The sequence below is a fragment of the Brassica napus genome, chromosome C7, assembly GCF_020379485.1.
Source record: "Brassica napus cultivar Da-Ae chromosome C7, Da-Ae, whole genome shotgun sequence".
Classification (NCBI taxonomy): domain Eukaryota; kingdom Viridiplantae; phylum Streptophyta; class Magnoliopsida; order Brassicales; family Brassicaceae; genus Brassica; species Brassica napus.
The window spans coordinates 36,009,614-36,069,387 of NC_063450.1; the positions used below are offsets into that span (position 1 = coordinate 36,009,614).

The following is a 59,774-nucleotide window of genomic DNA, read 5'->3' on the forward strand; positions in this document are numbered from 1 at the left end:
CACCCAAACTTGTGCTTGCGACGAGGGTTTTTGTTTCTCTCGATTCTCGTTCCCGGACCAGAGCATCCTAAGAGATCACTTGATGTGTTTCTTCAGCCACTAATATATGAGTTGCAACAACTATGGGCTCAAGGTGCTGAAACATACGATGTTTCGTGTAAAGAAAACTTTCAAATGCGGGCAGTACTAATGTGGACAATAAGTGATTTTCCAGCATATGGTATGTTGTCCAACACAAGGACGCAAGCGCGCTACAAAAAAAATCCGAAATTTTGGTCTAGCACTTCCAGTTGGCTTAAAAATTGTCTCTGGAAAGATGCTCGATTCATACCATACAAGTCATATAAGCCGTGAACCTATCGCGGACTTTAAATCAGTACGAATCAGGTAGAAATCGCAACAGAAAAATCGATAGCTGGCTAGTCACCGCACAAACCTTAAAACCGAGAGTAAACCTAGGTTTTGCCCTAAACCCATCGCATTGGTCTCAGACATCTCAAGACATGATATCTAAACGATACGAGATCCTAAAACATGTCTCTCCGTTCATATCTTGACGTTTCCAAAAGTTCGTAAGAATAAATAATTTTTACGAAAATGCACGTCTCGAACAAACCAACAGATTGAACGCCTCAACGGAATTAAATATGAGAAGACAACTCATGTTTACTTCAAACCCACTCGAAACAAATTAACTCAAACAAACATCCATTATATATAAACAACATAGCGGTAGGGGTTCAAAGCCACCAACGGCCAGTCCCGATAAAAACAAAAGCGGCCAACACAGGCCCATACAAAGTTCAAAGGCCACACTCGGCCGGACATATATGAACGAAGGCCACACTTGGCCGCAAAATACTAGATAAGGGAAAAACTTCTTCCCGTCAAATACTCACAGATCAAAGTTAAAATTCCCGGACAAGGAAGCTCCGAATGCATCCGCGGGATAGTTCACTTCCTCATCGTCACCGGCAAAATCAGTCGTGGTTTCTACGATATCAGGAGAAACTGGGATGGGATCCCAGAATCCCTGAATCCTCCCGTCGATCGGAGAAATGAGCGTCTCAGCGTGAGCATGATCCTTCATGCCGCCCTTCATTAACTCCATCTCCCTCTCGAAAACGTAGTCATCCGCCCGCGTCTTCCAAAGGCTCCTGCTGAGAAAATATTCCTTCCATAGAAACATCATGAAAAAATCCACAATAAATAAACACACATATTTGACTGATAGGTGGTGCATCTCTGTGTAGATCTCTTACTATTTTCAGTATATTTTTCTTCATGCATATATCTGGAAACAAATCATATGATTATGGATCATACCAATAAATAGAGAAAGAAAAAAAAGATAATGGATCATACCAATAAATAGAGAAAGAAAAAAAAGATATTGAGTTAAATTTGGCCACACTGAATTATTCTTACCATGAATGCAAGTTTGAAATTTGACTTATTGGTAAGACCACCATTAAGGGGTCTGTTTTTGTCATATTTGGTTCTTTGATTATAAATTGTTCAGGTATTCTATATGCATTGGGACGAATGCTTTTAGACATCTCCACTATACAGAAAGATCAATTCTTTACGGGTTAAGGTTTTTAAAGCGGCTGCAACGGCAGAAGCGTCCACCTCTAAACGCACAAGGAGAAGCACCAGAACTCACAAGAACATACATGCTACTGTTTTTTCTTCTTGTGCGTTTTGGTGTCCTTTTTCTTGTGCATATAGAGGTCGACCCTGCTGTCCCTTCTGCCTTTGCTGCCACTGCTGCCCCCTCCTCTTCTTCATGTGCGTTATGGAGGATGATCAAATGCAGTATCATGAATACATGTTCTAGGATTTTTGATCACTAAGGAGATGGTGCAATGCGTTTCTTGTTCATGTGACATGAGCGCAACGTAAACTACTCTTAAAATGTGCAGAAACATCTGAAAGTAAATCCAAATCTCTAACTTATAGATTTGTTTTAATAGTTATATATTTTCTGTAGGTTAAATTTTCATGAACAGATTTTCAATTTATCGTCAATTGCTCAGTATAAAGAAAAATCCTTCAAAGATTGCATAGTTAGGTTTAATAAATGGTTTATAAACATGTATCGTTTTGCAATGAATTCATCTTTTAGAAGTCTTATCTTATTTTTCTACGTGATTTCTTCCTATTCATTTTTCTGTTTACACCTATTTTGTTTGTTTATGACTGTAATATCTCATTTCTTCACTCTATTTATGGTTTATAAGCATTATTGGTCAGTTGTTGCTGCTAAATAGTTTGCGTCGATCACACCGTCTAATTCAATGTTTATGCATGGTCGTGGCAGCATAAAATTAATCAAGCAGATGGCTGGGAAGACGATTGGCGTTAGGAACATAGAAGGAAAAGGAAGATAACCTTATGTTATTATAAATTAAAGCTGTCATGGTCTACGACATTCTTCACAGGACAAGGTATGTATTTTCTTTCTCTTTTTTTTTTTCTTACAACATTTTCTATTGAACTGTGGAAGTGTTATTTTTAATTATTATTTTCTTCTTTGTCATGAAGTCACCTTTACTTCTAAAATGTTTGAGCTACAAAATACATGCGATAAAAAATAAAAAGTATGAATCTTTTATTTTCTGTTAGTTTAACATTATTCTAATTTAGATAATTCTAAAAATCTGTACATGTGTGCTTTATTTTCGAATATTATCATCAAAGTTATACACCAATCTATGAGCATTGACATGTCGTAATTTTCTGCCTGAATGAGCCAAGATGTGATGGCAAGCTTACATTTACAGTCTCCATTATCAAGGAAAATGTATTGTGTATAAAGGTTGTAGATAATTTTTTTAAAAAGGTCAATATGAGACATTCATGGAGCTTTTTCATTTTCATTGCCACAGTTCGTTTAATGGAAATGATGAATTAAACTGTTGCATCCTAGGTGGCATCAAAGAACAATATAGTTTTGATATTGGTATTTATCAGTCACGTTCTGATTATGGGATGTCATGACAGACACATTTGATAAGATGATATTTTAGTATAATTGTATAAATATTTGATCTATCATGACATCTCGAGATGAGAGCATTGTATAGTTAGAGTTAATTAGGAAAGACCCAAAATTTTGTATTCAGAGCATTGTGTGATTTCATTAGGATAGGATCATCGTATAGTTAGATTTAATTAGGGTAGGACCAAAAATAATTAATAGTTAATGAATATATCCAACAACCTTGTATAAGTAGATCTTTTAGTACTCCTTCCCTTTTAATAGTATAGATTTCTTAAGATTCATTTTATATGATGTTTATGTTGAATGCATAAATATTATTATTATCATTATTCTTTAAAATGATTGAATTGTTCCTAGTTTATAAACGATGCTAAAAATGATAAGAGAGAAGAATCATATAGACAATATTTGGAAAATGTTCTGAAATTCTTACATTGAAAACACAACATATATATGATCAAAAGAAATGGTACAATTATTTTTACTAAAACATTTTCTTAATCCAGTGTTTATTTATACTTTTGTAGGATACAGGTCACGGTGAGCACGAAATTAAATCTAGGTGGATTCCTACAAAAGTAAAAGTGGAAGAGCATGTAGTTGTTCCAAATATAGATCAAAACATTGAAAATCCTGATCAGTTTCTAGAGGATTATACAACAAACATGGCTATTTCTCCAATGGATAAATCTAAAGCTTTATGGGAGTTTCACCTAGTGAAACTGAAATATCACATGCTGGATCTGTAGCCGTGGCTAGATTTCACCATTCTCTAGGTGATGGAATGGTGAAAAAAATGGTCTCGTGTCTCTTTTACTAGTTTGTACTCGAAAAACATGCGACCTGAGGCATTACCTACTTTCGTAGTCCCAAAGAAAAGCAATGCGAGGCACGCTTGTTGGGCATTACATTAGTTACTTGGCTTGGTTCATAGTAAGACTATTGTTTCACACTTGTGTTGAAGTTTTCAAGTCCATGGTTATCGTATGCTTCCCCAGAGACAATGAAACACCTCTTAAGGATAAACCAAGTGCTACAGTTAGCATTAGTAAGTTTATACATGGAATTATTAGTTTGGATGATGTGAAAGTGGTCAAGAATGCAATGAATATAGTATGTTATGTTGCTTAATTATTTTATGATTATTATAAATTAATATTCTTTTAATGGTGTTGATTTAATTGTCTGTTTTAATTAGACTGTAACTGATGTTTTTTTTCTTGGAATAGTACAAGCTGGTCTTTCACGATATTGAATAATACTACTAGATTCTGACATGCCCTTTTAAGGGTGGGTATAATTTTTGTTTTATATTTTTTTTAGAAATTTAATTTTTAGATTTGTGTTTTTTAGTCATATTTGTGTTTTTTGTATAATATTTCTCTTAAATGATTAATAAGAGGTTTTAATAATTGTATTAAAATAGTTGGACCATACCTATATTAATAGGTCATGTTCATGTTTTAATAGAATAGATGCACTAAATTATTATCAAACATTATATTGATTAAAGTACATAATCATATTGTTTTCTAAAATAATGACTTCTTTTGTAGGAAAAGGGACTGACAAAACATATACAAAGCTATGTAAAAAAAGTTTATCATCAATATGATACCTGATTCTCATTGCCTTTGTGATCACATCATCGAGTCTCTCCAGTCCATGAAATTGGCTGTTTTGGAAATGGGTTCTCACAAGCTGGAGGTTCAACTGTTGTTTCGCTCTTAAGATAAATCCATGGATATTAGAATTTTAATTTCATGAAAAAAGATACTTTTCTTAGAAACCTCATGAAAACATTCACAATAATTTATACACAGATTCGATCGGCTGATAGTTGGTGCAACTCGACTTAGATATTACTCTTTTCAATATACTGTATCATTCTTATCGTCCAGTACATATCTGGAAACAAATCATATGGATTAGATCAAAAGGGAAAGAAAAAAAGCCTACAAAGTCACTATAAGGCCACCATAAATATTTTGTTAGTGTTGAAAGTGTATATACATACATGTGCAGATAATAATGAGTAAAAATAGTTATTGAAAATAAAAACTATTAAATTTAAAAATACAATTAAGCAACAATAATATACTTTCCGCAGAAACCTCAAAAAAATGCATGAATATTGGAATTTCATGAGAAAATACCATAGAAACCTCATGAAAACATCCACAATAAATAAACACACATATTTGGCTGATAAGTGGTGCATCTCTGTGTAGATCTCTTACTCTTTTCAGTATATTTTTCTTCATGCATATATCTGGAAACAAATCATATGATTATGGATCATACCAATAAATAGAAAAAGGAAAAAAAGATATTGAGTTAAATTTGGCCACACCGAAATGATCCTTTCCATGAATGCAACTTTGAAATTTGACTTATTGGTAAGGCCACCATTAAGGGATCTATTTCGTCATTTTTGGTTCTTTGATTATAAAATTGTTCAGGTATTCTATATGCATTAGACCGAATGCTTTTAGACATCTCCACTATACAGAAAGATCAATTCCTTACGGGTTAAAGTTTTCAATGCGGCTGCAGCGGCAGAAGCGTTCACCTCTAAACGCACAAGGAGAAGCAGCAGAACTCACAAGAAGGCACATACATGCTACTGCTTTTTCTTCTTGTGCGTTCTGGTGATTCTTCTTGTGCATTTAGAGGTCGACCCTGCTGTCTCTTCTGCCTTTGCTGCCAATGCTGCCCCCTCCACTTCTTCATGTACGTTCTGGAGGATGATCACTATGGAGATGGTGCAATGGGTTTCTTGTTCATGTGACATGACCGCAACGTAAACTACTCTTAATTGTGCAGTAACCTCTGAAAGTAAATCCAAATCTCTAACTTATAGATTTTTTTTAATAGTTATGTATTTTCTGTAGGTTAAATTTGCATGAACAGATTTTCAATTTATCATCAATTGCTTAATATAAAGAAAAATCCTTAAAAGATTGCATGCTTAGGTTTAATAAATGGTTTATAAACATGTATAGTTTTGCAATGAATTCATCTTTTAGAAGTCTTATCTTATTTTTATACGTGATTTCTTCCTATTCATTTTTCTGTTTACACATATTTTGTTTGTTTATGACTTTTTAATATCTCATTTCTTCACTCTATTTATGGTTTATAAGCATTATTGGTCAGTTGTTTGCTGCTAAATAATTTGCGTCGATCACACTGTCTAATTCAATGTTTATGCATGGTCGTGGCAGCATGAAGTTAATCAAGCAGATGGCTACTAGGAAGAAGATTGGCGTTAGGCCCTTAACGTAGAAGGAAAAGGAAGATAAACTTATGTTATTATATATTAAAGCTGTTATGGTCTACGAGCTTTAATATATATTTTTGTTCGAGCTTTAATACATTCTTCGAGCTTTCTCACAGGACAAGGTATGTATTTTTGTTCTTTTTTTTTTTCTTACAACATTATCTTTTGAACTGTGGAAGTGTTATTTTTAATTATTATTTTGTTTTTTGTCATGAAGCCACCTTTACTTCTATAATGTTTGAGCTACAAAATACATGCGATAAAAAAAAATAAAAAGTACGAATCTTTTATTTTCTGTTAGTTTATCAATATTGTAATTTAGATAAAAATCTGTACATGTGTGCTTTATTTTCGAATATTATCATCAAAATTATAAAATTGTATGAATTCTGAAACCAAATTTAAAGTACCTATTTTTAACCAAAAAAACAAAATTTATGTTGTGGAAATTTAGATCTTTTATCTTCTATTTCATTGCTAATATGAATGGCTTCTTCTCTTCTCATGCCACACTTTTATTTTTTTTGCGACAAATCAAGGTGGGAAATCAATTTACATCTATATGGATTCTAATAATGAAATACTGAAATCCCAAGGAAAATCTTTACATGATTGCTTTGTTTCAGAAATTCATATCTCTCTTTGTGTTTTATTCTAAAAAAAATTATTATCAACACACATTTTGATATACAGTTGTGGAAAAGAATTGCCCATTTTTCCCAATGTAATGTGGAATCGCCAAGTTAGGCACTATTTAAAATCAATCTTTCTAATGATATCTTTCATTTTTAGACAATAAGTAACTGAATGTTTCATGCTCATTTAGTGCAGCATATATATATATACACATCTTGCAAAACACACAAGTGTCTTATGTATTTGCAGGACATGAAACATCATTTGACGTTATCACATGTCTTGTCTGACTTTAACTCTCGGGTAATAAAGAACATGAGGAAATTAAAGATCTTTAAGAACGCATGGTATTTCATGGAGGATTAAGGCTCATGAATACCATGTGTTCTTGAAGATCTTTAATTTCCTCGTCTGCTTCATTACCCGAGAGTTAAACTCAAACAAGGCATGTGATAATAATGTCAAATGATGTTTCACGCCCTGCACATACATAAGAAATTTGTGTGTTTTGCAAGATGTATATATATATGCTGCACTAACGAGTATGAAATATTCAGATAATTATTGTTTAAAAATGAAATATATGATTAGAAAGATAGATTCTAAATAGTTCCTACCTCGAACTTTGCATATTTCATTGGGAAAATGGGCAATGAATCTCTTCCACAACTGAATTTTTGAAATGTGTGTAGATAATGGAATTGTCAGAAGAAAACACAGAGAGAGATATGAATTTTCGAAACGAAAAAACCATGTAAAGATTTACCTTGGGATTTTGGTATTTTGTTATTAGAATCCATATAGTTGTAAATTGATTTCCATCTGGATTTGTCCTAATAAGAAATAAAAGTGTAGCATAAGAATAGAAGAGGTCATTCATCTTAACTATGAATTATAAGATAAAAAAATCTACAATTCCACAACATAAAGTTTCTTTTGCTTTAAACTCAATACCTAAAATTTAGTTTCAAAAAGTTTAGGAAGATTCATAAAAATTTATGATTTGATGTTAATATTCGAAAATAAAACACATACAGATTTTTAGAATTTCGTAAATTAGAATAGTGATAAACTAATATCAAATAAGAGATTCATACTTTTTATTTTTCCTTGCATGTATTTTGTAGTTCAAACACTTTGGAAGTACAGGTGGCTTCAGGAAAAAGAAAAAAAATAGTAGTTAATTAAAAATAACACTTCCGCAATTCAATAAAAATGTTTTAAGAAAACAAATACCTTGTCCTGTGAGAAAGCTGGAAGAATGTTGTATACCATAACAGGTTATATATATAATAAATAACATAGGTTCATCTTCTCCACTAAGGGCCTAACTCCAATCTTCTTCCTATCCATTTGCTTGATTAATTTAAAGCTGCCACCACCATGCATAAACATTGAATTAGACAGTGTGATCGACGCAAACTATTTAGCACCAACAACTAACCAATATATAATCCTTATAAACCACTTTTCAAACAAAAAATCCTTATAAACCATGAATAGAGTAAAGAACTGAGATATTACAAAGTGATAAAGAAACAAAATATTTGTAAGCATAAAAATTAATAGGAAAAAATCTTGTAGAAAATAAGATAAAACTTCTAAAAGATGAATTCATTGCAAAACCATACATGTCTATAAACCATTTATGATTTATTAAACCTAAGCATGCAATATTTAAAGGATTTTTCTTTATATTAATACACAGCAATTGACAAAAATTAAAAAAAAAATATTTCTGTAGATTTAATCTGCAAATTAAATACATATCTATTAAAACAAATCTATAAGTTAGAGATTTGAATTTACTTTCACAAGTTGCTGCGCAATTAAGAGTAGTTTTCTTTGAGCTCCTGTCACACTAACAGAAACCCATTGCACTATCTTCCTAGACTATATCTCCTAGACTATGCATTCGACAGCCTTAATCCTCCATGGTTACCTCATTGAACAAACCTGAACAATCGCATCAAACATTTCTTCGAACCCAACAAGAAATAACATATTGGACCATGAAACTTCATATCATAAGCTTGCATCATCTGATTCTTCTCCCTCAATAGCGTAAAATGCTTTGGCCTAATGTCCCCAACAACTCCATATTGATGACAAACATGTCAAAATTTTCGTTGAAATGAATCTTAAAGTCAGGAATGTTACCTGAATCAGTCGTTGTAGCAGTACTCGTAGTAATCGCATTCTTCACATCAGTTGCAATCTTCACATTAGTTTCAGTCCCTGCAGCAACCTTAACCACTGGCTTTGTAATAGATGCATCTACAGTCTCTATTTTTCTGCTGATTCAAAAACACGATTCTCCTTTGAATCTGAGATCATACCGATCATTTTTCCAATGTTGAGAAGATGGTATAGCTGCTTCGAAGGGAGAATCTCGTCGCTGTTTTTTTTTGGACATTGGAAAAATGGAACGTATCAGCTATATCTTCTTCTCAGCATGGGAAAAATGATCGGTATGGTCTTGGATTTTTTTGCAGATCCCATCGCAGTTTTTGTTGGACAACTCGACTCAAAAGTTGTGAACCCCACAAAATTCTATAGCTTCTCACCATCATCTAAATCACTTCCAGAATCACTCTTGATGACCATCTTATTCCGCTTCAGCAAATTTGCACATTCTACACGTACATGCCTCAACATTTTATTCAAAAAACTGTATAACCTTTGGAGAATTACCAAACTTTCATCTTGTTTCATTATCCTTCATGTAATCATCAGCCATGAACCCAATAGAAGATATTTTTTTCCATTCCATGAAAAGCACTTCTTGAAAGGCAACTTTTCTCTCTCCATCAATCTTCAGAATCTACTTGAAATTTTCTAGTTTTTTGAAGCATTTTATGTCCCCACCCATCAAAATCTCACCAATGACTTAATTGACTCGATCTGATACCAATTATAAGTGTGAATGAGATCAGAGTGGAGTGCAGAAAATAAACAAGACAGATTTTTTTTTCTTTTCAAATTCATTAGAATAAGAAAACAAATACAACCAATTTGCTAACGCATATAATGTGCACAACCTCATGAAATATTGTCCTTTTTTACTACAATAATTCTTTAGGATATCAATCTTTAACTAAAACCTACCCTAGAGTCTAGATTTCAATTTATCAGGATCACTTAACCCTGAGATACACTCCCCCGGAGTCTGACTTCCATCTTCCAAATCTATGATACTATGTAAACAACTATATGATATATCATGGTTTTTATGGATTTTGACCATGATATAAGTCATAATTTAGAGTACATTATATATGTTTGGAGTCGGTTATAGAGTCTTTACATGTATATGTACACTTTGGACGAATTTGGAGACTTTGGATCAATGGGAGCTTAAAGAGAATGAGAGTCAAAAAGATCAATTCGGATTCAACGAAAGGAGTTGGTTTCGATCGATGCTTGTCACTCGACACGTGATTTAAAGCAAGTTCCAAAAAAATTACAAAAAAAAAAGACAGAAGTTTTCAGTATTTTCACATATATTCTATTTTAAGCTGATGGTAGAGCTGGGTTACACTGTTGTATTGTGGTCAGATAATTGTTATGATAGTGGTATGATTCTCCAGAAGCAGATTGGAGCAGAGGTGAGAAGAAAATAATGGTGGAACGAAGAAAAAGAAAATGAGAAGAAAAGTAAAGCAATGTGGAAGAGGCAACTTTGACGGTTTGCCGGCCTTCAGGAGATGTTGGGTTGGGAAGCCTGAGATACACACATTATAATCATCAGCCCATAAATCTAACAAAAGTAAGTCAAAACCCTAATTCTTTCGGATGAACTTTCTGTTGATTCCATTTATTTATGTATTGTATTCTATTTGAAGAGATTAGAGCATGTTTATTGTAGGTCTCTTCAGTGGCGGATCTAGAACTATTATCAATCGGGGGCACCTTAATAACTAATTCATTTAGATAAAATAAATTTCATAACGAAAAAATATCTTACAAATTTATCTTATGAGGTTCCATTTTCTGGAATTTTTTCATTACTACTTCATTTGTTACTTTCTCAAACAATTCTTTTTCAACAAAACAAACAACACAATCATTTAAAAACTGATTACTAATCCGGTTTTGCAAGCTAGTCTTCACAATCTTCCTCGCTGAAAAACATCTTTCAACTGTAGCGGTGGCAACAGGTAAGGTCAAAACTAGTTTCAAAAGCCGATAAACCTGAGGATGTGAAAGATGTTTTTTTTGTTTTCACCATCATGCATGGAAGATCTCCAAGATCCTTTAAATTAAAAAATCTTTCATCTTCCCGAATATTGTCAATATAGAGACCTAGTTGATGTTCAAGAGTAATCCGCTCGATAGGACCAAAATCTTCAGGATAAAACTCAGACAATTTCATAACTTTTAATTGATCAAACTCCTGAAATGAATTAGTGGGGCTCAAGGAAGCAATGCAGCCAAGTAATTCTGTGTTTACCTCATCAAAACGGTCATTATAAACTCTTGAATCTGCATATCCAATACAGTGTAAAAACACTCCACCTTGTAATGATGCAAGTTGGTTATATTTCTTTTCCTTGAATTATTTGAATCCAATTCATCATCCATAACCAGGAACTCAATCTTGTAATTCTCACAAAAGGAAGAAACCTTATTAAAAAGAGATTCCCATCTATCATCTCTGATCTTGTACAATTGTTGCTTGGTGGATTTCACAAGTGACATAGCATTCAGAATGTCCTGATATTTCCTTTGGAGGCCTTTGATAAGTTATTTGTGATCCCAAGAAGAAGCAACATCAACTGTAAATAGAAAACAAAATCAAAGGTGTAAAATTATTTGAGAAGACCATTAGCTTGGCATCTTTTGATACCATCACTTCCATCAATTTCAACATACTCAAGCACTTTAATGATAGAAGAGAACAAATCAACCAACCGCAACAATGTCTTATAATGAGAACCCCATCGAGTTTTACCGGGTCTTTGAAGTGAAACCTCTATGTTCAGTCCATTTCCAGTCTTAATTTCCCCTTTCTTAGTTCTTTCCTCAACTTTGTTCCGATAGTCTTCTCGAACCATATATTTCCTCTTACAAGAAGCTCCAACCACATTTAACAAGACATCAATCTTATCAAAGAAATCTCCAACTTCAAAATGTTTTTGAGCAACTGCAACGACAACTAACTGAAGTTGATGAGCAAAACAATGGACATAATATGCAGAACTGCATTCTCTCAGAATTAGAGCTCTCAACCCATTGAATTCACCCTTCATATTACTCGCTCCATCGTAACCTTGCCCTCTTAACTTCTTCATACTCAATCTATGTTTAGCAAACAATGAATCAATGGCACTCTTCAGAGATAAAGAAGATGTTTCTTTCACATGAGTCAGACTAACAACGCTTTCTTTAACTATTCCATGTGTATCAACAAAGCGAAAAACAATTGCCCATTGCTCTTTATCAGAAACATCTGCAGATTCATCCACCAACAAACAAAATACATCATGACAAACTTCTTTAATGATAGATTCAATAACTTCTTCCGCAAAGCAATGAACTATATATGTCTGAATTTTGTGGGACACCATCTGGTTGTTTTTGGGGTCATTCTGCAGTATATTTCACAAGCTCCAAAAAGTTTTCCTTGTTGACTGAATCCACTGATTCATCATGACCTCGAAACGGGAGTCCTTGTCTTAACAAATACCTACAAGCATCAATTGAAGCATTCAATCTGATCTTGTATTCATTTTTAGCCGCGTCAGTATGCTTATAAAAAGCATGGATAATTGATTGTTCTGGTTTCTTCATTGTTCTGGTTTCATCAAATAATCAGCCCTTTTCAACGCACTATTGTGAAAACTATTCATTGCTCCAACATGATCACGTAATCTCTCTATCTTGTTCTAGTCATCAAAGCCTTTGATCACAAATGCATCACTTCCACATTTGTTTTCAGTGTAATCTCTAAACAAGTAACACAATAAACAATACGCTTTATCCTTTTTCACACTATATTCTAACCAATCGTCATAGATATCAAACCAAGCCGGATTGAATCGTCTCAGTTTACTTTGAAACAATGTTTTAGGAAATTCATGTCCACGAAGTTGACAAGGACATCTCATTAAATATTTACGTCTTACCTCGTCTCTTTGATTTGAAGGATATTCAGTTATTATTTTCCTATCTCCAGGATCACTAGGTAAATTCTCCAAATCAACTTCAGAGTCTTGTTTTTTGGAGAAGACAAATTATCCTCAGAGATTTCAGATGTAGGTGCAAATTTTCTTTTAGGCTTGAAGTATTTTTCCATCTGTAAAAAGAAAAATTTAGCACAATACTATAGTCTCTAATTTTCTATGTTCTCACTATTTTTTGTTACTTAAATCACATAAAGTAACAGTTCTGATATAAGAAGCAACAATAATTTAAGAAAGAACATGTTACCTGTGTTACTATTTTGTTCGTCTGTTTAGACTGTTTTTTGTGATTAGGAGCAAGAAACTTTAATTAAAAAAACAAAGAAGCACAAAACGAAAGACGAAGACGTGAGCACTAGGTCTACTTCTTTCATTAATTGTGTATAGTTTTGAATGAGTCTCTTAAACTGGTCTTTTAACTTTGGGCTACAATTATATTGTTTTATTGAGTAATGATTCCACCAAATTTTTCAACGGGAGCACAACATTAAAATAATTATTATACATAACTAACTATATATATAAATTTTATTTTTTTAAGTAGTAGGGGGCACATGCCCCGTAGACCACCACTTACGTCTGCCCCTGACGGGAGCACAACTTTATATGATCACTAAAATAATTATACATAACTAACTATATATACAATTTTTTAAAAGTAGTAGGGGGCACGTGCCCCCGTAGACCACCACTTACGTCCGCCTTGGATCTCTTAGGTCGGGTCTTTTAGCGTAATATAAGATGCGGTCTCCTAACTTTTAGTCTCTTAGCTTTAGAGATCGTATCTTATATTAGAAGACTAACCATATATATAGAGACTATCAAAATTTAATTGTTGTAAAGATTAAACTCATATATATTTATATACTAGGTGTTTTGTCCGCATGTGCGGGCATGATCATTTTACTAATAATTAATAATATATGTATTATGATTTAAACATCATGATAACTTATTTTTTATATTCTTAATCATTTTAGTTCTCTTCGATTTTTATTTCTATCTACGTCTTTTTAACACAAATGAAACCTATAAAACTACAACACCATAAGAGCATAATTACATATCAAATATTCCACAAGTAAGAATGTGAACTTTTGGTATCTCTTAATCTACTTTGTATTTTTGAACCATAAACATGAATTAACTTACCAAAAAAACATTAAAACACACAAAATCAAAATAAGAACAAAATAAATAAAAACTAAATAAAAACTAAAGTTCGATGATAATTTTGAAGAATTTTTTTTTAAAAGAACGAATTGAGATAATGACAATATTTCATTGGTTTACTTGATTGATATATACATTGACTTATCTTAATATTTCATAAGTTTACTTTTAATAAAAGAAACAATAGATAATGATAGTTTTATCATTAAAGTTAATTTATGGTTAATTATATAATGATAAATCTAATTATTCATTAAAATATATTTACTTTTAGCTGTTTTAGAAACTAAACCATTAAAGACATGTTCATAACATGATTACATAGGCAATTCTCTAAATTTAATATCAAAGCATATTTTTCTTATAGATTAAACAGTAATAAAACATACACGTGAAATAACTACCGAAGTAATTCAGAATACCTAATTCAAAACTCCAAATTCCATGTAACAAAACCGATTTGATCATAGTATTTCGGACTCAGAGAAAGAAGAAAAACATAGAACTCCAACTATTAAAAACAAATATCAAAAGTACATAAATATAGATGTCAAAAATAATAATCGAAACAACTTGGAATGAATGAGAAAATTGAAACTATATACTTTAAAACATCTTACATCATATGAAAATAAGAATTGGTCCTAACTTTTTAAAAATAATTATAATTGTTATTCCAATTAGAAAGTTTGAAATAGTTATGTTATTTAAATTAATAAATTAATGATTTAAGCTAAACACTAATAAAAATCTTGTGAAACTTAAAATAATTATAATCATAATTCCAATTAGAAATTCGAAATATTTATATTATTTAAATTAATAAATTAATTAGAAATCAGAATATTTATATTATTTAAATTAATAAATTGATGATTTAATCTAAAAACTTATAAGAATATGACAAATAAGCAAAATTAGCTAAAATCATGGAAAATATGACAAATCAGCAAAATCACTTCATAAATAATAGTATAGATAAATTAATAAATTAATTAGAAATTGAAATATTTATATTATTTAAATTAATAAATTAATGATTTAATCTAAAAACTTATAAGAATATGACAAATAAGCAAAATTAGGTAAAATCATGGAGAATGTGACAAATCAGCAAAATCACTCATAAATAATAGTATAGATTTTTTAATATAAGAAAATTCAGGGCCAAAGCTCGTAATCCTCCCAAACCCAAAATTATATCATGTAATATTAGTTTCGCTTTCAAACTAGAGACATCTGACACAGTGGCAAAAAGTTATTTCTAACTGTATCTAGTTTAAAAACTTTTGTTTAATGTCAACTATATATACTTGTTTGTTAATAATTTACCTAAAAACAAACAAAGAGCAAACTAATCTTGTTTATAATGAATATTTGTTGCTAAAAGAAAAATACTAAAAACTCTTTTTTGTTAGTTGAAACTATTTTATAATGTAAAAAATTAATCAAAAAAATAGATATATTCAAAAATTAAAATCAGGAGATCACTAATCCAATGTGTCTACTTTTCAACGTTGGTTAAATTAACCACAACCCCGCTTTATAATGATGAGCTTGAGGATATCATTAACCAGCTTATTTTTTTGCCGTGCCAAAGAGATAACAGAAAATACCGAATGGACTGAAGAGTAGGGAGACAGTTTCGGTGGGTTCAAAGGGTTTGCTTTACTTGCGGATGAAGAATCGCGCATCCTCCATTTCTCTCTTTCTTACCCTATTTTAACCCTTTCTACCCCCTCACACATCTCCTCCATCTCAAAACTTCCACTTTCATCCTCGACCTTCCTTTTTAGATTCTGAAACTTCTTCACCATCAGAGACTCTGTGTTTCCTTATTCACATCCATTTATTTCACCATCTCATTCCATCGATCCTTCAATATCTCTATCGCAGAAGCAGCGTCTTGAATGGTAGAAACAACTCCGACTACCAGAGAATTTATGCTCTCCCATTGCACCACCGCAAGGGCGAGCTTTCTCCTCCCTCCTCTCTCCTCCTCCTTCACTTTTGGCTCTTGCAAGGAATCCTGGTACTTCCGCTGCATCGGCGTCGACCCTTGAAGCAACTCAAACTCCCATCAAAAGTTTTATTTTCTTTTTTTTGGCGTTTATTGTTAAAGATGTTGCTGTACAACAACAACAAGCAGAAGAAAACACACAAGTCCAAGATTAACAGGTTCCTCGTTAGCATCAGTTTCTTAGGAAGTGCTGGACCCATTCGTTTTGTTGTTAAAGAAGATGAAACTGTTTCAAATGTTATTGATTATGCTCTCAAATGCTATGCTCGTGAAGGCAGGCTTCCACTACTCGGTTCTGATTCCAGCTTTTTCCTTCTCTACTCTCCTTACTATGCTGTTGAAGGTGAGATTTGAGTTTTTTTTACTACCCTATGTGTTTTGCTCATTAATGGCTTTGATTATTTTACTTAACATTTTGATCATTTCAGCATTTAATCCATGGGGAAAGATTGGTTCAACCGGATCAAGGAACTTTGTTCTGTCTAAGAAGTTAGAAGCTCAGAACCTTGGAGGCTCTGTGGACACAACAACAACAATCAGGAAGACCTCTGGGAAATGGAAGGCATGGCTCAACAAGTCTCTAGGCCTTATGGTTCCTTCTCACTAGATCATAGGATCTCTGCACTTCTCTTTTTGGTTTTCTTGTCAGAGGAATAAGCATCACAAACACTTGTGCTTTGGTTTTTTTGTTGTATTTTGCTACACTAATAAATGAAATGAGGTTCGATAGAATGAATATATGTTCTTTAACATGTTACATGTTTATCTTTTCTACATAGTTTCGGGTCTGGGACCAACAATGCAAAGCATCATAGGAATATATGTTCTTTAACATGTTCTGCTGTATTTTGCAACACAATAACATGGATTGAGATTTGATAGACTGAAATAACTGTTTAGCTATATGATAAAAGGAAAGCATCAAAGGAACATATGTCTAATGTGAGAATCTCATATCTTTCTCGATCATTTAATATGTTTTCTAGCAGTTATTGATTCTGATCATGCTTCTTCGTTGTCACCTCTCACTTGCTCCTTATCTATGCACCGTCTCTTGAGCGATTCAGCAGAAGAAGAAGGTCCTCCAAATTCATGTGCATCACTCCATTAGCATCTGGTCCCAAACGAGAGACTCGTGATGCTGGGGCAGTCTCCATTACTAAAAGAAACAAAGACCAATGTCATTCTTCAACTTTTAGGAGAGCACACAGTGAGAGAAAAAAGATAAGTTTAATTACAGCTTTGATCAGGAGGAGGACATGTACGTTGTTGCTCTTGCTTTTTCACATTTATATCATTTAAGCTCCTCAGTATGAGTGTCTTACTGACCACTGATGTCGAAGCTGCCTTATCCTGTTTAACTCTCTCTCTCTCAGAAGACTTACAAGATCTAGTTTCGGTTGTGATCTGAGCAGTAGCCGTTACTTCTTCATCAGTCCCAAGACAAAACGAACAAAGAAAAAAGAAACTTTTAATCAGATAATGTCTTGCGTGACAAGGAAGCTAGGGCTTGTCTAGGTTTCTAATTGCTTACTTGGTGCTTCTTGTTCACGTAACTTCCGCTTATTCTCGCAAGCTTCATAGTAGGATCTGAAGTTATCTTGATAGCCTTGTTCAAGACGATCCCAAACTACAAAAAAAAAGTATTTTATATTTCAAATTACTGAAACGTTTTGCCTCAATACCCGTTAATGGTTCTGTTAAAAAAGAAATCTACTTAAAAAACCTGTTTTGGTCGATTCAGGTGGGATCCGATACAGATCCGATAGATGTTTTACAGTTTCTTCCTTGCTCTTGTAATCACGCATACACTCCATGATCCTTCCATGAACCTGAAACAGAGCAGAGAGTAAGAAATTATAATTTAACTTCTAACTTGATTGATATGAAATGAACTGATGGAATCTTACGTAATATGAGAACTCCTCCACGCTCTTAAAACCTCTAGGGACGAAGGCATCACCACCGTTAGAACCTTGAGGTGCTTGTGATGTTGCATCATCATCATCGTCTCTCTGGATATTAGAGCGACGGTGTTGATCTTTCTCTCTTTTATCCCTGAAAAACCTCGGTATAAGTTTGTAGCTCTCTATTCTTGAAGCTTCACGGATCTTCCGATAAGTCTCGCAAGATTTATAGTGGGATCTGAAACTCTCTGGATACTTTGCTTCAAGAAGATCCCAAACTACCAAAATAAAAGATTTCGAGTTACTCAAACGTTTTGCCTTAAGACACATTGATGATGATTCGGTGCGAAAAAGCAAAAGGAGTCTACGTATACGTACGTACCTATGCTGGTCATGACATGTGGGATTTGAAACTGATCCGTTAGATGTTGCATAGTTTCTTCCTTGCTCTTATAGTCTTTCATGCATTCTTTGATTCTGTGATGAATCTGAAAAAGAGAGAGTGACTATAGTGAAAAGGTTTCGTGACTCCTACTTTTGGTTCTTGGATTGATGAAAAATCTTACGTATGCCGAGAACTCCTCCATGCTCTTACAACCGCCTGGAAGAGGAAGATCTTCCATTCTCTGCGATCTTTTCTTGAAGAATTGTTCGATCTGAGTCGTGAGTTCTTGGAGAAGAGAAGAGAGATTCTGATTAACAATAAGTGGTAGAGAGGGAGAGAGAAAGAAGGCGGAAGGTTGTTATTTGAGGCTTTTTATGTCTCGGCTCATTTGTAACTGAAACACTACACTAACCGTAGTTCGCAAGAAAGTATCGTTAATCTCGGCAAGTAAAATGGCTACAATTTCAACTCCACCATTTGCCTTTTTGTTTTAGGGGGTGTTACTGGTTTGGGAAGTTTAATGGAATTGAATATAACTGTAATTAGGATTCTTTTAATAGATATGAGTGGATTCTTTAAACGAAAACTGATTAAAAGTAATACATCGAATCTAAATCAACTATCTAAAATTCAACCCAAATACTTTTTGTATTTGAATTTTGTTTCCATTTTATTTTATATACACTAAATTTTGTGTTATCTGTTAATGATCCAAAATCAATAATTTATAATTCACTGCAAATAATGTATATAGTGTAGTTGGAATTTTGTTTCGATTTTCTTTTACATACATTATGATGATAACAGTAACGAATGGACATATCATCTTTTAAGTTACGAAAGTCTCATCAGATTATTAAGAAAGCTACCCACTGTACAAGAACTAACAATTAAGAAAACGTGTAGCTTGAGTGGTGCATGAAAAGAGTGGTAAACATATTGACTTCGTGAATTAGACATGTGTATTTTCAGTGATTTTTTACCTATTCAGTGGATTGATATTACTATTAGTGTTTGGCTTTCGAATATCTTTTGGATCCTATTTTTTTGTAATAAATGAATTCATTTTCTTAACTATACTAGAGTTTTATAAATATCGATGTCGATTTGTAAATAATAATATAGTTTGAATAGATTTTTTTGGTTTGATATATTTTACGATAATTTGGATTCAAATATTTTAAAATCGGATTAAAATAAATATAGAATTAAGTGTTTGAAGTATTTATTTAAGTTTTTAGTATTTATTTTTATTATTAATTCAGAATTTCGTACTGAAAATTTTCATGAGTTTTCAAGATTTTCACGTTTTTTATTTTTTTGTATATTCGTTCAAATTCTGATAAAATTCAGAAAATATTGTTATTCAAAATACCATTTTATATCATTTATTTGAGTATTTATTTAGTTTGAATGTGATTCAGTCTCAACTTTTCTATTTGGATTTGGAATAAAGTTATAGACCTAATTGGTTTCATTGTTGATACCAAGGGCAACATTATAATTTACGTTCTTAAAAAAAGGGAAATTGTCAAAAATATCATATATATATAGTACCATTTTTCATATTTACACTAATCACTTTTACCTTCACTTTTAATGAAAGTTAAAAAAAATTATTAACCTTTGGTTTAACTAATATAGACTTAGGGTTTAGAATTGAGGGGTGGGATTGGAGTTTTGAAATTTAGGATTCTAATAAATATTTAAAAAAACATTTTAAAATGTTAAAAAAAATAGTTTTAAAAATAGTTTTCGATTTTTAAAAATAAATTTTGAAAAATTTCAAATTTGAAAAGTATAATTCGAAAATATAAATTTTTTCCATTTAATGAAAATGGTATTTTTGAAAATGCCTTTAGTGGTGATAAAGATGAATAATAGTACCATACGAAAGTGGTAACCATCAAATTTTCTTAGAAAAAAATCCTAACATCCAAATATTATTAGTTTAATATATTATAAGTAAATAACTAGATTTTAATTAAAATTAAACAGTCAAACTAACTGGATGTTGTCAAGCGGAGGAAGAGGTTTCTATGAATATCTTTCAGAGTCTGATTTTAGAACTGACGGATACCTTTTCCTCTAATTTTGTATTTTTTTATTTTTCTAAAATCATTAGGTACTTATTAGATCTTATTATTGGAGATGCTCTCAGTAATACTATTAGTGTGTTGACAAAAAAAAGTAATATTCTCTCCGTTTTAAAAATATATATTTTTTCGAAGAGAAAAAATTGTTTCAGAAAGATATATGTTTTACATTTTCAATTCATAAATTAATTGTAAAGTGTAAACTTCAAAAAAACATAATGGTGTTTATAAAAAAAATTATTGGTTAAAAGTTGTGGGAAATAGTTGTTAAAATAAAATAATGGATTAGTATCTAAAATCTGATATGTTTTTTTAATAAATGTAAAAAAATCTAAAACATACATCTTTCTGAAACGGAGAGAATATTATTAGTGTATCAAAAATGAATGACATACATTGAAAAAGTAAATATGAACTTTTTAGAAACAAAATTTTTTTCTAAAACATGAATCATTCTAAAACTAAGGGAATAAAAAATTGACAAACAGATAGGTCTGCAAATAGAGGAGCTGTTCTCCAACGTCAAAATTATTGATGACACTATTTTGAGTCTCACTGATTGATGACTTTTTTTGTCAACACGGATTGATGACTAATACTGTATAACCGTATTAAACACCCAATTAATTTTGGTCAAAAACTATATGATAAAAGAAAAAGTAATAAATGAAATTATTATTAAATGGATATGTTCGTCCGAAAAAAGTAAAAAATTACTAATAAAGAGCCGTACGGATATTGGATAAATCAGAATTAGGTAGATAAAAATCGAATGTCACATTCAATTCATTTAACTATTGCTTCACTGCTTATCTTTTTAATTTAACTTTTTCATAACTATTTATAGGTTTTACATTCTCTAAAAAGCATCTCTCTTACAGAACGAACCATGTCGTCAAAGTTAGAAAAATATGATGGTATTTTGATAGTTTTCCAAACACTGAAGTTAAACAATAAAGAAAGAATATTATTGATCATAAAATATTTACCTTTAACAAAAAAACTAAAAAAAGTTTAATTGGATTCTGAAAGAATGTAATTTTCAACTATAGAGAGAAGAACGAAAGTAATAATTTGCTTTAAATCAGTTTCAAACAATTATAAAACAAAATCGTGAATTTTTTTTATTTTTAACATATTTTAAATCGTGAACAAAATTGAAATGAAGAGAAAACGGCTAAGTGTCACACACAAATATTTATCCTGAGAAAACTAAAGAGTAAGGATAAAAAAATTCTTAAAAATAAATAACGTTTATTGGGAATTTGGGATATATAAAGCCTGGAATGTGTTCACATGTAATTAAGCCATCTCACCATGTTATAAACTTTTGTATAAATGTAACCTTATAATATCGTGGTCTCAAAAAGTTAGAAATCAAAGTTGACAATAAACTGATAAATATAAAGGTGAGTAATATAATTTCGGTTTGATTTTCAGTGCCTCGTTTGATATATAAATCGAAGTAAAACAATGAAAACGACTTAGCATTATATAATCTGGTCCGCCTACTTTCCCAAATACAATTCTGACGTGATACAAAGGAATATATATAACTTTTTAATGCAGAGTCGGTCATTTTAGTGTAAACTAGGGAAGCTATACAGAACTAGAAATATATAATTGTGTACCGATCTTGAAATAGATAAATGGGATTATCTAAAATAATTATACTTTATGTTATACTTTAGGTCCGGTCCGACTATTTTTATGTAATCATTAATCATGCACTGTTTTAATAGTAAGCTATACCAATAAAGAATACTTTTATCAGTATTGAGTCTGAAAATTAGTAATTAACATTTAACAATCAAATACACTTTCTTAGCTGACAAAATAATACCTGAGTTTTAAAACTAGTAAAGGGATTTGATTTGGGTTCAAGAAAGCATTGTGTTAGCTGCCAAAAATAATAGTAGAGAATATGGGAAATGCAAATTCGATTCGCACTATTATAAATTTGTAAAAAAAATATCGGATCTTGCAGGCAGTGCAGAAATTCAATGTTTCTATATGGTTAGACGTATTTAAAATTATAATAAAGTACTGCGATTAAATAACCACGGGGTGGTGGGCTATTGGTCTTGAGGCAGTTTCCCTGCCAATACGGACCCGGCTTCGAAACCCTATGTGGCTACCCGGGCCCTCCCTGCTAATTCATGGGGTGAAAATTACGTGGCTACTGCGGGCCTCGTGGGATTAGTCGGTTGACCTCGGTCGCCGGATCCCCACGGTTAACAAAAAAAAAAAAAAAAAAAAAAAAATTCGAGAGGACAATGATCGATTAATATATAGACCTTGTATTTGTAATATAATATTGGAACTCGATGTGATAGAAGAAGAAAGAAAGAAAAAACTGTGAAAAGGAGAACTCGATGGGGGTCAGAGAGAATTTGCACACATGCAAGTTGGCAACTTGGTAGTTAAAAACATTTCATGCATGTGGGACCTTCCTTCGTATCAAACTGAAATAAATTATTGTATTTTGAAAAGATAAGATTAATAACACAACTTGCCCAAAAAAAAAAAAAAAAAAAAAAAAAAAAAGATTAATAACACAACATCAGCGAAAGTTATATCGGCTATTATAGTATTATTCATCGTTAATAAAGATAATTGTGCAACTTTTGTTCAAAAAAAAAAGATTATTGTGCAACTACTTTTTGAAATAATTATATGCGTTGGTTCGATCCTTTTGAAACTGGCTGGCGTGTGGGCATTTACTTATTTCTGGAGCCTTACTTTACTAATCATATACCTAACAAAAATAACTCGCAACATTTTTTTTTTTTGCTAAACAACTCGCAACATTTTGAGTATATTTTAAGAACATCGAGCTCATAATGCGTCGTCACATTTTAAATAATTATAATCACGTCTTATCTTTTCAATTGTTCCGGCGGTTTAATATAATATTATGTACTTTCAACATAAACTATGTATCTACCAGATTTTAGATTTCTAAAAGATACATGTTTTTTTAGCAACTTCTAAAAGATACATGTAGATGTAGGCAGAACACATAAACAGATCTTAATATATATCCCGTATGTCTATGTACGATAGTTTGTTTATTCTTTATATATATAAAGAAAAAGAAACAAGTTAATAAGGTACAGAGCCATGCAAAAAAAATTGTTTTTACATTATAAAAGATTAAAAACATCGGATTCAATTGTTGTTTTTTTTATCACAACAAGAGTACAAAGAAAGATCTCATTACGAATCCGAGAATGACGAGATTTTAGTGTCTGTGTTAACATATGAGAAAACATGATTTCGAGCATTCCTTGCAATGAAGTCCGCTTGAATGTTACTAGATCTGGGTTGATAAACCACTTTTCCGCTTTGATAAAACGCCCAAAGAGATTTAAACTCGGTAAATTCAGCTGCAAAAGCTGGTCATTCTTCTGGTGTTGTGATCATTTTGACTAATTCTTGGAAATCAGTAACAAAGTAACCGCAGAACCGCTGATGGTGAGATAAACATTTCAATGCTCATACTAAGCTCTTTAGCTCTGTATGTAGTGACAAAATTATCTTATGGTAACCTTGAAGGCTGAGATCTATTGATCCATCTTGGAGTTGTAAAAGGTATCCTACTCCAATAGTGATTCTGTCATTTTTCCATGATCCATTTACCCGGCAAGTAAATATAGGTAGGTCTGGGGGCTTTTTGGTATGAGTACTGTGGCACTGTTGCCTGGTTCGGTCTTTTCATTGGCCAGGAACCATGCATTACACTCCTTTAATACTAAATCTGTTGTATCCACTGGTGAAAAATCTCTACCATTATAGAGTTTTTCATTTAGTGATTTCCATATATACCAAATTGGCGAAATACTCTAGTTAATTCTTCTATATTTCCGCCAATATTAGTTCTTACGAGCAGATATATATTGGTGCAGAGATTCTCTGAAGAAAATAGCCCTGGCGCGGAAGATCCAATTGTTGTTTTGTAGATCAAATTAATATTGTTGTTAAAAATATTCAATGAACAGACATGAAATGCGGTATTGCGACCAGAGCCAATTAGAAATTAGTCATATGTAAGCAAAAAAAATAAAAAATCGTTACATGAAACACTACATTAATAAAATTTCAAAAAGTTTTTTTTTATGAAAGTATCCCTTAGTAGTTAGCACTCTTTGTAATTAATAAATATATCTCGCTCTCATTCCTTTTTCTTTATCAACTTTACATTTAAAACTCATTAACAGTTTATTAATATCTAATATCACTAGATAGGAGTTTTGATTTACTGTTCACACATTGTGAAGTTAACATAATTTTTTCGGCCATTTACTTTGTTATTTTACCAATAAATTGTGAACAAACTTAGATTTATTATGGAGCTGGTTATCTGGGATATCTGGGAACTTCCTAGAAGGTGCGATTTGGGCGTTTAGGGTTTCCGGAGCTCTCCGCCGTTAGTTTGCCTCACGCCGGCTAGCGAGAAGTCATCCCGCGTCGCTCTCTCTCAATGTCGATGCTTGTCTCCGCTCCTTCTTCGAGCTCTCCTATTGATCCAGGAGGGGCCTCACCAGCGAGAGTCTCAAATCGCGAGAATCAGCTCCTTAACCGCGATTTGGAGATGAAGCTCCAGTCACCTTCGATTCCAGCGTCGATTCCAGCCGCGAAGGTTCCCTCGTACGAGGCGAGGTTCAAATCGTCCCTAAGGAATCTCCGTAAGCTCTCAGATCCGTCGTTTTTAGAGGCCGAGACGCCGGTAGTCCAAGCGCCGGAGTTTGTGCTTCTCAGAACCTCAGAACTTTGGAAAGACCATGTGGTGGCTCACTTTCATGGTCGTCGTCCTTCTGCATCAAAGATTATTACCGATTTGAACCCTGTTTGAGGAAAGTTCGGTAGTAGTACTGTCTGAACGGTCTCTGATACCTGCGTCTTGATTTACATCCCCTCTGTGCAGACTAGAGAATGGGTGTTGCAAGTGGGTTACTGGCAGGCTGATAGGTGTGCCTTCTCGGTTTATCCTTGGACAGCTGATGGGAATCTGGCTGCTCAGGAGTTGATCTTTGCGCCGACGTGGGTAGTTCTGAAGAACGTCCCTCCTCAGTTATACTCTTTGGATGGTATCAGCGTAGTTGCTAGCGGTGTAGGAGATCCACTTCACACTGAGAAGTCTCGTCTAGACCCCTACCACTTCGGTGATACTAAGGTCAAGGTGGAGATTGATCTCTCAAAAACTCCTCCGGAGGTTGTAGAAGTCAGAGATACCCAAGGGAACTCAGTTAGAGTCAATGTGGAGTACCCTAGTCTCCCTCCTAAGTGTCTGAATTGTGGAAAGTTCGGTCATTTGATGAACCGGTGTAACAAAGCTCCACGGCAGAGGTTGAAGAGTTAGAAGAAAGGGAAGGTGATCAGTGTTGTGAAGTCTGGCTCAGAGGTTTCGCTAGCAAATGAGTCCCAGGAAGGGGAGAAAGAAGCAAGTGCATCGAAGGATGAGGTTGGTCAGGAGCATAAGAGTAAGGCTAAGTCTAGGCCCCGCAAGAGGTCCAGGTCCAGAGCGCGAGCTAGAGCTAGAGCGTTAAGTTCCCCTCCGGAAGATAGTGTGAGAGTGGAGGTAGTAGAGTCAAAAAATGCTCTAGATGTGAAGGTGCAGGACTCCGCATCGTTGATTCGGGAGAAGGACTCGACGGTGGTGGAGTCATCTCCGGTTGCGGGTTCAGTTGAGGAAGGTTCTCAGTTGGAGGAAGGGGAGATTAGTGGGGAAGAAGTGGAGGATTTGGTTCAGGGTTCGAAGGAGAGTCAGAACGAGATGTATGTTCAGGAGGAGGAAAAGTCTATGTGGCTCACTAAGCACTCGAAGAATTTTCAAAGAGCGCTGAGACAGCATAAACTTTGGGAAGCTTCGGGAGCAGTGGGAAAGCCTCCTAAATCAGCGAGGCTTCTTGATCGAGTTTTCTCCACCGGGAGGAAGCTTGAAGCTTGATCGGTCGGGAATATCGTATTCAACTGTGTATATATGAAGATTTTTAGTTGGAACATTAGAGATATTAATGGAGTTGGTCGACAAAGGGTAGTTTGTAGTTGGCTTCAGAGTCTGGGCTCGTCAGTGGGAGCTTTTTTAGAGACTCATGTGCAGGAAGAGAACTTTCTTAGTGTTTTGGGAGCGGTGGCTCATGGTTGGAGGTTTGATAATAATTATTCAGAGGCTGCAGGAGGGAGAATTTGGCTTGTGTGGAACCCGTCTTTGTCAGTTGTGGTCTATTTGAAAACGGATCAGTTGATTCTTTGTGGAGTGATCGATCCAGCTTCTGGTACGGAGTGTACGGTGGCCTTTGTGTATGCGCATAATACGGAAGCTGAGAGGAGGAGTTTGTGGAGGGAGTTAGTCACTATTGCTAATAATCTGTTGGTAGCAGCTTCACCCCTAGTAGTGCTTGGTGACTTTAATCAGATACTAACGGCGGAGGAACATTTTTCTTTGCTACCTTATGATCTTCCGGTCAGAGGTATGGAAGAGTTCCGGCAGTGTTTGGAAGAAAGCAACTTGACAAATATGGATATCAGAGGCACCTTCTTTTCCTGGTCTAATATGCGTCCAGAGGATCCAATCTTGAGGAAGCTTGACAGGGTCCTGTGCAGTGAGCTTTGAAGGGATAGATACCCAGAAGTTGTGAGTGTGTTTAAAGCGCCGGGAGATTCTGATCACTCTCCAGCAGTGGTGTCTTTCTCTGAATTGTCTTCGGCCAGGAAATGCAGTTTCAAGTACTTCTCTTTCCTTTCCTCCCATCCTAGGTTCCTCGTGGAGATTCTTAAGACCTGGGAAGAGGATATTCCGGTAGGCTCCAAGCTTTTCTCGCTTGGCCAGAGATTGAAGAAAACCAAAGCAACTTGTAGAAGATTGAATAAGGAGGGCTTTGGCAATATCTAGCAGAAAGCGAAAGAAGCTCTAGAGGCATTGAAAGCGATCCAGCTCCAAATGGTAACGGCGCCCTCAAATTCTTTGTTCCGACAAGAGTTTGTTGCTAGGAAAAACTGGCAATTCTTTGAAGCAGCCCATGAGATCTTTTTCAGCAGAAATGCGAGAATAACATGGTTAGATTGCGGGGATGCTAACACAATGTTCTTCTTCAAAGCGGTGATTGCTCATCAAATGAGGAATTGTATCAGTTATTTGATGGATGGAGGGAATAACAGGGTTTTTAATCAAGCCCAGATTAAGGAGATGGTGGTGGCATATTTTCAAAACCTCTTGGGGTCTGTAGATGGGAATTTGGAGGAGATTTTTAAGGTGGAGCTGAGAGGTCTGCTTGCATATTGGTGTTCACAGGAGATATCCGACAAATTGATATGCATTCCGACGGAGGATGAGATTAAAGAAGTCTTGTTTGCAATGCCAAAGAATAAAGCTCCAGGCCCTGACGGATATTCGGCAGAATTCTTTTGGGAGGCTTGGGAAGTTGTTGGTAAGGATACAATTGAGGCAATAAGAGAGTTCTTTACTGGTGGTCGTTTGCTGAGACAGTTCAATACCACAACGATTTCCCTCATTCCTAAGGAGATAGGTGCGGATCGTCTTAACCAATTTCGCCCGATCTCCTTATGTTCAACAGTCTACAAGGTAATGGCTAGACTCATTAAGAGGAAACTGAAGCTTTGTCTCTCTGAGATAGTGCAAAGAAATCAGGTTGGCTTTATTCAGGAAATGCTGCTATGTGAGAATGTCATGCTTGCTACTGAGTTAGTTAAAGACTTCAACGCTCAAGGTCCAACAACAAGGGGTTGCCTGAAGATAGACATCTCTAAAGCTTACGACAACCTTAGCTGGGACTTTCTTTTCAAGGTTCTGAGCGCCTTTGATTTGCCTAGTAAGTTTATTGAGTGGATCAAAGAATGCGTAACCACTCCCTCTTATAGCATTGCCATCAATGGAGAACTTCAGGGGTTCTTCCCGAGGAAGAAGGGTCTTAGACATGAGGATCCTATCTCGTCTCTGCTGTTTGTCATAGCGATGGATGTGTTGTCTAAGATGCTATATAAAGGTGCTTTGGATGGTACTTTTCGTTTGCACCCGGAGTGTGAATCACCATTGATCACACATTTGAGTTTTGCGGATGATGTTCTGATTTTCTTCGACGGCTCAGCAGATTCTCTAAGGGGTACTCTGAGCATCCTATAGGAGTTTCGTTTGGTGTCAGGGCTGAGAATCAACAGACAAAAATCTGAGTTGCTACTCGATGGAGGTAGTCTGAGTAGATGTCGTGATCTGGCAGCTGAGATGGGGATTGTACAAGGGGCTCTTCCGCTGCGATACCTGGGTGTTCCTTTGTCTCCTAAGAAAATGACTCGGTCGGATTTCCAGCCTTTGTTGGATAAAATTGCTGCGAGATTCAGCTCTTGGACAGTTAAACATATGTCCTTTGTGGGTAGGTTTCAGCTTATCCAAGGGGTGATCTATTCGACGATCTCATTCTGGGCGTCTATGTTCATCATTCCCTCAGAGTGTGTGAGTATTCTGGAGCGTATGTGTGGAGCTTTTCTGTGGAATGTTGCACCAAACTCGGCCAGAGGGGCTAAGATTGCCTAGGACTCAGTCTGCACGCCAAAGGAAGTGGAAGGTTTGGGTCTAAAGAGATTAGCGGACTGGAACAAAGTGTTGGGTCTGAAGCTAATCTGGCTTATGTTCACAGCTGGAGGCTCTTTGTGGGTTTTGTGGGTGCGCAGGCACTTGGTTAGGAATGATAATTTTTGGGTGTTGAATCCTATTCATAGAGGAAGTTGGATATGGAGAGCTATATGTAAGTTGAGACCTCTGGCGAGACCTATGGTGATTTGTGAAGTGGGTTCTGGCAGCTCTGCTAGCTTTTGGTTTGATAATTGGACCTCAGCTGGACCCTTTATCGAGTTGGTGGGGGAGAGGGGACCTCTAATTATTGGCCTGAGTATTGATGATGCAGTGGTTACTGATGCTTTAACAAATGAAGGATGGAGGCTAGATCGAAGTAGAAGCAGGAGTCCTATAATTTCCCTAGTGAGGGCATGTCTGCCTAATGCGCAGGAAATTTTGAGCTCTGAAGTGGATGATAGATATGCTTGGTATCCGCAGATTGGTCGGGGAAACGGGCGTTTCTCAGCCAGCGAAACATGGAGAGAGCTGCACCCTTATCTGACGTAAATCCCATGGCATAAGGCAGTGTGGTTTGCAGGAAGAATACCGAAGCATGCTTTCATTACTTGGATTGCAGCTAGAGACAGAATGGTTACTAGAAACAGATTTTTAAGTTGGGGATTGTATGTTCCTTCGAGGTGTGTTCTTTGTTCAGGGTTTGACGAGAACAGACAACACTTGTTATTTGATTGTGGGTACAGTAGCCAGATCTGGTCCTTCTTTATATCTAGGTTGCAGCTGACTCCTCCGCGGGGGTTTGAAAAGGTGTTGGTTTGGCTGAAAGCTCCAGCGAGAGACGGTAATGTGACTTTGATTATCAGACTAATTCATCAAGCGATTTTGTATCTGATCTGGAAGGAGAAGAATACGCGCATTCACTCAGCTGTGGAGAAGCCTCCAGGCACTCTGATAGCAGAGACTCAGCAAACAATAAAACTCAGGTTGGACCATTTGGCTCGTAGACAGGTTGTTACTCCGGGTCATCTCTCTATTCTTGCAGCTTGGCGAACTTTTTTTGTAGCGTAGGAGTCTTAGAAGCTTGCAGTATGATGCCGCTTTGGTTCCACTTGCTTTTAGTTGTGATAGCTTGAGCATGAATAAAATGGATTTTTTTTAAAAAAAAAAAAGGAAAAAAGGATTATTATAAAATATATAATATTTAGTAAATACACACTCTGCATATTGACTTATCCCCAAAAAAGCATATATTAAAAATGACCTAACAAAACGATTTAAAATTTTAAACAGGTGAAATTAAATAAATAAAAGGTAAAACGGTTCGATCCAGGTCGGCTTGGGTCTGGTCCGAACATATGTCATCACCGGTCCACTGATTTAAGCCCAAATAACCGAGCTAACTCCACCTTACCAACACCGTCGGCTGCGAGTCAACTCACCACACAACCACAGTCGACTTCGACTCAAATCACCAATACCACCATCGTCGACATCGAGCCAACTCAGTGCACCGCCGAGAGCTTCCAAGCGGAGGTTGTTATGAGCGGTCGTGTGTGCCAGCTCAACATCAAACACCCATTATTCTCCTCCACACGATAACCTTCGCCTCCATTAAACAAAGCCAAAAGCGTACTCGCTTGCTTAAACGCGTTAGACCCGAGATGCGCCGGCGCAAAACCGGACGAACCGAACCGGTTCGACCATTGACTCAGCGTCTCATGTCTCTCGACACGGTCCGGACCTTCGCAAGCCACCAGATTGCAAATCTGTTTCCCTAAGTAAACTTCCGACATGACTTTGTCTTGGCTACTCGGAGCTCCTTCCAAGGAATCAAACAAGGTCGAATAGTAATGCAGCGATTCAGTAAACCGGTCTAAGAAAACCGGACCGTTATGATTCGATTCTTGCTCAACCACCGTGAAAATCACCGGTTTAATCTGTTTCACAACGCCGAAGACTTTCTCTATCCCACCGGGACGGCCTAGGAGCTTGTGGAGCTCGAAAACGGAGTTAACCGCCACAGATTCGGTTTCGCTCGGTCTAAGCTCAAGCATCGACGCGTCGAGATCGGCTAAGCTGTTAGCAACAAAGCCACGGTACTCAAACTCGACGTGAATCGCCTCTGCGAGCTGAGCCAACTTACATCCAACTTCGTGGAGATGATCGGAGTTATCCGCCGCGGGAGGACCAATTCCGGTTAACCTGAAACTCGGAGGACCTCCTTCTCTCAACGCGAGGGCTTGCATAAGCGCGGGCCACTGAAGCCCTTGGTTCATCGAGAAATCGATGACGTGGACTCTCTTCTTCCCTTCGAAAGCCTCGAGGATGGCTTGATTCGCCGTGAAGTGAGCGAACTTGAGGTAAGGGCACGTCTCGTAGAAGTGCATCTGGAGAGTATCGGAGAGAGAATGGTCAATCTGAGTCTGCGGCGGAGAGAGGCGGTAGATCCGCCGCGCGAGAGCTTCGGCGAAGTACGTGGCGACCTTCCTCATGGCTCCGGCTTGAGACACGGCCAAGAACCCAATCTGCTTAACGAGAGCCTCCGCTAGAGTCAAGTTGCTGCTCTGCACGGCTTCCGCACAGGCCATAAGCGCGTGGACTAGACGCACGCCGTTGTCCTGCGAGTCGACCAGGATTAAAGGACGAGTTGACTCGCTCGCGGTTGTTGTGGTAACCGTCGTTCCTATAACTCCAGCAGGTGATGGAGATGTAACCATCGAATCAGGGCTCGAGCATGGTTTCAACCGTTTATTATTCAACGAATCGACGGCGAACTGATTAGATCCCCTGCAAATCGCGCTTCCGGGAATAGCTTTGAGGTCGTAATCGCCGCCTCCGGCGAAGAACGAGTTATTATTAACCTCCGGGGAAGGAAGAATCTGATTCACACCACTAGACCCGGACGCAGCGGGTGGGTTAAGCTCCGTGAGCATGTTATCAAGCCAAGAGTAGAGCTCAGCAGGGTTGTAATGAACAGTATCCGTCGCGAGATGAGCTAAACCGTCTTCTTGAACATTACCCATCATTGTCTCAAGCTGCTCGAGTTTCAACGCAACCTCAGCCATCTCCGACGACCTGACCTTGTAACCCAAGACTCCTAGAAGCTCGTCGTCTTCTTCTTCCTTAACCATCATCATCTTGTCTTTACCAAAAACCGCCGGGGAAGAAGTGGAAGAACCGGCGATTGATGTCCCGTGGTTGGGACCTTGGAACTGATGAAGATCTCTCTTCATTTCTGATCTGGTTAGATAGTTAATCTCTCAGATCGGTCTGGTTTTGGGTTGTGGTCTTGGATCTAGGGTTTGCTTTTTGAGTTTTTTTGGGGGAGGAAGAAGAGGAGCATGTGACTAATAAGGTGAAGAATCTTAAGCAATCGAGCATTGGGTGGGGATTGCTTTGTTTTTCACTGCGACTACCACTTCAATGATCATACGAATTAACAATAATACTAAAAGTAATTGATGTACATTTTTATTTAGAGAAAAAGACAAAAATAGCACTAAATCAAGTTTTTGTTTCTAAACTAGCATTCAAGGTCAAAAGTCACAAAAATAGCACTTAATGTTTTATCAAAAGTCACAAACTTAGGGTTTAGAGTTAAAGGGTGGGGTTTAGGATTTAGGGTTTCGGGTTTAGGGTTTAAGGTTTAGAGTTTAGGGTTTAGAGTTTAGGGTTTAGGGTTTAGGGTTTAGGGTTTAAAATTTATGGTTTAGAGTTTAGAGTTTAGGGTTTAGGGTTTAGAGTTGAGAAATGAGATTTTGGTTTAAGATTTCAAATTTTGAAAAATAAAAAAATTAAAATTTTCAAAGGATAAACTTAGAAAAGTGTTATTTTGGTCATTTTAGTTTTTGAGTGCTATTTTTGTGATATAAACTTAGAAATGTGCTATTCTGGAGATTTGCCATTTTATTTACCTGAGAAATTGAAGATATTTATTTAAAGAAATAAAATAGTGGTGCTGATGGGCTCGACAGCCGATGAATCATGTACCAGAGGAGGGCCAACATCTACACCTCGAAACCGATAAGGTTGAGAATATACAAATATTTAACTTTGTAGTACAGCATAACTTTAACATAGTTAGGTAAAATAAACATAAACGGTGTCACAGATAAATAAATTTACTTCAGTTTAACTCCATTTTTGAAGAAGATTAGTTACTTTCATTTATGCTGTCATTGGTAGCTCGGATGTCAAATTTAAGTCACAAGATCTAATAGACTAGTAAAAATTTCGTGGATGTACTACGTTGTTGTATTTAAATCGATATTTTTTATAGTGTTCAAAAGTAAGTAAGAAGACTGAGAATCATTAACCTTTAGTAAAAACTTTATAATACAGATTTAGGGCTTTTTAGTTGATTCTTTTGATGGAGAACTGAAGATGCTTTTCCAGTGGATGATTAAAAAAGCTGAACTGAGTTCATGATACACTGTTTAAGTTCCCAGGTTCGACGGTAGTGGTAACTCGACCAACCATGTCTTGGGGTTAAAAAAAAAATACTAAAACAACACACAGAGACAGGTTTTGAACAAGAAAAGCTACAAACTCATTATTATGGTGTTCAAAAAAAAAAAAAAAAGCTACAAACTTAGTAGGAGTATTTTTAAACTCCATAATAATGAATTTAATAGATTTCTTTTGTTACTTTTTACTGCAATTTTGCTAACCCCAGCCATCGGAAATATCAATCTACAAATGCGTGCGATCAGAAAAAGATCATAGTAATTTTTTGTTATAATTCACATAAACTCTAAGCAATAGTACTAATGTACATACATATATATATCCAGTAATTATAGAAATTTATATCTCTAAAAAAGATTCTGCAGTTGGGTTTTGGGAAGTCATCAGACCTAGGTGTTTCAATTTTCGAGTCGTTTTTAACCTTTGAAGTGAACTAGGCCTATAATTATTCTCTAATTTCTAAAATGCGTATAGTTAAAATAACTACCACTTGTCTGAGCTATTTCTTACATGAAAAGTTCCAAGTAGACATATTTTTTTTATTTTAGTTGTGAACATGCTAATCTACCATTACTGTTAGTCTAAATATAATACTTACGAAAACAACAAGAAGCTATCTAGCTTTTTTACCGGAACTATTTAATTTAAACATCTCTAACCTATTCTTATAATTGTTTCAATAAATAAATTTACTCTAGTCCAATTCTATTTTTACTAAAATTTTCTATTTTCTCTATAAATAGAAGAAGAAATAGCAATTCTCTATTCTTACTCTATAATTAGAAATTGTTATTTTAAAAAAATATATTGGAGTAAACTTCATTTCGTTTATATAGTTCTATTTTAGAATCAAAAATAACAAAAATATACTTTAAATGATTTTAATATCTACATATACATGCAATTATTTAATCTATGAAGTTTGTTTGTTTTAAGTTTCAACTATATAAATTAGTATCAAGTTAACCAAGTGGTTTTGGCCCGGTGGTAAAAGAGTTATAGCTGAAACTTCCGCTCTATGTTCGATTCTTCTTTGCCACTCATAGACGGTTTAACTGACAAAAAAATCTAGATTTCTATGGACTTCTTGGCGATTAATTCTTGGGTTTAGAAAGTTTTTGGGATCACACCAAAACTATAAAAAAAAAATAGTATCAAGATGGGAACTTTATATTAATAGGGAATGTTGAAGTGTTGAATGCAAATTTTTACCGCGAACATTAGATTAAGTAACTTTTCGCAATACTCAACATTAAACCGGACTTAGAACCCATCGTGCGACATTAAAACCCGGTTTTAAGCAAAACGGCCGCGTACGTCAGTGTCAAATCATTCATGAGAAATGTTTTTAAAAAAAAAGAGGGTCCGTTCTTTGCTTAACGCCGTTAATAACGGCCTGTTTCATTATCAGCTGTTAAAAAATAGAATTTATTAAAGATGTATTCGTACCCTTCGGCAAACTCGAACTGACAGCACATGATGCCTCCACGTGTAAATGGTCCCACCCTTCAACGGTATAGCTTTCATTAACTGAACGCCGTTCAATTTGTGGTCTCCACAATTCATGTAAACACGTGTCCTATTTTCATAGATCTAAACGGTAGGCCCTGAGTCTGCTTCCGTTGACGGCCGTTTTCACGGGTCCACTTGCTTGGTTCTTTTTTTCATCTCTATCCTTTTTAACTTCATGGTTACATGTAATAATGTCACGTCACTTTCTTATTTGCTCAGATGCTTTAGTATTTTTATTTGCTTCAAATTTGGGTTAAATTTATAGGAGAAAATGTCATATTCCTATATAAACTAATTGTTCCTAGTTTTTACGCAAACGAAATTTAAAGCCATGCTAAAACTACATGAACAATGAGAAAATGACTTATTTTTCTATGAACTATCTGTTTCTAGTTTTTTCACACACAAACTTTTAATCCATGCCGAAAACCACGTGAACAAATCTATTTTTTAAATTACATACATAAACTATCGATTTTAAACTAATTCCTATGAAACCGTAAACAATGTTATTTAAACGTTAACTTGATTTATGACAGGTGGAGAGCTAATTTATTCTTTTTTCTTCTTCTTTAGTCAACTGTTTTTTTCTTCAGAAATCGTTTTACTCTTCATCATCGATTGGGGATAAAATTTATTATTCTGCAGAAGAATAAAACGTTTTACATGATGCATAAAGAAAGAAGAGCAACAACTACTAGTTTACCAATCTCCATATTGCCACAAGGAACTATAAAATCGGTGCAATATCTCCAATTGATGACGAAAAATAAAACGATTTACGAAGAAAAATGAGCAATTGACAAAAAAAAAAGACGACGTAGTATTTTTTATCAACTCAAATTAAACCGACTCTTCATCTGTCATAAACCAAGTTAACTTTTAAATAACATGCGGTTTTAGGGGAATTAGTTTAAAATCGATAGTTTGTGTATATAATTTAAAAAATAGAATTTTTCATATGGTTTTTGGCATGATTTAAAAGTTCATGTGTGAAAAAACCAGGAACAACTAGTTCATAGGGGAATAAGCAATTTTTCTATTATTCATGTGGTTTTTGGCATGACTTCAAAGTTTGTGTGTGAAAAAACCGGGAACAACTAATTCATAAAGGAATAGACTATTTTCCCAAATTTATACTCTCTTACTAAAATCGCTATACAGATAAACTTACATAAGTATAGCTGTTATGATCAGGTCCACCTAATTTATATTCAGATATTTTTTTAAAAAATTACATCCATTCGGGGTATAGTATCAAAACCAGTTGCTAAATTTGCCAATTATACGTTTTCATATTAATATATTTCAGTAATTCATTTAAGGGAAAACTGTTTTTTAGAGCAAAAAAATAGTAACTATGTCCCTTTAGACTAATCTATATTTTGTGTCATATTTTTCTATAATACCCTTTAATATTTATGAAAATAATTTTAATAAATAGTTTTACAAACAAAAAAATTTTGGAAAAATAGTAACATTTGTTAAAATACCTATATGAACTTAATGGTATATTTTCCAGTTATAAAAAAGTTAAAATTATAAATTTCAGATTATGTTCTAAAAAAAGTAGAAATGACATTCTACGAAGTAGAAAACGAAATCTACTTTTTTCATTGAATCTACAATGTTTAGAATACGTGATTTACGTAAATAGGAGTATTCTACAAATATGTAGGATACATATTCCGCGCTTAACCTACCATTCTAAAATTCTTAGAAATCGAAATCTACACATTAATCTAATTCTAAAACATGTAGAAACCGACTTCTACAGATTTACAATAAATCTAAAACATGTAGAAATCAAATTCTAAACATTACTATAATTCTAAAAAACTGTAGAAACTGATTTCTACATATTAGTTGTATTCTACGGATAAGAAATCAGTTCCTAAAAATATGGAAACAAAATATTTGAGAATATTCACTTTTATATTTAAAAAAAAAATCGATTTAAAAAAAAAAAAAAACGATTTGGGATTCTTTCCTCTGCACGGGATCGATCGATCTATTCTTACAGATCGGTTGATCTGTGTAAATCGACCTTCGCCGATCGAGTGAAATGGACCAGGTCGATCAATATATATTTCGCGTTTTTTTTGTTCTGAATAATGATCGGGATCGATCGATCCACTATAACTTGTAAAGTGGGATCGATCGATCCCCCTCGTCGAACTCAATATATATCTTTTAAAAAAAATGCAATTTTAAGGGCATTACTGCCATTTTGGAAAAAATTAGTCTAATAGGACATAAAGTAGTATAAATTAGTCTAAAGGGACATAGTTACCATTTTTTTGCTCTAAAAAAACAGATTTCCCTTCATTTAATTTAGTAGTTTGGTTTTATCGAAATAGTGATTAGTTGATATTTCATCATTTCATCATAATCTAATCTATTAATTTAAATTCCTATTTTTACCTACTATTAACAAGTAATAGTAGAACCACTTAAAGAATTAATTAATGTGACATATTTGATTATTTACATTAATATTAAACTAACTATAAATTTGAATTTTTTTTAATTACAAAAAATCTGTTTAGAACGAATCTAACAAAATCTTAATTAAAATTTAAATATTTTTATAAAATAAAATATTAATTAATTTCATAATTAGTAATATAATATTATTATAAATCAATGCTAACTAAAATTTTATTATAAAACAAGAAAAAAAAAAGAGAAAAAGACCAAAATAACACTAAATCAAGTTTTTGTTCCCAAACTATCACTCAAGGCCAAAAGTCACAAAAATAGCATTCAAGGGGTGGGGTTTAGGGTTTATAGTTTAGGGTTTAGGGTTTAGAGTTTAAGTTTTAGAGTTTAGATTTGAGAAGTGAGGTTTTGGGGATAAAATTTCAAATTTTGAAAAATAAAAAAATTTAAAATTTTCAAAAGATAAAATGCTATTTTGGTCATTTTAGTTTTTGAGTGCTATTTTTGTGATATAAACTTAGAAATGTACTATTTTAGAGATTTGCCCAAATAAAAATGATATACTATTTTTTTAATAAATTCTATAATTATATTATGTATTATATAAAAATAGAAATGTTATATGAATGAAATATGAAAAATCATAATAAATAGGTAAATTAACAAATTTTATTTTTTAAATTTTTTCATTTAAATAAATTATCACTCATCATTAAAATGAACTAAAAGTAATAAACTATATAACATTTTTATACCAAAATAAATTTATTAACAGAGGCTAAACTTTTATATCTACAATTATATTATCTTTTTATTTATTTTGAAACTCTCAACTATATATTATCTTTAGTTCATATACTATTTGAAAATATGTTATTAGAAAACTATGAAATTTTAGTAATTTATTTAAAATATTAACAAAAAATAATTTTAAATTATAATTTTTTAATTATAACAAAATCTGTTGAGAAAAATTTAATAAATATTACCAAAAATTAAAATATTTTTTGTAAAATAATATATTAATATAGTAACAAAAACAAATTCAAATTCATGTAATTTTCCAAACTTAAAAATAGTAATGTATTTTTCAAATTTTTCTTGATAAAATATAAAATTTTGAAAATAAATATTCAAACTCAAAATGATAATAATTCAAATTTTACAAAATATAAAATCATAGATAATAAAGAATAACGTTTTGAAATGCACCATGGAAAAATAAACTATATATGTTGTAAAAATTAAAGCAATCTAATATTATGAAATGTTAATTTAAAATAAAAATAAAACTTAATATCATAACATTCAAAAATATCATATATCAATAAAATTTACTAAAATAATATGATAGATGCTACTATGTATAAAATTTACTAAAATAATAATGTTATATTATTTAAACAAAACAATGTTTTTACTTATTAATCTCGTAAAATAATAAAATAATATATGTTAAAATATATTTTGTTAAACACAACATGTAAATCTAGATTATCTTAAACATATTTATTTTCTATAATATAAATAAATAAATTTAAAAAATGTATTATAGTAAAATGTATAAGTTAAAGAAACAACATATTTTAAAAAAGGTTATCGATTTGATTATTTCAATAAAAATTAATAACAAAGTAAAATGCATTAAGCATACCACTATATATTAATAATGATGAATAAAAAATATAAACATTAATAATATCAAATATATTTATAAAATGAGAAAATATCTGCAAAGACGTGCAGATCAAAATTTAGTTTTAAGATTACATGACATCATCAAAGTTTCTTTTTGGGGTGGGGTGGAGGAGGAAGGGGTGAGGATATTTGGAAGTGATATGTGTTTTTGACCAGTATTCTTTACGGGTAGTAATTCGTCAAGATCGTTTTGAATATAGAAAACCATTAAGGGTGTGATTAGGTTGGGCAAAAAACCCGGATCCGAAGAACCGAACTGATCTGAAAAAGTAATACCGAATCCGAATCGAAATTGATTAAATATCCGAACAGATTCAAAATTTTGGTATCTAAAGAACCGAAACCGAACCCAACCCGAACCGAAATATCTCGGGTACCCAAATATAACCGAAATATATTTATATACCTAAATATATTATTTATTTTTAGATTTAATAAATATTAAAAACATCCAAAATATATAAGATACTTTAAAGTTGTCTAAAATACTTGAAAATATACATAAATAGTCAAAAGTAAATGTCTAAAATAGCTAAAATATATTCAAAACACCAAAATACTTGAAATATCTATTGATTTTCTATCCAAATATTCAAATCAAACCAATTTATATGTTAATTTTAGGTATTTTTACATATATTATATGTAATATATTATTTTGTTTTATAGAATTTGAAAAATTTTAAGCATATAATGAATATTAAAATCTTAAAAATAATTCAAATAGGTTATCCGAACTCGAACCGAACCCGCAAAGATCTGAACCGAACCCGAACCGAAATTTAAAATATCCGAACAGAACTAAAATCTTTAAACTTGAAAATCCAAAATCCGGATAGATTCTAACCGAACCCGAATGGATACCCGAACGTCCACCCCAGGTGTGACTATTTGTGGATGTATTTTTTTTTTTTGCGAGACTGTATGTTTTCTTTTTGTCAACATGTGACTGTATGTTTACCATAGAATATATATTTATTCTAACTTCTACGTTATTATAAGTTTAACTAAAATATTATCAATCAAATAGAAAATAGTTTTCTCATGTTTACTCTAGCTACTGTTTTAACAGAAAAATGCATATTTTCTTTTTTAATTTTGCAGAGTAGTAACACTATTTACTCAAATTTCATTTTTTCTTTCTTATTTTTTCTCATTTTTATTTTCATTTCTTGATTTACCCTAACCAAACCAATCTATTAAGAAACCACATTATCTGTTCAAATCATAAAACACGATCCATAAAAAAAAATCACACTAATATCTTTATAGTTCTCTTTTATCGGTCAAGTTCTCCCATTGATTTTTCCTTCGGGTGGAAGACAGGAAATGAAAATGGTATCAAATCATCTGTCACAACAAATTAGTGTTTTTGTAGCAAAACATGCAAAAATATATATTTTAAAAACTTACCCAAAAAGCTACAATAATTGAAGAAAATACAAATAAATAAAATGTGAATTGCCATCAATTGATTTGAGGTGGCAGGGAGACCACTCATAGTTGGGACGGCACCTAAATTGCATGAATTCCAGAATTAGAATTATTCCTTTTTTTTCTTAGCTTATCAAGATATATAATTTTTTTTTCTTCTGTAAACCGTTTAATCATTTAAGAACTTAAGAAAAAGGTGACAGTTCGACTGTAATCCCCTGTTCGAATACATGGGCCCTGGTCTTGATGCTAGTCATTAATACTCACAACAACGTATATCAGTCGAAAACAACCCCAAATTACATGCATTAATTATTCAATCGAGTAAACTTCGAATCTCCATCTTATTGTGGGTTACATCAAAATCCAAATTTATTTTACCTGACATTTGTGGGTTAAATCAAAATCCAAATTTATTTACCTGATACTATCTACTCCTATTTTTTATTTTATGGAAAATTGTTTTTTAAAGCAAGAAAATGATAATTATGTCCTTTTATACTAATCTCATATACTTTATGTCTCATTAAGCTAATTGTTTTTAAAATGGCAATAATGCCCTTAAAATTGTAATTTTTAAATATAATAAATAATGGGTTCGATCAAGCGGGATCGATCGATCCGAAATTACAAGGTCGAACGGATCGATCGATCCTGATCATTATGCAAAACAAAAAAACACAGAATATATACTGATCGACCTGGTCTATTTCACTCGATTGGCAAAAGTCGATTTCATACAGATCGACCGATCTCGAATTATAGACTGATCGATTCCGTGCCCAGGTAAGTATTCCAAATCGATTTCCTGGTTTTCTTCGGTTATATCCGGTTTGATTCCCACTTGATTTGAACCGACCAAACACGATTTCAACTCTTTAAACTCGATTTCTTTGGGATGAAACCCATAATTTCTCATCTCTTTCACGAACAAAAAGGGAGAAAATTAAAGTCTCAAGTTCATAAACCCTAACTCACTCAATTTCACACTGATTTGGTAGAAATAGTGTGAAATTTTTGTGAAATTTTTGTGACCAATCAATAGAATATAGAAGACGGCGTAAGAAGAAAGTTACCTCGTTTTTTTTTTTTTTTTTTAAATCGTTTTTTTCAAAATGTGAAAGTGAATATTTCCAAATATTTTGTTTTCATATTTTTATGAACTGATTTCTTATCTGTAGAATACAGCTAATCTGTAGAAATCGGTTTCTACAGGTTTTTAGAATTATAGTAATGTGTAAATTTTGATTTCTACATGTTTTATACTTACAGTAAATCTGTAGAAGTCGGTTTCTACGTGTTTTAGATTTATATTAATGTGTAGATTTTGATTTCTAAAGATTTTAGATCGGTAGGTTAAGCGTGAAATGTGTATTCTAAATATTTTTAGAATACTCTTATTTACGTAGATCACGTATTCTAAATATTTTAGATTCAATGAAAAAAAGTGGATCTCGTTTTCTACTTCGTAGAATGTCATTTCTACTTTACTTAGAATAAAATTTGAAAATTATGATTTAAACATTTTTAGAACTGGAAAAAAATATCACTAAGTTCATTTATTTATTTTATCAATAGTTACTATTTTTCCAAAAAAAATTTGTTTGTAAAAATATTTATTAAATTTATTTTCAAAAAATTAAAGGATATTATAGGCAAAAATGACATAAAATAAATATTAGTGCAAAAGGAAAGAGTCGTCATTTTTTTGCTCTAAAAAACAATTTTCCCTTTATTTTTTTTGTAAAATGTTAAAATGGTACTATCTATCTGACTATCTTGAAGTTTGGTAAAGTCAATTTAGTTCGATTTTATCAACATGTTAAATTTAGAAAGATTTGATACAAAACAAGCAAAATGGTGAACCAGAGTTTGCATTGGCGTTCACTCACGCGCCTAGAGAAAAACCCTAAAGAGCGATTTCGGAGGCGCCACCGCCGTTTCCAACCTGTCCGCGTTCATTGCTCACCGGCGTCGCATGAGGCGTCGGAAACCCACCCCCTCCCCCCGTCCAAAAGGCCCTCCCCACCTCATGGGGAAGAAAAAGCTTCACAAGTCGCCGCTCAAGTCTCCCCCCCACCCCTCCGCCTCCGGATCCAGATTCCGAATCTCCACCCCCTCCATCTGTTGACGTCGTCCTCAAACCCCCAGCCCCTGTGACAGTTTCCTCTGCAACCACTCCAGAGCAATCACCCATTGAAGCTTTTCCGATTCAGTCTGACGAAATGGAAATAGAATCCCCACCCCTAGACCCCGTGAAAGCCTCACCAAAGGTAGCTCCAGTGTCAACAGAGGAACAAGTTCTCTCGTACGCAGATCCCGTAAAAGCCTCAACAAAGGCGGCTCCGGTTTCAACAAAGGAACAAGTGGTTTCCTCCAAGGATCCATGGACCGGTCTCTTCAAAGATGCACCTAACTCTCTCCAGAAGAAAGATGAAGCTTTCGAGCTCCCATCAGGTGAAGTATGTGTTAAAATCCCGAACTCAGTCATCGAGAAGCACAAGAAATCGTGGGAATGCATCATAATCGGACAGTTCTACCATGAACCCCCATCGCAGGGCACGATTCACAATATCGTCAATGGTATCTGGAGCAAACAGTATCGTGACATTAGTGTTTCGAAGATGGAGGGAAACGCTTTCCTGTTTCGAATCCCAAACGCAAACACAAGAATAAGGGTTATCAAACAAATGCTATGCCAGATTGAAGGCCAGACTATGTTTGTCGCAGACTCGGAACCAGGAACGACCCCTGCAAAACCAGAACTATCTTCGCCCCCAATCTGGCTAGAGCTGCGTGATGTTCCGCTACAGTTCTTCAATGATGACTGTCTCGAGCGCATTGCGAGTTTGGTTGGGCATCCTAAATGTCTTCATCCTTCCACAACTAATAAATCAAATCTGGAGGTGGCCAAGGTTCTCACCATCATAGATCCTAGAAAGCCTCTCCCGGAAGCTGTCAATGCTCAATTCAAATCTGGTGAAGTTAGCAGAATAAAGGTATCGAGCCCTTGGATGCCCCCGGTGTGCCAACATTGTAATGAGGTTGGTCATAGCCTAAAGCATTGCAGAGCTGCTCCAATCCTTTGCAAGCTTTGTAACTCTCGTTCCCATTCTGAGGAGAAATGCCCAATGGCCATTTCTAAAAAGAACCCCTCAACCTCCAGGAGGGAAAGAGAGAGGAGTAGAGAATGGCAGGAGAAATCTAACCCATGTACTGGAGGATCAACTAAGTCTTTGGTCATCAACTTTGCGGAGTCTTCGTTGGGAAAATCAGCTGGGTTGGATCAGGGCGAAGGTAGTAGTCTCGCTGGCAGTGGGAAAGCGCAGTCTCAGAATCATATCCCAAGCAATGTTTTGGAGAAGACAGTTGTTTCTCAGAGCTCTCCTGGAGTGGAATCAGATTCTTCTGATGTCCAATCGCCAAGGAGCCCTGAAGCCAAGTCCCCGCTGAGCTCTGACAACTCAATGGGTTTCACCGAGGTCTCAACTAGGAAGAAGAAAAAGAAGAATAAGCGGGGCAAGGGCCCCAAATCTCAATAATTTTTCTATGTATACAAACTTTTTTTTGTTGGAATGTCAGGGGCTTTAATATAGCAAGTCACCGACGCGGATATAAAAAATGGATGAGGAAAAATAAAAATATTTTTGGAGGAATCATAGAGATTCATGTCAAACAACCAAAGAGCTCAAAGTTCATCTCTGAGATCTTGCCTGGTTGGTCCTATGAAGATAATTACGGCTTTTCGGAGTTAGGAAAATTTTGGGTTGTTTGGAAACCGAGTGTCAAGGTAAATGTCATCAGGAAATCCTTGCAGATGATTACTTGTGAAGTTCTTCTACCGGACACAAGAATCTGGTCTGTGATTTCGGTGGTTTATGCGTCTAACTCTAAGGAAGAAAGAACGACCTTATAGGAGGAAATTGTGGAAAAATCTACTATGTCTTCAGTCTCTAGGCGTCCTTGGATGGTGTTACGAGCCTTTAACCAAGTTCTGCACCCTGATGATCACTCCAAGCCACATACATTGAACGTTGACAGGAAAACGCGTGAGCTAAGGGAATGCTTGTTTCAAGCAGAACTCCTTGATCTGACTTATCGTGGGAGCCTCTACACCTGGTGGAATATGAACTCTCTCAAGCCTATAGCAAAGAAGCTTGATCGGATATTGGTGAATGATCAATGGTCCACTACGTTCCCTTCCTCCTATGCGCTCTTTGGTGAACGTGACTTCTCTGATCATGCCTCATGTGGTGTGGTCCTTGAACTTGAGTGCTTGAAGAAGAAAAGCCCATTCAAGTTCTACAATCTGTTGCTCAAGAACGAGGACTTCTTGCCAATGATTTGCTATCACTGGTTCTCGATCAATGTGGTGGGTTATGCTATGTTTAGACTTTCCAGAAAGCTAAAACTGCTCAAGAAGGAGATCAGAGCTTTTAGTAGGCTCAATTACTCTGGTATTGAGTTGCGAGTGCAGGAAGCCCATGCGGATTTGCTCCAGCTTCAAGCTATGACTCTGGATAATCCGACAACAATGAATGCTAGATTGGAGCTTGAGGCTCAGGAGAAATGGACTACTTTAGCGAAAGCGGAGGAAAGTTTCCTCTTTCTACGCTCCAGAGTCACTTGGTCTGTTGAAGGTGATAGTAACACACCGTTCTATTATAAGATGGTAGCCTCCCGGAAAGCGACAAACCACATTCACTTCCTTGTGGCTCCAAATGGAGACAGTATTGAAACTCAGTCTGATATCATGGAGCACTGTGTGGAATATTTCTCTTCTGTTCTGGGAGGTACCATTGAACCAAAAATGTTCACAAATGAGGATCTGGCCCTGCTGCTACCTTACAAGTGCACATCCAGCCAGAAGCAACTGTTATCTGCTCCTTTTTCCAGACAGGAAATAAGAGATACTTTCTTTGCGCTTCCTCGTAATAAAACATGCGGTCCAGACGGCTACTCTCCTGAGTTCTCCTGTGCCTGCTGGGATATCATTGGTCCGGAAGTGTGTGACGCTATCCAAGAATTTTTAAGTTCAGGAGACATTTTGAAGCAATGGAATGCGACAACACTCGTTCTCATACCTAAGATTACAAATGCTTCCTCCACTACTGATTTCCGACCTATCTCCTGCTTGAATACCTTATACAAGGTGATATCAAAGCTCCTTGCCTCGCGTCTGCTCAAGGTTCTCCTCAGCGTGATCTCACCAGCGCGATCAGATTTCATGCCAAGTCGGTTGATTGGTGAGAATGTGTTACTAGCCACAGAGCTTGTAAAGGGTTATAACCGGAGCCACATTGACCCGAGAGCAATGCTTAAGGTGGATCTGCGGAAAGCTTTCGACTCAGTCAGATGGGATTTCATTCTAGCTACGCTGGAGGCTCTAGAGATACCGCATACCTTCATCAACTGGATCGCAAGCTGCATATGCACCCCTACTTTCTCGGTATCGATGAATTGGGGATTTGGTGGAAAGTTTGCAAGTTCAAAGGGTCTGAGACAGGGCGATCCGCTTTCTCCATACCTCTTTGTCTTAACAATGGAAGTCTTCTCCAGCCTTCTACAGTCTAGATTCGAGGCGGGTTACATCCACTATCACCCAATGACATCAGCCTTGAAGATATCTCACCTGATGTTCGCAGACGATGTGATGATATTTTTTGATGGAGGAAGCTCTTCTCGACATGGTGTTAGTGAGGCTCTTGATGACTTCGCGTCCTGGTCAGGCCTTCAAATTAATGCAGCAAAATCTCAGCTCTTTTGTGGAGGAGTAAACCAGGTTGAATCGCTTGCCATGTCTTGCTATGGGTTCACAATAGGATCATTACCCATCCGGTATCTAGGTCTGCCCCAAATGTCAAGAAAGCTGAGAATATCTGAGTATGAGCCGCTGCTTGTAATACCCCATCTTAAAAAAAAAAAAACTTAATTTCGGTTTTATGGAATTTCTCTGGAAAGTCGAAGGCTCGGGAAATTTTTATCCACAAGGTTAAGGTTAGTCTAGACTCTATTAAAAATATTTAGCTCATCAGAACGGGAGCGGAAAAATATTCGGGATTGATCGCGGGACGAAAATTCACCAGAAGGGCCGAAATTGCGCAAATCGACCTAGAAGCTCGAGGTGGCTTGATCTAAGGGATCAGGATGTGGTGTCAACCATTTAACCTGCTGAGTGTCAACACAAGAAGGAGGTGTAGACATGCATGAAGCAGTTCCATGCAGCTTGACACACCGAAGCACGAGGTGTCGCAATACCTGCGATCTGCGCATGCGAACCGACATGCAGAGGCCCGTGTGTCGCGATGCATGAACACCAGACATGCTGAAGGGCAAGTGGACGTGGAGGTGTCTTCTGGAATGGCTAGAGAGCATGCAACAGGGCATGTGGATGCCCATGTGCCACCACACATGCGACCAGAAGCATGCAGGAGACACACATGCGATCGGGTGGCTCATTCTTATTGGCCGGCAACTTCTATATATACCCAGCTACCCTGGTTCATTTTTACTCATTCAGACACACCAAGGACACTCCAAAACGTAGCTTAGAGAGAGAGAGAGAGAGAAAGAAGTGAGGTGTTTTAGAAGTATAAACATTTTTCGAAGACCGATAAACTGCCGGGAAGTTCCGAAAGACTGTCCAGAAGAGAAAGAAAATACTTTCCAAGTTCTGATCAGTCCAGACCAGTTCATTCAAGACATTGAGTTTGGGTTTTGAGATTTAACATCATGTTACCAAGACGGAGATTTGGAGGGGATAAAAGGGGTTTGGTCAACATCCGGAATCAAAGAGTCGAGCCACATCGCTTAATCACTGTGAGTCACGGTTAATTGATTGTTAACAAATTTTTAATGCAGGTTCCTGACATCGGAGACTGCTTCCGAGCTAGGATAGCCGGACCGGTCTAGGTGTCAGTTTGTGGATCCGAGGCTTGAGACGATGTCTGGGCTAAGTCAATAGCAAGACTAGTCTAAGCACCCGGATTATTGTGATTGTGTGATTATTATATGTTGTTATGGTGTGTACCTCGTGTTGGTACTGTTGTGTGAGGACCTCGTTGTGGTTCTAGTAGTAGTTGCAGGTCATTGCTTCCTCAAATGGTACCACTAAGCCGATCGTGGTTCGGAAAGTGGTGGGCTCGGTTTAACTTGGCTTGATCACCAAGGCCGAGTGTCACACATGGATGTGACAGCCCCCGGCGAGTCCAATAGAGGACCGGGGCACGGCGATTCCGATTGAGGACCGTGACCGGGCAATTCCCGAGCGCCTACGCCTATGTGGTATAATAGTGAAGGGATTGCCGGTGTCCCTTATGTGGAGGAAGAATGATTCTGTTGGGCCCTAGGAGTATATATATATATATGGTTGATTGATATGACACTCATAAAGAGTGTTTGATTTATTACGATTTAATGGTTTATTGCTTAAATCGGTCATGATTTATAATCTTGAATATTGATTGTTGAACTACCCGTCTTGCTTGTGTTTGGGGTGGGGTTTAGAATGACGGGTAGTTGTATATGCTAGATAGGGAACCCTGGCTCACTGAGTGAAACTAGTTCACTCACATCCTTTTGCAGGTGACCAGTAGAAAGGACCATAGCGCTCGCGGAACTGTAGGATCTGGTGTAGATTGGACATCTTTTGCTAAAGACTCGTTTTCAAGATATATGAATGTATGTTTTACTTTCGGCTGCGTCCATGGACCCTATGTATAATATTTTGGGCTTGTGAACTTCGTGTTTTATATATATGAAATAAAATATGTTTATAATCGTGACGTGTTGAATCTGATATTAGGTTAGTCCAACCTAACACAACTCTATGATTCGGACGGGTTGCAAAGCCTCAGGCCGAAGATTAGAGGAAACGAATTTTGAATGGATATTCTGGGTTATAGAATTATGTTTTGTGACTTGGAAAGTCTATTCTCAACCCGTTGTAACACTTCCGGACTTGGAAGAGGAAGGTCGTTCGGGCATGTTCTTGTTTGATTGTTGCCCAGCTGACTGACCGATGTCTAAAACGGTTCGGGGGTGTTACACTGCTGGAAAGTCTGATTCGCAAATTCAGAGCCTATGCGGTGCGCACTCTGAGTTACGCAGGTAGAACTTTGCTTATCTCCACGGTCATTGCAGGCACCATCAATTTTTGGATCAACACCTTTCTGCTCCCCAAGGGCTGTATTAAGAAAATTGAATCCCTATGCGCAAGATTCCTATGGTCCGGTAAAGCAGAAGGCCACTATAATGCGAAAGTTGCGTGGCCAGAGGTTTGCCTCCCCAAAGATGAAGGTGGTCTAGAGCTTAGGAGCCTCTCAGCATGGAACCCAACTCTCTGCCTCAGATATATATGGATGCTTTTCTCTGGAACCAGATCTCTGTGGGCACAGTGGCACACACATCACCACCTAAGAACCTCAAGCTTTTGGGCTCTCTCTCCAGCGGAGACTGACTCTTGGACCTGGAAATCTATCCTAAAGCTGCGTCCCCTAGCTGAACTCTTCATACGTTGCAACTTGGGGAATGGCGCAACATCAAGCTTCTGGTATGATTCATGGCTGTCTACGGGTCCTATTATCAAACTCATCGGTGAAAGCGGCCCACACCATCTCAGAGTTCCACCTAACGCCTCTAAATCGGAATTCTACTCGACTGTGGGCTGGAACCTTCGCTCCCCAAGATCTGACGCAGAGGTAACACTACATACTCATCTTACTGTGATTGATTTACCTAGTCTGAGCACTGTAGAGGATGAGTATGTTTGGGTAGCAAACGGGATCGAGTCAAGAGAGTTCAATTCTGCAAGGACTTGGGATATCATCAGACCGAGAGCCACTAAGAAAGATTGGTCATCTACGGTTTGGTTCAAGGGTTGCGTGCCAAAGCAAGCTTTCAACCTATGGACTGCACAGCTGGATAAATTGCCAACGCGAACAAGACTTGCTAGCTGGGGTGTAACCCAGCAGACTTCTTGTCCAGTCTGTCTGTTTGGGGAGGAAACTAGGGATCATATACTGCTACATTGCGGTTATGCCGCAGAACTGTGGAGATGCGTGATGGCCAGACTGAAACAAATCTACACAGGCTTCACTGAATGGGCTGAGCTCCTTTCTTGGATAAGAAGCGACTCCACATCAGCTCCTTCTCTCTTGTGGAAGGTCGCCACTCACTCTACAATCTACAACATATGGAGGCAACAGAACAACCAGCTTCACAATCAGATCCTCATCCCAGCGAGCACCGTCTTCAGCTGATCGATAGAGACATCCGTAACACCCTCTTAGGAAGAAAATCAAAGAATAACTTCAGGCCACTCTTGGCAAAATGACTGATGTAATCAAATTCTCTTACGAGAATTCTTTTGTAATGTTTCCTTGTTTTATTTTTTTGCCTGGAAAATATTATCGTAGGACTTTCAAACTTTTGTAGGATCCTTTATTCATTTATATGATATTAATGTTCGTAGCAAAAAAAAATGTTTGCAATTCACAAATGGTTAAAAAGAAATAATACTAATATACTTCGGGGGATGTTACAGTAAAGATGGACGAGACTTTATATTAAAAAAATATGTGATTCACATTCACCTAATACAGTAAAACGAAAAACGGTAGTTTTTTTTTTTTTCATCATGTTTATATTATTAAAAGCAAATGGGCCACGCCCAGATACAACAGAAACACCAAAGGCCCATACATAAATGAGCTACAACATACGGCCGAAGCCCCAAACAGCTTAGACGGACCCTCGGATCAACCTTACAAAACCGGACGATCAAGGCCCATGAGAGAAACAAGGAAGCAGAGGAAGAGACACATGGGATGATCTACACCATTCAGACCGGCATGCGTTTCTCCGCCTCAACTTGCCCTTCATCGACTCCGAAAGAAACCGGAAAAGATCGCCGGACCGCTCGTTTCGCCGGAGCTCAGAAACCCGCATAGCCTCCGCCGAAACCACCTATTACGAAAAACGGTAGTTCAGAACAACTGAAAATCAAAATAATTAGATGAAATCAAATTAAACCGAGGCGCGTGTTATTTGGCAGAGAGAAAGTCGCGTGAATGTACGGAAGCTTTAGACAGCCTGGAAATCACATACGTGTCGTGTAAGAATGAAAGTGAGCACCTTTCAATTATCACCGTCGATCCGTAGGTGAATTGCACGCTCTGCCTTCATGCCATGTGGCAGTGGTTCCACATAATATACAGTTGGAATTAACTGAAAAATATCGTGGAAATAACACATTCAAAAGTGATCCCACGGGAAATAATTATTATTGAATGTTTTTTTTTGAGAAATTATTATTGAATGTTAAAAAGGTATAAGAAAGGTTGACAAAAAAAAGGTATAAGAAAATAAGTAAAATTTTAGATGGCATTACTTATTGTTGTTTATAGGCCTAGTTGTTTAATCAAATTAGACCATTATCCAAATTTTGATTTGTTTTCCGGAAAACTTTAAATCAAAAGATAAAGAGGACGACCTATATTTAAAAATTTGTTGGGCATTACTAATTAGGCGGACTTTTATCCGAGATCCGGATTCGATCCGAGATCCGATCCGGATCCGATCCGAAAATCCGGATATCCGTAGAGGCCGAATCCGGATCTGGATAGTAAAATGTTAGATCCGTCAAAGCCGAATCCGGATCCGGATAACTTGATTTTTTAGTCCGGATATCCTGATCCATAAATTTTATTAATAATTATTTCAAAAATAGTAATATCTATATATAAAAACTAATTTTATTTAATAAATTTTCATTTTTATAATACTATATATAAATTTTATGTAAATTTTGTAATATTATACATAGAAATAATTAAAAACATTATTTATCTTTTTTATTTTTAAATTATTGTTAATATTTTATATATATTAATATTATTTTTTATTTATTTTAAGGATCCAAATCCGGATCCAGATATCCGCCGGATATTATAATTTTTAGAAGGATATCCGACACCCGGATATCCGCGAACCCCGGATCCGGATAAGGATAGTAAAATTACGGATCAGCCGGATAAAGATCCGGATCCGGATATCTTAAAATTGCCCAGATACCCGATCCGTCCGAAGCCTATTACTAATGCATGTCTTGGTGCGAATTTTAGCATTATTGCGATATAAAGACTAATAAAATCAATGAAATATTAATTTCACTGACACCTACATTTTCTTTTATCAAAAAGAACACATTAAATTTTTGTGTACCTGATTATTTTACCATTTAAGAGTTTACAAAAAGCTAGTACTATATATAATTTCCAAGAAGTTCCAGTTCATGGAACCTATGCAGAAGTCGGAACAAACAATGCCCATGTGAACTTCACATTCACATCTCAAAACTTCGTTTCCCGATAGACACACGACTCTAAGTATATGTATAATCTATTATAAACTAATAGACATCGTAATTGATTAATGTACGTATTACATGAATACTACGCGTGAAAGGTAAAAAAGAAAAAAATGTGAAGCATCGATTGACCAGAGCCCCAGAGGGGGAGGGGGGGGGGGACACAGTGCTCCGAGTTAATAAGATTTGAGATCTGCGACGTCAAAACTCAAAACGAGTCGAAACCAAATAATTAATAACTTTTTTGTACTGTCATCTTCAACTTGCTTTATTAAAACGACGACGCAGGAAATAGATAACAAGAGGAGGAAAACCAAATTTGCTTTCGTTGGCTTCAGGTGCAAGACGCATGAAACCGACATGAATAAAAGATGGCTCGTGTATGGATTTATCTCTACTAATAATATCCGCTGTATTTTTCCACTGGCTACTCAAAGATGATGACAGTGTCGTCTCAACAAAACTAATTTTATTACATCATAAAAGTAGTAGTATTATTACACACAGCGAAAGTAATGAAAGCGGGTATGAATGAATTAAAGGCAGTTTTACCGACATGCAGACATGAGACATGTAGATAGATTGCGGCCCGAGAAGGCGACATGCGCAAATCTATTTGATAAGACTCGGAATCATTTCATCACGAGATCTGACCCTATCTTCCTCCATTATTTATTCTCATGACATGGTTTATCACTTCAGTATTTAGCATGTGTGGATAATGTGCGACGATACCTGTTTGAGGATTTCGACTGTAAAAACTTGTAACCATGATCAACCACACACGAATATTGAACCAACTCTTAGCACACATTTTCTTACTGCCTCCCTGGGGTGTACTATGTTGTAAAGTTTATCTTCAGTATTTCATATTTCAGAAATAAACTGCCCTCCACTTGATACATAAACAAGTGAACCCAACTAAAGCTAAATCAAACTGATTAGAAACAAACAACAAACTGGAGAGTCAATTAACCCGCAGTAACGGGTTAGCTTATTTGGTTTAAAGCATTACTCTATTATTTGATCATCAAGATAAAAAAAGAGATATGAAACACATATTTATAATATTGAAATAAGATTCAAAATATTTAACATTCGCAACAGTGGTTACCAAACAGGCTATGCTATGCAGTGATCGTTGATTTTCTCAGTAAAAATAAAAGACTCGTGTTCGATCGCTTGTCTTTTAAAAACTGCTCGTATATAGTCTTCTTGTCTGTCTCCATCAACAGTTCTCTTCACCACTGATGTTTGAACTTAGAACCTTATCGATTATCATTTTTGGGTGGCCATACAATACGCGGGTTGAGCTACTAACACCAAATATCTTCTTTTATGTTACAAACAAGCAACTCAGAAAAAAGGTATTTGACGTAAGTTTTTTCTAACATATCATCTGAAATTTGTTTGGAAATTTTTACTTATTTTGACAAAGTAATTGCCCATTCAGATTAACAAAACTCTGACCTTTACCTTTAGGTGTACGAAAAAACATTTATACTTTCCATACTTTAGAGCATTATAGCATATTAGGTTTTTTTAGATCTGTTATCAATTAAAAATAAAAAGAGGATAAATATGAATCGTCTTTTCTCGGAAAAAAACTCAAGTAAATTAATGAAAATTATATTGATTGTTACTTTTTCGTTGGTAAATGTCAAGCCAGAAAAAAATCAGTATATTGTTATCTTTTCAATGTGGTTAAATATTTTTAGATGTTAAAACATGTTTTCAATTTTAAGGGACTCACTAGAGTTTATAAACGATAATGATGACTTTGTAATCTGGCAAGCACCATGGTCCTTGCGTTCTATATTGTACGTGACATTTCAAGTTGGTGCTTAATGGTATGGTGTAAAAGTGGAGTAGACTTGGAATTAATAGACGAACCAAAGTTCAAATAGGGGAGAAAAGAGTTAAACTACTATATTAATTAGTTCGAACTTCAAATGGCAAAACTAAAAGAAAAAAAAATCAATATAGAAAACAATAATTTAGCGTGTTACGTCAAAGAGATGATACCATACCATAATGCCCTACTAATCATCTAGTAAAGTCATTATGCACGAAAGTCATGCATGATTTCATGATTTGATAACTAGCTTCTTATATTTTAAAATCAAAAGAAATCAGAAGCACTTTGGATTTGCCAAATATAGACAATAATCATGATTCCGATCCATCATCATGACATGTAATCTTATTGTCTTACTAAATCATACCTGTAACGTGGATTAAAAATGTTAATACCAGTCTTGTCGTGACAACCTGATGTAACGACGCGTGAAATTTATCACTGGACCTACATCAACATTCAACAGACGTATCGAGCATCGAAGGGGCGAGGGCAATTATGTCATCTCAATTTCAAGACTACTGATTAGATGGAATGGTTGGTAGAGAGACTGGGAAGCGACACTGACCGTTGCCGTTTTGGAGCCCTTGGTATGGAAGTACATGAGAATAGATGAACACGTTTCATCGGATTTTGTAGATCGGGCCCGGGTATTCGTAAGTAATCCTCTCAATGTGTTTGTGGGTGCATATGAATGTTTTTGATTTTTGAAGTTTGGTCATCGCTGAAAGAGATTACAGTTAAAATGATTTTGGAGTTGATCTGTAATCTAATTCGTGCTGGTTATTCTGAATATTCTTGCTAGAACAGGTTTTTTAGAAATAGTTTTGGTTTTGATCTTCTGGCTATATATGTTTTCGACCATGCTGTGCTAGTCTTGTGAGCTTATGCATGAATCTCTACTTAGTTGTTTAGTTTCTTTAAATCAGTTTGATATCTTCAATCTGCTTTTGAATGTTAATGTTAATCATATGTGCATTTTTATAGTACTCACTACTCAGATAGTCAGATATTCCACATGATTACCTATTTAGTTTTTGAGATCTTTCCATATATAATTATGCTTTAGCTTGTACTCTATGGAGATAAATTTTACTTAATTGTGACCTATGTTGTAATGATTAGATGAAGTATTTTAAATCTGGTCTCTTTTGCCATATAGGTGGACTGTTTTTTGTTTTTATTGATTTCCTTTGTCTGCACCTTCAAGCTCTTGTCATCAATAGTTTCACCCATTAATGCTTCATTCTCTAAAGCTGAAAAGTTTGTATGCTCTCCAAGGACAAATTCAATTCTCAATTAAGTACAGTCTTTAGGGACTAATTCAATTCACATTCTCGGTAGTCTTTTTAACCGTAACATACATACTCCTATATTTGCTTAGGTTTATTCACTACTACAAGAAAACAGCCATATTCTGACGGACATTCCGACGGAAAATGAAATCCTCGGAATATCCCGAGGAATTTCCGAGGAAACCAAATTTTGTGTTTCCTCGGAATTTCCTCGGAATATACCGACGGAATTCTGAGGAAACATCATTCCGTCGGAATATTCCGAGGAAATTCCGAGGAAATTCCGAGGAAATATGTGTTCCTCGGAAAAAACCGATGAATTCCGAGGAAATATTATAGCCGTTGGAGAGCCGTTGGGGGATTTTACAAAATTCCGAGGAAATTCCGACGAACTAGCCTTTTCCGTCGGAATTCCGTCAGAATTTCCTCGGTCTGTCGGCAGGATTTAAACTATAAATACAAGCACTCTTCTTCCTCTTCATTCACTCCATATCTTCATCTTCCCTCTTACTCTATTTACACACGAATTTGATTCATAAAAAATATGTCTTCTTCAAATTATTTTCGTTCTTGGATCGATCGACCTCATTTGGATCCGAACACGAGATTGCTTACGGAAGAGTACCAACGAGGTATAACCGAATTCATGGGGTTAGTTCACCGACAACCGGAAGCAAAAACAGGTATGTTAAGATGTCCTTGCTCTAATTGTAAAAATAGAAAGGTTATTAAAGAGTGGGATGTTTGGACTCATCTATATTTGAGTGGGTTTACACGAAGTTACAAAATTTGGTATCATCATGGGGAAACTGATTATGAACATGGTAGTACTAGCGAACCTCAGCCAGCGGTTAGATTAGAAGAACCAATTAGAACGGATGTAGATTATGGTGTAGGTACTGAGCAGATGGTAAATGATCATTTTAGAGGGGAAGATTTACCCAATGCAGAAGCTAGGAGATTTTATGATATGTTGGATGCTGGAAAGCAACCATTGTACGAAGGTTGCAGAGATGGTCATTCAGCTTTATCATCTGCTACAAGATTGATGGGCATTAAAACAGATTATAATTTGGCTGAAGACTGTGTGGATGCGATTGCTGATTTTGTAAAAGGTATTCTACCCGAGGATAATGTAGCTCCTGGTTCATACTACGAGGTTCAGAAACTCGTAGCTGGTCTTGGTTTATCGTATCAGGTAATAGATGTATGCAGCGACAACTGCATGATTTATTGGAGGGCGGATGAACAGCGGGTTACATGCAAATTTTGTGGAAAACCTCGTTATAAAGATACGAGTGGAAGAGTTCCAGTGCCATATAAAAGGATGTGGTATTTACCTTTGACGGAAAGGTTGCAGAGGTTGTATCTGTCTGAACGCACAGCGCAACCAATGAGATGGCATGCGGAGCACTCAACAGATGGTGAGATCAGACATCCTTCAGATGCAAAAGCGTGGAAGCATTTCCAATCAAAGTATCCCGACTTTGCGTATGAGAGAAGAAATGTCTACCTTGGATTATGTACTGATGGTTTCAGTCCGTTTGGCAAGAGTGGAAGACAGTATTCTCTATGGCCCGTCATTCTTACACCATACAACCTACCCCCAAACTTGTGCTTGCGACGAGAGTTTTTGTTTCTCTCGATTCTCGTTCCCGGACCAGAGCATCCTAAGAGATCACTTGATGTGTTTCTTCAGCCACTAATATATGAGTTGCAACAACTATGGGCTCAAGGTGCTGAAACATACGATGTTTCGTGTAAAGAAAACTTTCAAATGCGGGCAGTACTAATGTGGACAATAAGTGATTTTCCAGCATATGGTATGTTGTCTGGATGGACAACGCATGGAAGGCTATCATGTCCATATTGTCAAGATAACACTGATGCTTTCCAACTAAAACACGGAAGGAAAACGTGTTGGTTTGACTGTCACAGGAGATTCCTACCACCTGATCATCCATATCGTAGGAGTAGGAATTTGTTTACGAAGAACAAGAGGGTGTTTGACAGTCCACCTCCGGAAATTTGTGGGAAAGATTTGAAAATACAACTAAGAGATTTTGGTGCAGAAAGGACGCCAGACGTCGGTGGACATGAGCGTTTTCCGGTAGATGTTGTTGGAGAACTACATAACTGGCACAAAAAAAGTATTTTCTGGGATCTGCCATACTGGGAGGATCATCTGCTAAGGCATAATTTAGATGTCATGCATATTGAGAAGAACTTTTTTGACAATCTCATGAACACGATCCTTAATGTTCAAGGTAAAACAAAGGATAATTTGAAGTCAAGACTGGATTTAGTCGATATATGTGCTCGTTCAAAACTTCATGTTGATGATACTGGTAGGGCTTCTTTTCCCATATACCGACTTGATGCAGAGGGAAAAGATGCGTTCTTTGATTGGATTTCAAACGATGTGGAATTTCTAGATGGTTACGCATCAAATTTGAGTAACTGTATCGACAAAAAGGAAGGAAAGTTTACTGGCTTTAAAAGCCATGATTGCCATGTAATGATGCAGCGCCTCCTTCCGTTCGCCTTCAAGGAACTATTACCACGAAATGTTCATGAAGCAATTGCAGGGATAAGTGGTTTCTTCCGCGATTTATGCACGAGATCAGTGACTCTTGAAGGTATTGAAAACTTGAAGACTAACATAGCCGTGATTCAGTGCAACCTTGAGAAGATATTTCCTCCCTCATTTTTTGATGTTATGGAGCATCTTGTTATTCACCTGGCAAGAGAATTGGAACTTGGTGGTCCTGTGCAGTATAGATGGATGTATCTGTATGAGCGGTATATGTTCCATTTGAAGAAGATGGTGAAAAATTTAAGTAGGGTGGAAGGTTCTATAGTCGCACAGATGATCAATGAAGAAACTTCAAACTTTGCCGAGTACTACTTTCCAGCAGAAGTTCAGACCAAAAACAGAAGACCTGCTCGGCATGATGATAGAGGCGAACGGGCAACATATCATGTTACGGTTCCAGACATTTTCACAGACGTTGGACGACTTAGCGGAAAACCAAAGGACCGTCGACTTACTGAGCAGGAGCGCAGTCATTTGCAAACATATTTGCTCACCAACTGCGAAGACGTTCTTCAATACGAGAGGTAAATAAATGAGCTTACAAATTTTTATTTAAACAAGTTGAAATTTAAATCTTAATTAATTACATTATTGTCATCATATACAGGATTTTCATGGCAGAAAAGCGGTTCGAGTATAGATACGCCACAGAGGACGAACTAGAAAAAATGAAGCAGAGAGAATTTACTGGATGGATGTTTACTTATGTGAGTGCTTTAAACAAATTAAAATATATTTTATCACATATTTATACTAATTCACATTTATTGATATAACATATATATATGTGCTATTAATAGGTGTCTGCTGGTTTGGCCAGAGGTGAAACATTTGACGATTGGATACGTGAGATGGTCGTTGGACCAAACTTTGTTGTGAAGTCATATCCGAGATTTTGTACTCGAGGATATGCATTCACAACTCAGAAGAGGAGACGTTCGAGTACGACTTATGATGCTGGCGTTTGTTCTGCATCAGGAGATGATGTATACTACGGACACATACATGAGATTTTGGAAATCAAGTATTTGGGCATGGTTGGATTGCGCTGTACTGTTTTCTATTGTGATTGGCACGACAACACTCCAGATCGAGGTGTGAGAACAGATGCATTTGGTGTTACATCAGTAAATTCGAGGCGAAAGCTGCAATATTATGATCCTTTCATTCTTGCTTCGCAGGCCGATCAGGTAATTAAATGTTAATTATTCAGAATGATTCATCATCATGTGTATTAATTTATAATTTTTTTAAATGTTACAGGTTTGTTATATCAAATACCCCCGGGTAAGGAACAGAGATGATCCATGGGTTACTGTTACAAGACTCAACCCGAGAGGCCGAGTTCAGGGAAGTTCTGAGCTGGAAGACCCACTACAACCAAGCACATCCGGCAACTTAAGTGCAGCAGAAGATTTAGCTGGAGTTGGCCTTGTAGTCGATTTAATCGACTTTGGAGAGGAAGTCGTCGTTCACGTAGAGGATGAACCAGTGATTGGAGAGTTTCACCAAGATCCAGATTCAGATTCATCTGGTGATGATGACTCGGAAACAGACTACCATTGACTTTTTTTTTTTTTTAAGAAATACCGAGGAAATTCCGAGGAACACTTGATATAACCTCTTTCCTCGGATATTAGTTATTTGGTTTATCTAGCAAGGCAAAGCTGAATACGAATTAAAAACTACTCAAAACACAACCAAATAAAACGAAGAAACCATGTAAAAGAAATACGAACTCATAATTAAGAAAAAAAAAAAAAAAAACTAAGTTCAAAATTAACAGAAAATAAGACCATAAAACGTTAGAATAGAAAAAAAA

At 35.7% G+C, this 59,774-nt stretch overlaps 4 protein-coding genes and 2 pseudogenes across 5 annotated transcripts; 3 read left to right on the forward strand and 3 right to left on the reverse strand.

The window, feature by feature from the left end:
* Nucleotides 1-9,884: 9,884 nt before the first annotated feature.
* LOC125590587 lies at nucleotides 9,885-12,719 on the reverse strand (annotated as a pseudogene).
* A 3,146-nt stretch (nucleotides 12,720-15,865) lies between these two features.
* On the forward strand, nucleotides 15,866-17,036 carry BNAC07G20880D (uncharacterized protein At4g22758). The gene is made up of 2 exons (XM_013848903.3): nucleotides 15,866-16,647; nucleotides 16,733-17,036. Exons 1-2 carry the CDS (start codon nucleotides 16,407-16,409, stop codon nucleotides 16,909-16,911), a joined length of 420 nt encoding a protein of 139 aa, XP_013704357.2. The 5' UTR covers nucleotides 15,866-16,406; the 3' UTR covers nucleotides 16,912-17,036.
* A 77-nt stretch (nucleotides 17,037-17,113) lies between these two features.
* On the reverse strand, nucleotides 17,114-20,090 carry LOC111207782. 2 transcript variants are annotated; one of them, XM_048764450.1, is made up of 7 exons: nucleotides 18,778-20,090; nucleotides 18,594-18,699; nucleotides 18,215-18,489; nucleotides 18,031-18,136; nucleotides 17,839-17,934; nucleotides 17,543-17,728; nucleotides 17,114-17,463 (listed from the first exon to the last, which is right to left on the reverse strand). In XM_048764450.1, exons 1-7 carry the CDS (start codon nucleotides 18,832-18,834, stop codon nucleotides 17,345-17,347), a joined length of 945 nt encoding a protein of 314 aa, XP_048620407.1. In that variant the 5' UTR covers nucleotides 18,835-20,090; the 3' UTR covers nucleotides 17,114-17,344. The 2 variants fall into 2 exon arrangements, with proteins under 2 accessions (XP_048620407.1, XP_022561855.1); XM_022706134.2 differs by having other exon boundaries at nucleotides 17,543-17,731; nucleotides 18,778-20,082.
* Nucleotides 20,091-25,181: 5,091 nt separating this feature from the next.
* On the forward strand, nucleotides 25,182-26,642 carry LOC106408074. Its single transcript, XM_048764204.1, has 3 exons — nucleotides 25,182-25,541; nucleotides 25,620-26,049; nucleotides 26,095-26,642. Exons 1-3 carry the CDS (start codon nucleotides 25,182-25,184, stop codon nucleotides 26,640-26,642), a joined length of 1,338 nt encoding a protein of 445 aa, XP_048620161.1.
* A 3,807-nt stretch (nucleotides 26,643-30,449) lies between these two features.
* LOC106410463 (DELLA protein RGA1-like) lies at nucleotides 30,450-32,795 on the reverse strand. Its single transcript, XM_048761861.1, has one exon. The coding sequence runs from the start codon at nucleotides 32,513-32,515 to the stop codon at nucleotides 30,785-30,787; it is 1,731 nt and encodes a 576-aa protein (XP_048617818.1). The 5' UTR covers nucleotides 32,516-32,795; the 3' UTR covers nucleotides 30,450-30,784.
* Nucleotides 32,796-43,060: 10,265 nt separating this feature from the next.
* Nucleotides 43,061-50,095, forward strand: LOC125590588 (annotated as a pseudogene).
* The last annotated feature ends 9,679 nt before the right edge of the window (nucleotides 50,096-59,774 follow it).

Coding starts and splice junctions, on each gene's coding strand:
- BNAC07G20880D (XM_013848903.3), top strand. CDS start 16,407: ATGTTGCTGTACAACAACAACAAGCAGAAGAAAACACACAAGTCCAAG. Junction 16,648..16,732: donor TCCTTACTATGCTGTTGAAG/GTGAGATTTGAG, acceptor TGATCATTTCAG/CATTTAATCCATGGGGAAAG.
- LOC111207782 (XM_022706134.2), bottom strand. CDS start 18,834: ATGGAAGATCTTCCTCTTCCAGGCGGTTGTAAGAGCATGGAGGAGTTC. Junction 18,700..18,777: donor TGGAGGAGTTCTCGGCATAC/GTAAGATTTTTC, acceptor TCTCTTTTTCAG/ATTCATCACAGAATCAAAGA. Junction 17,464..17,542: donor TCCTCCTCCTGATCAAAGCT/GTAATTAAACTT, acceptor TGTTTCTTTTAG/TAATGGAGACTGCCCCAGCA.
- LOC106408074 (XM_048764204.1), top strand. CDS start 25,182: ATGCTTGTCTCCGCTCCTTCTTCGAGCTCTCCTATTGATCCAGGAGGG. Junction 25,542..25,619: donor TTATTACCGATTTGAACCCT/GTTTGAGGAAAG, acceptor CCCTCTGTGCAG/ACTAGAGAATGGGTGTTGCA. Junction 26,050..26,094: donor TCCACGGCAGAGGTTGAAGA/GTTAGAAGAAAG, acceptor AGTCTGGCTCAG/AGGTTTCGCTAGCAAATGAG.
- LOC106410463 (XM_048761861.1), bottom strand. CDS start 32,515: ATGAAGAGAGATCTTCATCAGTTCCAAGGTCCCAACCACGGGACATCA.